The 63,630-nt window shown below is 36.4% G+C and overlaps 2 protein-coding genes, 2 long non-coding RNA genes and 2 pseudogenes across 8 annotated transcripts; 1 reads left to right on the plus strand and 5 right to left on the minus strand.

Moving 5' to 3' along the window:
• Window positions 1-12,419: 12,419 nt before the first annotated feature.
• On the minus strand, window positions 12,420-21,065 carry LOC122134080 (annotated as a pseudogene).
• Window positions 21,066-22,302: 1,237 nt separating this feature from the next.
• Window positions 22,303-26,326, plus strand: LOC109066216 (annotated as a pseudogene).
• Window positions 26,327-27,024: 698 nt separating this feature from the next.
• Window positions 27,025-42,724, minus strand: LOC109066272 (TNFAIP3-interacting protein 1-like). 5 transcript variants are annotated; one of them, XM_042769997.1, is made up of 18 exons: window positions 42,591-42,724; window positions 38,313-38,495; window positions 37,751-37,900; window positions 37,560-37,648; window positions 36,944-37,006; window positions 36,169-36,363; window positions 35,961-36,055; window positions 35,578-35,689; window positions 34,499-34,591; window positions 34,327-34,392; window positions 33,244-33,378; window positions 31,725-31,853; window positions 31,204-31,329; window positions 30,562-30,687; window positions 30,348-30,428; window positions 30,022-30,207; window positions 29,229-29,313; window positions 27,025-28,133 (listed from the first exon to the last, which is right to left on the minus strand). In XM_042769997.1, the coding sequence occupies exons 2-18, from the start codon at window positions 38,455-38,457 to the stop codon at window positions 28,072-28,074; spliced, it is 1,938 nt and encodes a 645-aa protein (XP_042625931.1). In that variant the 5' UTR covers window positions 38,458-38,495; window positions 42,591-42,724; the 3' UTR covers window positions 27,025-28,071. The 5 variants fall into 5 exon arrangements, with proteins under 5 accessions (XP_042625931.1, XP_042625928.1, XP_042625929.1 ...); XM_042769994.1 differs by having other exon boundaries at window positions 30,022-30,210; window positions 42,591-42,723; XM_042769995.1 differs by lacking the exon at window positions 42,591-42,724 and adding an exon at window positions 39,478-39,607 and having other exon boundaries at window positions 30,022-30,210.
• Window positions 42,725-45,384: 2,660 nt separating this feature from the next.
• Window positions 45,385-46,652, minus strand: LOC122134257. Its single transcript, XR_006161620.1, has 3 exons — window positions 46,489-46,652; window positions 46,202-46,252; window positions 45,385-45,666 (listed from the first exon to the last, which is right to left on the minus strand). It is a non-coding gene; the product is annotated as an uncharacterized LOC122134257 (long non-coding RNA).
• Window positions 46,653-48,756: 2,104 nt separating this feature from the next.
• Window positions 48,757-54,560, minus strand: LOC109066275 (annexin A6-like). The gene is made up of 16 exons (XM_042769999.1): window positions 54,521-54,560; window positions 54,190-54,246; window positions 53,697-53,787; window positions 52,990-53,085; window positions 52,847-52,905; window positions 52,641-52,763; window positions 52,300-52,358; window positions 51,038-51,116; window positions 50,627-50,708; window positions 50,436-50,530; window positions 50,207-50,320; window positions 49,561-49,651; window positions 49,297-49,377; window positions 49,144-49,198; window positions 48,941-49,034; window positions 48,757-48,852 (listed from the first exon to the last, which is right to left on the minus strand). Exons 1-14 carry the CDS (start codon window positions 54,539-54,541, stop codon window positions 49,188-49,190), a joined length of 1,059 nt encoding a protein of 352 aa, XP_042625933.1. The 5' UTR covers window positions 54,542-54,560; the 3' UTR covers window positions 48,757-48,852; window positions 48,941-49,034; window positions 49,144-49,187.
• A 2-nt stretch (window positions 54,561-54,562) lies between these two features.
• On the minus strand, window positions 54,563-55,820 carry LOC122147431. Its single transcript, XR_006161619.1, has 4 exons — window positions 55,770-55,820; window positions 55,352-55,357; window positions 54,691-54,781; window positions 54,563-54,601 (listed from the first exon to the last, which is right to left on the minus strand). It is a non-coding gene; the product is annotated as an uncharacterized LOC122147431 (long non-coding RNA).
• Window positions 55,821-63,630: the final 7,810 nt, after the last annotated feature.

Genomic DNA, 63,630 nt, shown 5'->3' on the forward strand with positions numbered 1-63,630 from the left:
TCCATATCATAATGGTCAAGACTGAAACTAGCCAAAATCAACATTAAAAGAGGGGGAATAAGATTAACATAATAGTTTTCCATAAAAATAAACATGGAATTTGTCTCACCAAAACTTACATTAGTACTAACAGTACATAAAAATTGATTTATTACAAATATTCAGCGGATATATTTCCATTATTTTAGTAGTCTTTTCCTTTCCTAGTTTCTTTCTTTCTCTTTCTTTCCCTTAATTGTTTTTTTTTTTTTTTTGCAACCTTGGGAAACTCTAAGAGCAGAACATAGGGTTTCACGCTGTGGATTTCACCCTTGGCTGTAAGCAGACAACAGGTATTGAGTGGAGCTCCACAATCTTGTTGGATGGCATTATCCATTGCTCCTAGTCTCCTGATGGGCCAGTGGAGCTTTCTGGATTCGGTTTTCCTCGCTGACAGCGGTTAATTCACTTTGGCTGGTGTTGGCAGCACCAGGACAGGGCTCCACAATGCCTCGCTCTGTTCCCCATCACATGTCCTGTGGAGAGCTGCAGATGCGCCCACGGGGAGGGACTGCTATGGACGACTTACTAGACGTTGTTTAATCTTCCCTTTCTGCATCTTCATCAGCTCTGCAACCCCTCTGAGATCTGCCTCTCTGACACATCAGTCCCTCAGCTTCTGTAAGAACAGCTGCCAGCGGCTCACAAGTTTAACCCATGGGTCGTTAAGGACATTAGCACAGATTAAGGAATTAAACTGTGACTCTGATTAGGAACAGATATCACCACAGAGATGTCTGATGTCTGTTAGCAGTTTTTATCACCTTTAATGTGCTCTCTAGTTGTTTTGTTTTATTTGATTTTATATGCCCCCTTAAAACCAAAGGTCTTAAAACAACAAACTCTGAGCTATTCCAGTAGATCACGTTCCAGAGATTCCAAATTCTTGTTTCTCTTTAGCATTCCAAAAGCTTGTGATTTGAGACAAACTACTTAATATCATAATCTTCAATGAAGCCACAGGAAAATAAATCAGATTCATGTAGATGAACTTTGAGATTTGCTAAATGCATGGCACCCCTTTGAGAGAAATGAACTGTGAGGCTTCAAAGAGCACAGATAACGTTTACTTTGATGCAAAACTGCACTGCAGTGTATGTCACACAGCCATAATGTCAGCAGATGTCAGCACATTAGGTTACCATGGGAATTTGTGTTTGTTTTTTCTGAAAACAGGTGACAATCACATCCTAGCCCTATTTTTTTTAAACCTTATTTATTTACTTTACTGATGTAAGTAAAGATGTGAAAAAATGAGTTTGTTTGTATTTTAATCTAAAATAAAATAAGAAAAAATATTGTGAATTATTATTTTTTTGTACATTCATTTAAAAAATGTAATAATTAATTAAAACATTTTGAATTATGTTTTTGTGAATTATTATTTGAGCAAAAATGTAATTAAAACAAATTAAAACAGAAACTTAAATCTGATAATTATATGATAATAAATGTACGTTAACGTTAACAAAATACAAAAAATACTGTCACTGATTAATTTATGCACATAAATTTAAAATTAAATAATTTAATTTAATATTGTGCAAACACGCTGACCACATGAATCCAATATTAAAAAATATTATGCAAATTATTTGTGCTAAATCTAAAATTATTATGAACAATTTTTTTTTTGCTTTGTTTATCTAAAATTTAATAATTGCAATAAATAAAATACTGTGAATAATTAATCTGTGCAAATTAATTTAGAAATAAATAACTTTAAATAAAAAAAAAAACTTTAATTAAATACATTAACAACTAAAAAAATAAAACACTTTTTCTGAGAGCCCACTTTTCACAATCTATGGGTATGTGTCACACACAGTTGCAGAGAGCACACGATGAAGATGAAGATCAGGTTTAAAAGTCTTTGATAATCCATACAAAGGTTAATCCAAAAAAGGCCCGCAAACTAAATACAGCCGTAACCTAGACATATGCAGAAGTCTACATGACATGAACAGACAAATGAGAAGTGAAAACACAGCAACTTATATACAAAAGCAAACAAGGGTAATTAATGACACTCAGTTGGACAGAATAACGAAAATCAAATGAGTGACTGGTGACAAATGACTAACTCAGGCAGGCAGGACTACAACAAAGACAGGAAAACAAACTCAAAACCAAACATAACTGACACAAAGTGTTGTTGAGTATCCTCGGAAATACAGCACATTTACAGAAAGTAAACACAACCATATTCACTTTCTTTCTACAGCTGTGCTTAATTTCATAATTTACATAAAATATATGTCTCTTACTCAGGTTTTCTAAGAGCTAAAGCCATGTGCTGTGCAAGGAAGAGCACTTTTCTCTCTCAGTATTCTGAACTCAGGCATGTTGTTGCAATAGGTCTGAAAGCCTCAGTAAGCGAAAGGAAATCCCCCCTCAGTCAATCAGAGTTGCCAGTGTGTGTGTGTGTGTGTGTGTGTGTGTGTGTGTGTGTGTGTGTGTGTGTGTGTGTGTGTGTGTCCAGGCCTCATTTCACCAGAACACTGACCTTTTAAACACACTCATAGACACATATACATGAAGTAACAAAAGTTCCCAAAAATAAATAGCCTTACTTGTTCTTTATGGATTGAAGCACAGTGTTTATGGTTAGACAGCAAAGACTGTATAAACAGTGTCAAAAAAGCCACTGAAATATCCATATTTAGTGACAGGACATCACATATGCGAAGTGAATTTGAGTGCCATTCATCAACTTCTATAGAAAATATTTTAAAAATTATGTTTATATAGTCAAATACTTCTAAGGAAAGACTCTTGATGTGAGTTTCCAAAGAACACGTTCAAATAATTCAAGTCTTTTCTTCCTCCTCAGTCATGTTAATAGTTGAGTTGTTTTGCAGTCTTGCTTCTGTGGCATTGTGATTGGCAGCTCTACCTTAAAACCATCGATGTTCCAGATACCAGACACGCAGCCAATCAAGTGTAAGAAGCAGGCAACAAATATCCAATGGAAGAAAACAATGTCATTGTTTTTGAAAATCAAAGTGCTGGACAGTGATATTCTGTGTAGAGCAAAAACTTCAAGCCTCTCTCTGCTTTGCTAAAGTTTTTGCCAGAGTTTCTAACCATAGTAAAGCCTAATTAGAAGCTACACAGATGTTAAATACCAGTTTTGGTTATGAGAAAGTTTCTTCTAGAAGGTATGATCTCAGAAGAGCCATACTCAAAAAGAAGAGAGAGAGAGAGAGAGAGAGAGAGAGAGAGAGAGAATGAAAACAAAATCAAAGAAAAAAAGCGTGACTAATTAAGATCAGATTTCTTATTTCTCTTTGGCAGTGTGACTGATTATAATGAGAAGGAATTTACCAAACTATTCCAAACTGAATTACTTATGCTTGCTCATTCTTAAGAATTTGAATGAACTCATAACCCTAAGTATCACTGACATGTACTAATGGCCGTATTAACTGTATACAGAATTCACACCAACTCTGTATAATGTGAAATATTATTAAATTTAAAAAAGAAAAAAAGTAATTTCAAAGAATGAGCAGGCTAACAGCAGTTTCCATTCAGTAAACTTGACTAAATCAAGACGATTCAACCAGTTTATAGCTACATTTTGTGACCTTTTCAAACAGCCAATTCATAATTAATAGTCATTATTAATTGAAATATTCAAAGTAGTAATCATCACTCATTTCATCAGAATTATTGCACTTTCACATAAGAACAAATCAAGAGAACAACAACTTGTGGTTTATTACAATTATCATTTACATTAACACAATCTTTACAATATGAAAACTGTAACAAGCCAATATTAACACCAACAATTCCAAATTATGTTAATGTTTCTCTATAAAAACAACAACAGCAAAAAATAGGTCACAGAAGTTGTGTGCATTTATCCAGCAAACACAATTGCTAGATATATATCAGAATTCATGTTTGAGTTTATTACACTTTAGTCACAGCAAACAGTGTGAACAGTCGACCACGTGAAAGAAAACAGACTAAACACTTTCATTCCAGCAGAATATCGCCATGGAGATCACTAAACTCATACATGTTTTCCGTGTTTTCAGATCATCAGTGGTTTTGTTAAAATCAGCAAAGTAAAGCAACTCTTGACATCTGGCAACCCCAAACATGAACGCTTATGGAGGCTTAATGCAAATGTCAAATGAAAATGAAATATTTTTAGTATAAATGACCAGCAGGCAAATATTGCAGATAACTATGCCTAATTAATCATGAGAAGCAGAAATCGTGATCACAAGTACAATCTGATTCATCATGCAGCCCTACTCAAAAATCTCCAAACAGATTTGTGGTTGCATAACCAGATCCTAAAGATCCCGAGCAAACTTATTTTGAACAATGTTTGTAAACATATGAAGAGAATGAATCAGCATGATAGAGCATTTGCAGCACAGAGTGAGGATATCTCTCTGGACAGGCAGAAATAAACAGCGCAATGGCTGCCAGGTGTCATCGGGATCGTCTCATTAAACCACAGTAACAGCAACCCTGCAGTCATATGTGCCTCTCACATTGCATTACTGATTCAAGTTCCAGAGACTTGTTTCTGTCCCTGAACTCTTGTATGAGCACCGCTACATCTAAAAACACCTTTCTAGCCTTAGGTGACAGCTTGTAATACTTTCAGTGAAAACAGCTTGTGGTTGGAGATGGCTGAGCTAAACCTGAGTGTTGATTTAAGCTGTCAGAATGGCATATGGTCACTGGCTCTCCCCAGAGGGATGTTATTCACAGGTGGACAGAGGAATGAATGCCCCAGGTTTCAGTTTTCTGACCCATATACGAATGCGTGCTGACAAACACACTATATGGGACTTGTCTGGAAGCAAACCAAGCTTGTTAAGAGTATGCAGAAGTCATGAGCTTAGCAACTTCAGTTGTATTTTTAACTCTCTTTAATTAGGGGGTGGAAAGAAAAAGGGCAATGGAAGGAAACAGAAATAGAAGAGTGAGTAAAGTGAACAAGAGAAAGGAAGTCAAGATGTACATTCATTCAAGACTCTTATGCTCAACCAGGCTGCATTTATGTGATGAAAAATACAGCAAAACCAGTGAAATATTATTACAATTTTTTTTTTAAATGTTTGATTATTATATTAAAAAAAATACATTTTTCCTGCATCTGTAGCAAGCATTTAATCAAATTTTAAAGCAGAATTTGCCTTGCAGATGAAGTGAGAGAAATGTAAAAAAAAAAAAAAATACAATTACAAACATACTATTTTCCCAAAAATATGTGCACGCTATTTATGTATTGTATATTTGCACAGACTGTGCATTAGCATTATTTAGAGCATCTCTCATGCGTTTCTTGTGCCGAAAACTATTTGTAGTAACTGCCTATGTAGAATGTTCACTTTTGAGGGTCCATTCCATTTAGGAGACTACCTTAGAAGGCAACTGCCTATGTAGGCCGTAGACAGCTCACTATGTTTCGGAACAGAGCCTTATTCTGAGTGCATAAGGAGAAGGAATGCTTTGTTTTACTACTTCAAAAGGTCATGTTATGATAACCCTCTGCATGAAAATATTTATGCACTCAGTGGACCATGGAAGAGGAAAAAAACCCTTTAATAAAGGATCACAGCCGTCATTCGCTGATATGTGTTCCTATTAACATTACCGTGCATGCTCTGCTGAACATTAAGACACGTAGGATTTTACAAGAGTGAGCCCATCTCAAAATGACCGGAGAGGCAAGTTGTCTGGGATGGAATGGAGCAGATAACGTTTCACCAGCTACAGGAAATCAAATCTGTGAACCACTTTAACAGGAAATGAAACAGAACAACATGGTTTAAGACAAAAGCCCAACCAAGCACAGAGGGATTCCTCAATGCCAGACCCAAATGATCTGAAACTCAATAGGACGTACATGCAATCACTCTCAAACACTCTCCAGGGCCCTACCTCATCTGGAGATGAACGTCAAGATCAACTCCCATTCACTAAAATATCTGGAGCTTAAAGATCATGTGCTTGGAGAAACGTGCAGCATTACCATCCATATCCGTCTCTGGTGATATCTTCCTCCCTCCTAAAATATTGCTTTAATAATCTCACAATAGGCCAGACCAACATACTGAAACCATGAAGCACACACTCGATCCGTATTTCATCCAGATGTCTCATTCTATTAGTGAAAGGGTTATCAAATCAAGCCAGGACGCGTGGTTCTGTGCTCCAACCTGTCATTTCCAGTGCTATTAATACAGTTGCTGAAGAAAAGAAAACCACATCTGGATCATCTCACAACTGGCCTCTGCTCGTGAGAGGCGTCTCCTTTGGCTAACCTCAATCGAAAATCCAGATAAAACACAAAATGAAACTTCAAGACTGTATGGCAAATGCATCAGACCCAGTGTACTAACCATACCAACCACATATTGATGTCATTATGGCGATCAACGACTTTTTACAAATCACATGCCTTGATATATGAACATCATCTAATATTTTAACCCTTTTATGTCTGATATATTAGTGTGTGTGTGTGTGTGTGTGTGTGTGTGTGTGTGTGTGTGTGTGTGTGTGTGTGTGTGTGTGTGTGTGTGTTTTGTTGAATATCATATTTGATACATCAGGCTTTGATGGCTCATATAGTATGATATAGTGAGGTGGAGCTCATAAACAAGGAGGATAAAAACATCTGAATTTTATTAAGAGGAACAATTGAGCAAAAATTAGCAATTTGGTGCAGTTGTTATTTTTGTGGCCATAAAGAGGATTAATAAAATGCAAATAATTTCAGATGTTGCTCTAAATCTTCCAATAATATGTATTGTAAGATGACATTTAAATTATTAGTTTATGATAAAAGCTCTGTTGTTTTTAATGTAGGTGCCAAAACTCAATGCAACGCAAGACAATGATTGAGATCGTCATATTTGATACTCACACTTCTACATGATTTTTTTAAATTATGTATGGTAGTTAACCTAAATTTCTTCAGTCCAGCAAGTGTTCATCTTAAAATATCAATAACAATATAAAAGTTATTCTTACTTTAGAAAAAAATAAGTAAAGCTTTCACAGCAAAAAGAAGTGCACCATGACCTGAAGGGGATGTTTTTAGAATTTTTACTTACAAAAGAATAAACTATTAATTACATCACAGAAGACGTTGTATATTCTGAACAACATTCTTTTTCTGCTAAGTTTTGATCATGTTTCTAACTATAGAAGGTTTTGCATATCTAATATGATAGAGTAGGCTATACACAGTTAAGTCTCAAACTTGGCAGTCTGATGGATGCAGTTGTTGGTTTCATTATGCCCTTTATGCTCTTCAGTCCATTAGCGCTCAAAAGGCAGGTCCAACCTTGTTCCAGTTCTATGTTACAATATGTCCTTCCTTCATCCACCCTCTTGTCTAACAACCCAAAATAAACCTCAGTCCTCATCAACAGTAATAGAGGGATGTGGTGTGGTTTTGGCACTACCCAGCCTGTAGGGAGCAATGGAGGATGTGTATCTCTGCAGCATCCCTCCACACCCTCTGGCTCCTTTCAACACCCAATCAGCCACAGCAACAAAGAAACATGAACCTACAGCACCCGGCCAGCATACAAATTCTACACCTCAAAGGTGCTTTTTATAAGGAGGACTGTGTGCAAATTTACAAATAAAACCTTAAATTCCCTTCAGACTCACCACAGGAAAAACCCACAACCAAGGTTGGAAAACTTGTGGACTTTACATTATGTTCTTAGGGGATTCCTGTAGGTTTGTGTAGGATAGTTTTGCTTTCGCCGCCCGTGCACATCTCATACACACACTAAAAGACAAATGATAAAAGAAAACAGTGAGTTTTGGGTGACAGGCTGCATGTATGTCAGTTTCAGGCAGAGCGGAGCAGGACTGCTTTCTCAAGAGTGTTACTTTTCACCAAAGCCTCCAAAATCAACATTCCACCACAAGCTAAAAGAAAGAAAGAAAGAGAAAGAGCTGTTGGAACTTTGTGCAAGCACAGATTTCACAGACCTGGCCTCGTCTCAAGGTTAGAAGACTGAAGCCATTTGTCTATGTAGACATGGTCTGCTACCTGTAATCTGTCAGATGTTGGTCCGGTGAATAAAGGTGAAAAACAGTGATTGATTGGGTCTTTCCAACATCCAGCTTAGGCACAAACAGAGTTTACAGCCAAAAACTGTCATAGCTGTAATTTAGAAGTTAGCACACATGCTTTGATATTCATGTGGGTGATGCAAGTTTGAATTATGCTTGCGATATTTCCTGATACTGTTCACTGCTATTGACTCTTTTTCTTGTCTTATATTTCACTGTCCCTATTAATGAAGTATAAATATATTATATTATGAAGCATAAAATAAAGAAAATATTGATAGAAATTAACATTCAGCCAGATTTTTAATGTTTTTAAAGACATTTCATTATGTTTTAATTTATAAAAATACAGGAAAACAGTAATATTGTGAAATATTATAACACTTTAAAACTAGAAAACTTACTATTTTAAACATAATTTATTTCTGTGTTTGATTGGTTAGTTTTTTTTTAGATAGTTTGTATAGTGTGTCGTGTTTCTTAACAGAAATCATTTCAATGTGCTTATTTGGTGTTCAAAAATTTATTATTATCATTATTATCAATGTTGAAAACAGTGATGCTGAATACTATTTTTGTGGTAACCATGACAGAATTTTTTCTGGATTATTTTATGAATAAAAGTTCAAAAGAATAGGATTTATTAGAAAGAGTACAACAATTTAGTATGCAGGTCTTGCTAAAATACCCTATACTTTAGCACTAAAAAAAAAAACAGTGAAATATTATCCAGGCAGCAATAAAATAAAGTAAAAATGCTCAATGCATCTGCTTTTAATGATTCTCAGGAGTGAAGTACTATCAGCGTCTGGGCATCTCAAAACTCTCAGTTTCTTATATATGTTAAAGTGGGGTGTTCGTGGACCCCTGCTCTCTCTCAGCTGACTTCTGAGCTGTATTGCCATGAAGTGAGTTCAGAATTTCAGACTGCTTTTGTAGGTGATGTCATGGTGGAAATGTCCAGACATCTGTCAGCCTCACAATTTAATGTGGAATCTTTCTGTGCTGGCGCTAAAGATAAAACAACACAAGGACATCACAGATTTGGAAAAACTACAAGACGGGAACCCCTCATTATTTTCCATTAGAAAATACATAAGGTACAAGACGTTTAAATGCGGGGAAAATTGTACATCTTTATGTAATCTTCCCATTACTTGAGGAAATTGCTCAAGCGTCAGAGCATTAAGCTGGAATCCTAATTCTGGCCATGACTTCAAAGTGTTTTCATATACTGCATGTCTCTCGAAAGGTCTCCAGGTGAAGATTATCAAATAATTTCAAGCTTCATTTCTTCTGTGTGGAAAATAGAAAGCGAAAGAATTCTGTTTTGCCTAAAATGTGCACTTGAAATCACCCAAAGCAGTGTCACAGGTCAGCGCTGAAGGACACCAGTGAAAAGATGCTGCCGGAACCAAGTCTTTGCACAAATATGTGTCAGTTTCATTAGAAGAGGACTTCCAACAGCCCATAATAGCAGCAAGGGATCCCAACCAACAAGAGATATATGTTTAACGGTAAAGAGAATTCCCTAAATGGGAAACAACCGGAGGTGGCTAATCCTACACAGAGGAACCTTTAGTGAACTACACCAGGATCTTTCCTATCATAATGGAGCAGTCTGGAATATATACATTCTTCAGGTTATCCTTTACGTGGCAACAGACACACAGAGCAGGAGAGGATCTCTGATGCATCGTTTATCAAAGCTCTCTATGAAGTGTTTAATTACAAATGAATCCAGTGAACAGTAAACAGCCAGGCTTTTGGTGTCTGAAGTCTAAAGTCTCTCCTGTTATGGGGAGTTTTTACTGTGGCACTTTTCACTTCTACTCTGGACTTTTATAACTTGTGAGATTTGGCTGCACTTTAGATCAGCAGCGCTGAACACTTTCATGCACATAATTAGTCTGTATCACATTTGCAGAAAGAGGCAACACAAGGTGTTTTCAGACTCTAACAGCTCTAAACAGGCTTTCATGAAGATCAAATGAAGGTTACAAATCATCAGGCTTTAAAATCATGATCTGTGCTGCACCTTTGTATAGTTATTACAGATGTGCCACTTCCTTGTGAATAAACTTATGACCATGAGTTGACAGGTCATTTTGTTCTGTTTACTCATAACAAATACATGGGCAGCTGACTTGAAAATACTTTTGGGATACTGATGTGTAATTTTATTCTTTTATTATATTTATTTTTATTATTATTATACCACTTTTATGGTCTCATGAGAATTGAGAAACTAATTTTTTAATTAATTAATTAATTAATTAATTGTCACACCACAGGACCAGATGAAATAAATAATTGAATGAATGTTAAAATGAACGCAAAAAAACTACTGAAAAAAAAATCTAAAAAAGGATCAGATTAAGAAATAAAAAACAATAACAAATTCATACCATGCTGATAGACATTTTTTTTAATCAAATGGTGATCAGGCACCAATAAGTAAATAAATAAAGTTGATTTAAACAAAAACTCACAGAACTTATGTTACACTGTTACTTACAGAGTCAAAGGCTTGGAAAAACAGTAATCGAATAGTGTATCTTGCCCGTTGCCCAGCATTTATTTTGCCGTATTCTGAATGTATATAAATGTGAATTCAAATCAGTTCCAAACTGTTTTCTTTCCTCCAACTTGTTTTGAAAGGTCAGAAGATACTTTTAATCTATCTTCCTCTAAAGATCGTGAAAAATCAGCACATAAAGTGTTTTGGCCTTGCTGGCATAGGCAGACATGCCTATTATGAAGAAAAATGAATGCGTCATACATGGAAGCTACGGTTTCCTTTTCTTAATAGATGCATAGTTTAAGATAATTATCTGCGAAGCAAGGAGACAAAACACATCTGATCACTTTTCCAAAAAATAAACACAAACACACACACACACACACAAACCGATTTCCACATCCACATCATTTACTGTGTACCACAGCCATGCCAATGTCAACAGTGCAGAGAAACACAGAGGTCTGCCAATAACTGTTAAAGCTCACTTTATTTTTTAATACCCAGACTCCCCAGCACAACTGCTATAGACTGTTAGACGCATTACACTAAGACCGCACTTTGTCACCTTTGTAAAATATAATAATCAGGTGTGCTGTAATGTGTACCTGCGTGCACTGCAGCACAGGAAGTGCTGTTCAGTTTAGTTAGGACACAAGAACTGTGACATCATGCTAAAACACACTGTGGGACACTGTGTTATTTGTAAAATACAGGGCAGTTAATGTTTTACCAGACAGTACAGACTCAGTTTTGAATCGTACCACTGACTAAGTCAATTTACCTGTCTTCTTTAGGTTAAGGGCACATCAAGGCCTGCAGGAAAGTAGATTCTTCTTAGCACGGCTCTCTAAACACTGTACATAAGGCCATTTTAAAGCCTCTAGCTTACATTCATGCATTCAGCGGAGATTAAAATAAAAATTTAAAAATTTTCTTAAAACCCAACAGCTTTTAATTTGATTAATAATATTAACGACTCATAACAAGCTGCTGTCAAGTAAGACATATGAATCATATACCTGAAAGGCCGGTCTGTTGACTGCACAATGTCAAATATTAAGACCATGATACATTTTATACATGATAGACTGCCATCTAGTGGACAGTATCTAACATTGAATGAATATTACAGGAAAAAGTTTACCCCAAAATTAAAACGCTTTAATTACTCGCCTTCTTGTCGTTCCAGTTCTGTTGACATCAATTGCGTTTAGCGAGCTGTAGTGCAACTACTTTTATGATTGTTTTAATGGTTTTTAATGGTTAATAATTTAAACCAGTCACTGTTCACTTTTATTATAATAAAATTAGTGTCCAAAAAGAAGAAAGCCATACAGATAAATTATTTATTTTTGATAAAATTAAAATGAGGAAAGAAAGAATCCTGTAAATAAAGTTTAAAAAGGCTTGCTCCTTTATTCTAAGCAAATATGTTAAATGTTCTTTTCAGTATATGAAGTAAAAATCAACAGGGCTACTATACACAGTATGTTGAAGCATTAATAATAATAATAATATTAACACACCCAGATCCATCACTTTTCTCATATTTTATTGAATAGACTGCTCAACCACATTTTAAGGCGGTCATATTAGAAACTAAATCAGGACTTCCAGCTACTAGCATGGGACGGATAAATAAAGCTGAATGCACTGGTGTTAATACAGATGACGGGATAACGGAGCTGATTGTGAAACAATGACTTTGTCTCAGTTACTAATTAGTGCACATTTTGCTTGTTTTACAGCAAATACAAAATATTAAATTAACATAAAACCTAGCTGAAGCATCAATCTAAATGTCTTTATTAACACTGAGAAGAACTGGAGTTGGAACCGTGAAATATAACAGTAGGTGATGTCACTGTACTCACATGCAGATAAACACGTCAGCAGGGGGCACTAGAAACAGAGAGTGAGAAAGATCACTGCGCAAAGCATCTGGCATAAGTGTAGGCTTACTGTGTGTACTGTCAAGTAACTGCATTCCTGCAAGTGATGTATGTGTGCCTGATAATATTTACACTCACTTTGTCAAGATAATTAATGTTTTTTTGAGCAAAAGAGTTTGTGAGTTTAGTGCCATGTTGTTTACATTGTCCCTTTATGCGTCAGAGTGTGTTTATGTTTGCGTGTGTAGCTCATGTGTGTTCTGTTCTCAAGTTGCCAGGGGGCCCAAGCTAAGCTCCACATGGTGTGTGAGCCAGATGGCCTCACTGGTGGCTTCCCCCTCCTCAGTGGGTCTGATCGGAGCAGCAAGGTTCCGGAAGTCATGTCGGAGTTTGAAAGCGACAGTGACATCACCCTCCTCCCTCTGCGGAACCACTTTAATGAAGAAGCCGATCTTGTTTGACTTTCTAAAGGCCACCACACTGAAGATACAAAAGAGTACAGACTGTTATGAATGAACGGCAGAAACAGGAAACTATGCTATCATGTTTAGAAGCAGATGCCCCAAGAGTATTGACTAAACTTAAATGTTCATCTATAATACAAGTTCTGCTCTATCAACAGCATTTGTGGCATAATAGTGATTATCAGAGAAAATATAATTTTGCATTCAGCTCAAAAATAAACCTTCTATATGCTGTGTATACATTTTTTACCTTGAAATGTCAGTTTATGAGAGATTATGTTGGTACACTGACTTCTAATAAAGCGAATGGCTTCGGTTTCTTCCCCACGCTTCCCCTCTAACATCTGTTCTGGGAGTATGTAAGTTTGTCCACAAAAGCATGTGCTCATGTACATCTACCTACTGTAATTACGACAGTGATATACTTAGAACAGTGAATTATATTTAACCGTAGGGAGCTCGAGTCACCTTAATATACACAAAACTACAAACAGCTGCTTTTAATATACAGACCCCATGCACATGATTTTAATTCTGTAATGCATAAAAATAAGTTAATCTATAAAAGTATTCCCACTTCAAAAAGAACGGTTAAGAACTTAATTCCTATACAGCTCATATTTGTCAAACCTCTTACATTTAAGCTTTTAATTCCATGAGAATACGGACCCAGTTTACTTTTCACTGTAAACACCTGCAATTTTTAGATTTTTAACAACAACCAGGGTCAACTATTTTTGTGGTAATCAGCATTATGCTGCATACACTGTTAACAATGCTTTAATAATATATATTTTTCTCTATAATCTATAAAATATTAATTTCGTTTGGAAATTTGTGACATTTTCTACACTGATTGTGGAAGGAAATTGCAGTATTACAGAGAATGGATTTAAATACAGCTAAATGTGCTGAAGGAATAGTTCACCCAAAAACTCAACTCACTCAAACCTGTGTACATCTTTCTTCTGCTGAACACACGAGAAGATATTTTGAACAATGTTCATAACCAAAACAGTTGCTGGTTGCCAACTGGAAGTCAACTGGGACCAGCAACAGTTTGGTCACCAACATTCTTTAAAATATCTTCTTCTCAGAAGAAAGAAAATCATATGGTACCTGAAAGAATCATGAAAATAGCCAAAGATGTTTTCAGGAATAGAGAGTGTGATAAACTTAGTGAACAACTGATGTTTAAATTCAAAGCGAGCTCCATGCAGCCCTACTTAGTAATAAATAAATAACCTATTCAAAGTCTATGCCCCAGACTCTGTATTACTGCTTGGTAATTTATGAGCTAAATTGATTGATCTGCTCTCAATATCCATCAGCAGAGGTGGTTCTTACTCTGGGTCATCCTGAAAACCCTGAGGTTCAGCCAGTTCATCATACTCAGCGGCAGCGTCTTTCCCTGACAGGACCAGTTCCTTTGAGGGCACCAGCACCTATTAAACAATAATTTTTCATAATAAACCCATGAGGGCACAACACAAGGCAAGGACACACTGCAGCACAGTAATAGTGAGCCTGTAATGACTATCATGTCCCCTGCAGTGGCCCACTCAAGGTAAACAATGTCTGTCTGGGGAATGAATGAGTGGTTGCTTTTGGAGCAGTGTTAATATAGACACCAAATTTTGATTTAGTCTTAGTCACAGTCTTTTGACTAAAATGCCATTTAGTCATCTGAATTGTTTTAGTTTTAGTTGACTAAATCTATAGTACATCTAATGGGTTTAGTTAGTGTGATGCATTTATTACACATTTCTCTAAGATTTCCAAACTCATTATATAGGTTTGTACAGACACAGATTTAGATGCTGTGACGCACAATAGGCCTTTATATCAACATTAAATAAAACCAGAACATAGTCCTGCTTTTAATGAAGTACCAATGGTTATATAATATTCATTCTTTATAACAACTTACCACATTCTTCATTCTTTCAAGCAGACATAAATAAATTTAGATTAATCCTTATTAGGGTTACTAAAGTCTTTCAGTCAAGAGCAGTAAATGATTTCTCGCTCTTTTTGTTGCTTGATTAACATAAATGACACATTCGACAGCAGCTAAATTAGGCCGCTGTCCCTTTAAAATGGAATGCAAGGGTGTATTATACTGATACACATCCGATATTCTCCAAACTGTTCACGCTCACTAAAGACGTAACCGAGTGTGTTTACGTGAATACTCATCAAAACGGACAATTCGACATCATTTTGTGTGTATTTGAGTGCATTTCTCTGTGCAAAAATGAAAGAGAACTGAATTCAGTACTCGTGCACTGTGTGAGAACCGCTTTCTCCCTGTGTGCATGCTTTGGATGTGGCGCTCAGAAAAACCTGACCAAACTGAGTTCTTTTTGATCGTTGCTTTTCAAATTTCTCCATGTCCTGCTCTTCTCTTACTCGCATAATTGACATTTTTTTAATGTTTTATCTGCAGCAATTTATGTCCAAACAGATAGATCAATAGGCATCACCTTTAAAATGTAAGCATAACCTCGCAGGAGATTAGTTCTGACTGAATCTCTCTCTTCCCAAATCGTCCCTCCCTAACATTTTTGCCTCATTTTTATATTGAAGAAAATGTCAATAGATTTTCGTCATAGTTTTTGTCATTCAAAACACATTTTTATTTCATTATCGTCTCGCTTTCGACAGTGAAAAATTGTTGACAAAAATTACTCATCAACGAAATGAACACTGTTTTGGAGAGTCATGCTTCTGTTTCAGCTCAAGCCACATAAGTACAATTGTCCAAATCACAAACCAACCATAAGCCATCATTATAGGACACACAGTATACACTGCTTATAATTCATTTAAATCACTATAATTCATATGTACTGGTAGTTATATAGGCTCAGCTGTGGTGTTTTACCTTAGCAGTGCTGTTAATGTCATCTGGGTCTTCCTCTTCACAGGTGTACAGAGACACATGAGTGATGTTCTCCACTGGGTTGGTCAGGGTCAGCAGAACCTGACCTCTCCTGTATTACAACAAAACACTACAATTACTTACAAATTGTTAAAAGTTATATAACTCAAAAACGTCAAAGATGTGTAACCAGACTAAGCCTCAAAAGTTCAAATAGTCTTTATTTATTAATTTATTAAAAACAATAAATAAACGGCATAAATTTAAGTGTCCCAGTATTAATCAAAGCTTGCCTTCATGTGACGCAGGTTTGGAATGGACATGATTCTCACTTCAGGAATGTAGCTACTGTAAAGAAGAACACAAATCATTGGTTGATTGTTTTCATTCACACTCAAAGAACAGCAAATACAAGAATTTATGGCACAGACACATGACTTACACTGCCACAAGCTGGATTTTTTGAACTTTATTGAGGTTTGGATTAAACTCTGGTTTGCTCAGATTGTGCTCACATTTCTGAAATGAATGGATGAGGAACAGTAATTAACAGCACTTTAAAGTATTATTTAACAGATTTGCAGATTAATTTAATTCAAATATGAAACCAAATGAGCTTTTCAGATATAAACTACCATTCAAAGGTTTGTGGTCAGTAAGTCTTTTTTGTTTTTGAAAGAAATTAATGCTTTTATTTAGCAAGGATGAAACGTGACAGTAATGTTACAGAAAAATAAATTTCAAGTTCTTGTGAACCTTCTATTTATCAAAGAATCCTGAAAAAAAAAAATAGAAAGTGATAATAATAAGAGCACTAAATTAGCATTAAAGTTACATTTTTAAAATATATACTTTTTTATTTATTGTAATAATATTTTGACATTATTATTATTATTATTATTAATTTATTTTTTGCTCAACTAAATACAGCATTGGTGAGTATAAGAGAAAATAAAAACTTATACACTAAAAACCATAGACTTTTGAATGGTAGTGTATATAAAAGAAAAACAAGCTGAATGATTTTAGCTCAGTAATTCAATGACAGCGGTTTGAATGGCTTTCTCTGGAGTGAAAGAGAAGCTGTGGATGTATTTACATACCCTGCAACGCAGAGAGCGTTTCATTAGCAGGTGCTTGTGTCTGGGGTGCAGCTGTGAAGCTCCTGCAGGCTGAAAATCAGGCTGAAGCAGCCTCTGGCGAAGAGTCGTTACTGCATCAAAACACAAGCAATGTTTAAAATATGCATCATATAACCATGTCAATAAAGAACAAATTCACTGCCTTAAAATAGAAAATTTGGTTCAGTTATATCAATTCCAATTCTTACATGAACATGCAACTTCAAAAATCACCCATTGACACCTGTAAGTCTGGATCTATATGGCTGTGCCTGTGATTAATGCACTAAAATGGTATTAAATTAAAACGATAATTAGTAGTATTATTGGGTGAAGCAGGGATGAGTCCAACCTTCAGGGAAGGTTGACAGGGCGAGTGTAATAGTCTTCAGGCAGGGGTTCCACTTCATCCAAAGCCTGTGCTGGCTCTATAGTGATCTCCTTCTGGTCTTCTCCTTCTTTTAATCTGAGAACAATACAGCATCATATAGACAAAGTCCACAATAATTTAAAATGTGATGCATCAATTATATTGGTACTCAACATAATAATAACTGCCTTAAACACCACTAAGCAATGGGATGCACCATCACATTTTTCTGAAAGGCAATACTTACGAAAGGCCATACAGGGCACTGATTGGGGCTCCAGATCTCTGTCTCTGTAGTCTGGTTCCCAGACCATACTTCTCCTTTCAGAAATAAATACAGACCACTTAAGTCTATGATAATAAAGAGTTATTCTAGGTTTAAGGTATAGCTCATTATTGTTAGATGAATGCTAGTGTCAGACTGTTTGCTGAAAGGGTGCATTTAGTAATCGTTAACCATAGTTTAAGCACAAATGATGTCTAAAAACTTGCTTTCCAAGAAACCAACTGATTGATTCAGAGCGAAATCTTGTTCTAAATCTATATAATACAAATAGGTCTGCAACTAAACTTCAAGCATCATTAATAAACTCCAAACATAAATACCAGCTAACCGGGACTGCGCCATTAAAGACATTGCCTCTCAAATACAAAGATTCATTTGTGCAGAGAATTCCAAGTAGCAATAGTGAATCTCATGTGATTAATAAAGTCATTTAGTAACAGATTAGACATGCTAAACTGATGGAAGGATTAAAGGGAAAGAAAGACCTTCTTAGTGTTTCTGTAAGAATTGTGGGGGGAAAAAAATACCACTCACCACCACGTGAATTGTTGTTGTGCTGGAGAGGGGTATAAAACCAAAAATATCAGCGTGCACAAGCAAAGAAAAGGAGAGAGACAGAATCAAGTGATACAAATGCATTCCAAACAAAGATTAAAGTGGCAGTCTGAAGCACAAGGAAACAAGGATTGCATTGGTAAATAAGACATGCAGCTCAAAGTGCTGTCAGTATCCAGTCATGTATTACAGGGTTAGAAATTAAGCATCTGAAGCCCTCAATTCTCCACAATACACTACTGTCGAAATGTTTGGGGTTAGTAAGATTTTTTAACTTTTTATGCTTATCAAGGCTGCATTTAATTGATCACAAATACAGTACAAACAGCAATATTGTGAAACAATTTTACAATCGAAAATAAGTCATTTCTATTTTAGTATGTTTTAAAATGCAAGTTATTTCTGTGATGGAAAAACTAACATTTTCAGCATCATTACTCCAGTCTTCAAAGTCACATGATCCTTCAGAAATTATTCTAATATGCTGACTTGATGAACCTTTTAGGCTGCTTAATATTTTTGTGGAAACCATTTCTTCTCAGGATTCTTTGATGAATAGAACAATAGAATTATTTTTTTTTTTAAATAGAAATCATTTGTAGCATAATGTCTTTTACGGTCACTTTTGATCATTTTTAACGCATCCTTGCTAAAAAAAAAATTAAAAAAATCTTAATAACCCCCAACTTTTAAACTGTTATGTACTGTATATGTATGCCAAACAATTGAAAAAAACATGTTTATGTAGTCACATTTCAGATCCTGGTAGGTTTAGTCAATTTAGCCAGCTTGTGGTGTGCAAAAAGTTGATTTAATTTATCACACATTTTAACACAAAATAGCAGTACTTCAGTGTAACAAAAATTTTTAGACAAGACTCTGCCCAAGTTTAGACTCTAGACAAGACAAACCACAGCCATATAATGCTTACTAAATGGAAAGTTAATGTAAGGTTAGAAGGGTGTTTCTAGACATGGTGGTGTGAGTGTCTACCGAGAATGCCTGAGGCATGAAGGGGCGTCTTCGTGCCAGCTTCTTCCTGTCTCTCTCCAGCTTCTCTCTCTGGGCCAGCTGCTGGTAATACTCAATCAGCTTGTTGATCTATTTAGAGATAATAAGTGATCTGTCAACTACCTGAGACAGTTCGATGGAAAATGTAATATTAATTGAATAAGAGGAGATCTTGTTTTAGACATACCCTCTGAGTATGAGGGTTTTCAGGCTCCTGCCATCCTCCACTGGCTAATATACAAAATGAACAATGTTTTACTACAATGTCCATACAGATTAAAATGTTCTAACCAGGCTCAAAGCGACAAGCAAAATGTACTTATGTCAATTTCAACATTTAATGGTCACTTGATTCTATTTTTCTGTCATGTTCCAGCTCAGAGTGAAATAGAATTGGCCCAAAAAATCCTTTCACAGTGTTACAGTAAGCAAATACATCACTTCTGATCAGAACATTACAAGATTTTGATATATATTATTTATAGTATGAGAAAAACTAACCTACAAAAACACAACATAATAATCATTATAAACCATTAAAATTAAACCAAAATAACCATCATGGATTAAATAGGACAGATTGTAGTTAAGATCAGTCGGGTTTACTGATGAACCAATACAGACACTGGAACATATGTCCACATCAGGAAGTGCCAGAACTCACCCCACAGATTTGTCAGCCATGCCTACATCTCTTGAGGTCCAGCGATAAAATCCACAGGCCAGGTAGTAGGCCTTCTTCATTGTGGTTTTGGTTGGGTCATCAGGCAGTGGTGCTGGGATGTTGGTGGCCCGTGTGGAGAGGGGGTGTGCATACAGCATGGACAGTCAAAGCAATTGGCACACCTGAAACCGGTGGATCACAAAGCATTCTACATCATTACGAGAAAACACAATCTATCTGACCTGATAAAATACTCTCACAGTCTGTTTTCGGTTATTCATTCACAGGCCTGTCAGATATTTAGCACAGATGTAGTTTACCTATTCTTCTTGAGCTTGGCCTCAGCTGATGGCATGTTCTCCAGACAGCTGGGACAGAAATGGGAATCGACCTATATAACAAGCATAACAACAAAACAATGCTTTTAGACAAGCAGATGTGTTTTGCTCAAAGTAAATGTATTGGAAAAGTAGAGAAAGGCCTAATGGAACTTAATCATTGTGCCAGAGGTAAAATTCACACATTGCTTTAGTTAAAATAAATAAAATAGACAATAATAAAAATAGCCCAAGCTGTCTGTATAGGGTGTGGTAGAGTTAATGCCCTTAATATAACACGAAATGGCTGCTGCAAGCATTAACACATTGATTTTAGAACCTCATTCGTCTTTTAATCTACATAACGGAAATAGCAGATTTTTCATTTCGTTCAGAATTCTTCTATTAGCTTTTAGGTTGTCAAATTTCCTTAAAAAAATAAAATAAATAAAAGTGGGTGGTGCAGAAGTTAACTTACTGGTGTCACAGCCAATTGGATTGCGCTATTGCCGCATAATTTATGACGGAAGGATAAACTAGCCAATCATAGAACCAGAATTCCTTCCACTTAAACCGACCAGGGCGGGTACAATACTGTCATCAATAGACTGTTAGCTCGCTCTTAGCATGGCTAACATCTATTGTGTCAACTAAATGTCACACACCGCGTTACTTACTTCATGTGACACGCATTCCAAAGATCGCAGCTCACTGCAATATCTGCAAAAATACAGCTGAGAGAGCGGAACGCGAATCTTTTTCTCGCCTCGGACGAGATAAAGCACTTTCTCTGGCTGCAGCAACGTCGCCATTTCTGACTGAGTTCCTTCTGCCTACGTAACGATCACACGTCATCGTACGTGATCGCCTTCTTTTCCGCTTTTTGTGTCAATATAGCGCCCCTGTTGTTCATACACGAACATCTGTGGATTGCCTTTCTTCTGTCCTCCTCATCATTATTCTTACACAAACCAAGAAAAGTTTGTATGTACAATTGCTTGCATTTTTTCTCCATTGCCTCTCAGTCAAGCTGTCATGATGTGTTTTATTAGGATGCCTGTTTGAGCTGTGTGTTTATGCATTTACCCTTTTCTTTACCCCCTTCCACAAGAATCAACATCTTATAAGAAACAGCTACTGCATACTAGTCCATTTCAAGCCTGTGTTGTGCAAAATATCCACCAACCAATCAACCAAGTGAGTGAGTCATTTGTTTCTGCAAAACACTATAATAGTCTAATCAAAACAGAGGCAAAACACCTGTTTCTGTTGACATAGCAACTGCACTGCAACCTCTTGGATTATTCATGTTTAATATCTAGTTTTTCAAAATTATTTATTCTACACATATTGTGCTTGATTTTCAGCCCTTATATTCATTTGCACTATTGTTTCTATTATATCTTAGTAAAAATAACAATAAAATTATATATATATGGATATAAAATGGATACAAAAAGTTTAAAATAAAAGCACTGGTGGTTTTGCTACTCTGACAGCTTTCATAATTTAGACACCATAATAGCTGAAACCTGCCACTCCACTATACATAAGCTTAACCTTTGATACTTTCAGAAGCTTAACATTAGATGATCTGAAGCCATCCGCTGCTGCATAGAATATAAAGCAACCAGTGCAGGTGCATACCATCCAAAATAATTATTTAATTTAATGAATTATTATGAAAAACAAAGGAAGCCAAAGTAAAATACAAAACTGGGATTCATTGCTTTTGTTGGAGGTCTTTATATAAATTAAAAAATGATGTATCTGTGAAGAGGGACCTCTTGAGATGTTACTCAAATTGTTTACATGCATGTAACAGGACTTTTTTTGTGATATCAGTGTTGCAGACGAGCTGTTGAAGACTGGTGACAAAAATAACTGTCAAGTGCTTCACCACTATCAAGCAAATAACAGATTAGTGGGGGTTTTTAAGCCTCATTACAATAGTTATTTTAATCAAAATGACAAATACATAATTTCAAACTAGATTACAACATAATCTTAGGTTAGAACTGAAAAAAAAAAAAAAACAGGATGTATTCACTATGTCAAAATGTGGGATGAGGCTGAATATTATTGGCTTGTCTGTGTCACTCTCCTGCAGTGTTTTTCATCTCCAGCTCAGCCAGGCTGCACACAGACACCCTGCAGGGGCCACACGTCACCCTCATGGGGAACCAGAAGAATCCCTGGATCTCTGTTCTGGTCTTGGTGGGTCTTCTACACAAAGTTGGTGGACTATCCAATACCCAGGTAAGATGTTAAGACATATACTTATTATGCAGTTTTTAGTTTTTAAAATATGCTATTTTGGTAACACTGGATTGCTCATTGGATAAAACTTAAACCAGCAAAAGAGAACATGAGAGTAAGGTACACATGCACATTTTTATTGAATTAAAGTAAAGGCATTGCTTTTTATTAAACAACATCCAAGTATTTGCATGTTACATTGAAGCTTACAGTAAATATAGGAACAAATTGGTATGAAACATTAAAAGATCTTGTATAATCTCTGTATTGAAGCATGTTTTTAACACAGTGCTGTAAGGACGTTTAGGTTATAGCTCATAAATCAGTGTGGTTTGATTGTGCGCACTGTTTTCACCAAGCAGAAGCAGGTGCAGTGGTTTGCCACAGTAACTGAGACTGGAAATAATGAAATAAACAGGGTTAAAAAAATACAAGAATTGTGTTCAGTTCTTATGTCCAGGGATATATATAGCAAAATAGCAGACTGTTTTGTAACTGCTTGTTTTTTTGTTTTTGTTTGTTTGTTTGTTTTTTTAAGCACTTCAAATACCAAACAGCAAAAGTCAAGTAAAGGTAAATGATTTACTTTGCCTGGTCAGGGTATTGTAAATCCACTACTACAGCTTCAAAGTGATACAACCCTTAAACATTTCTATTCTGAGAAATAGAACTATTATATGATATTACAGCTTTATTTGTTTTTTTTTACTCCTATATTAGTCACATCCCATTTTCTTGAAAATTACTTTGCTCAATGACAAAGGGTGTGCCTGGGATTTTCACAATTTTGAGTGAGAATATAAAGGTCACTGCAATGTTTAAATAATAATTTTATTTCAAAAGTTTGAGGTTGGTAGATTATTTTTATTTTATTTTTTTTTTAATGTTTTTGAAAGAACCCAAGGTTGCATTTTTTTAATGCAAAAATAATTGCAATATCCTAAAATTATTGCAATTTAAAATAACATTTTTCTGTTTTAATGTTTTATATTTAATTATTTGTGTGACACCAAAGCTGAATTTTCAGCAACCATTACTCCAGTCTTCAATGTTACATGATTAGAAATCATTTCTAATATGCTGATTTTTTTGTTCAAGAAACATTTCTTATAATTATCAATGTTGAAAACAGTTGTACTCCTTATATTTTTGTGTGACAAACCATGATAGATTCTTTCAGGATTCTTTGAGGAATAGAAAGGTCAAAAGAACAGGATTAATTTGAAATAAAAGTATTTTGTAACATTATAAATGTCTTTCGGTTTCAATTCAGTGCGCCCTTACTGAATAAGAGTACGATTTATTTTTTTAGTATCTTACCGACCCAGATTTTTTTTGACCCTGCATGGTGTATATTTCATGTTCATGTTTCTCTACTTTGTAAATGTGGTACAGCATTATTTTACATTTGTCTGTCTCAGGTCTGTAACCCAGGTGTAGGTGACACTATACACAACTATTGTGCGAAAACCATAAATGGGACCCAGTACATCCCATTCTCCTATTTTGCTGGGAAGCATGTCCTCATTGTCAATGTGGCCACCTTCTGAGGACTCACCTTCCAGTATGTGGGTAAGTATACAAATTATTTCACATACATATAACACATCTATAAAAATACAAATATATATTATATAAATATAAAAATATTAGTATTTACAAACATTACTTATGTTTGCAAATTACGGTAATATGTGCAAATAAGATAAATAAAGATTCAACAGCAAATATGAAACCTGTTCATGATAATTGTATTGACTGAGTGATTTATATGCTATTTAGAATTGAATGCACTACAAGAGGAGTTCCGAGATGTTGGATTCACTATTCTTGGGTTTCCATGTAGTTTGGGATGCAAGAGCCTGGAAAAAATAATGAAATTCTTCCTGCATTAAAGCGAGTTCATGTTTAATCAGAAGACACAGTCTTTTAAGGTTTCTCAAGAGCATTTTAACCTTGAGGTTACTGGCCATCACTCATGAGCCACAACTACCTGAGCATCAGATAGTGTGCAATTAGCTTGTCTTTCTCATCCATCATCCCCTTTAAATTACTGCACGTATCATATATCTTGAACCTAAAGGCTCTTTTCTGGAGTTATACCTGAAGCCACATATCTGGCCATGACCCTCTAAAGTCTCTATTTGTTTTCCTTATAGACAAACCCTTAATGAAACAAATTTCTCTTTGTCTTCACAGGTATGTCCGTCCAGGCAATGGATTTGTTCCAAATTTCCAGTTATTTGAGAAGGTGGATGTGAATGGAGTCAATGAACACGCCCTTTTTACAATTTTAAAGGTTGGTCATTGCTTAAAATCTGAAATTGCTTTCAACACCTTATGCAAGAAAACCATTTTAGGACCAAACTTTCTAGAAACAATTTGTTAGTTAACATGAAATTGTTGAAATTTAAAACTATTTACCCATTTCGGAATATATAGAGACCCAAAAAGCATTAGAACACTTTAATGACACTTCTTAAATGAGATATCTGCATGTCATTCCATTTGAACAAACTGATATCTTTGAAATCAATCAATACAACAGAAAATATAAAATGATATCAAACCAAGTGTCATCTACGAACATGAAAAAACAGTATATTGTTTTATCTACAATTTACATTTAACAAGAAAATGTTATTTCAGTCTTTCTACTTCAATTTCATGTTTCTTTGTAATAATTTGTGAAATGTACTAGCAATTTCTGTGTTTTTTGCTGTGTTTCTTTCAAATAAATGCCTCTTATTTTAATATTTTGCAATAAAACTCCAAATACTTTTGGGGACTACTTTTCTCTATCTGAGATCTAAAAATAAAGGCTCTTTCTCTTTCAGAATGCTTGCCCACCTGTGGGAGACCACACCAAAAGATTGTTTTGGGAACCTCTCAGAGTCAACGAGATCAAGTGGAACTTTGAGAAGTTTCTAGTGGGTCCAGACGGCAGACCTGTAATGAGGTGGTTTCCCAGAGTGAGCGTATCTGAAGTTAGGGCAGACATCTTGAAATACTTCCGTCAGCTTGTTCAAAAGGCTGATTAACTTTGAAATAGTGGATTTAATTGTACATTCATCTCTCACTCCATCAGAAACTGTGTTAGTTAACACAGGGTTTCTGCAGGTCTTATGATGCAAAATTTAAGTCTTATTAAGACCATTTTAAAAACAGTTCTAGAAAATGTAAGGACATTATGTCAATGTTCTCGAACTCTTAATGTCTAGGGAGCCTCATTATTTCTTGTTTTACAGTGCATAAGTCTAAAGGTTCTTAAATCAGGATGTATAGAAAAGCAAGTGGACATAAGAAGCTTTGTTTTTGATCATAATTAATTTATGATTTAAATGAACAAATATCTGCCAATGGGCTCAGAAAAAAATTCAGAGGGAAAACAATTTTTATACTCATTTGCATGCAACATTTAATCCCATTACATTACGAATTTAAGACTTTCTAGTGTTATTTAAGACTTTTCAAGGCTTTGATTTGTGGAAGGGGTGAAGTAAGACTTTTTCAGACTCGCAGAAACCATGTAACAGCAAAATAAAATGGCAAAGTTACAAAAATGCAAACCTTTGTGAATTGGATTATTGTTACAAGAAATTGAACAGTATGAAATTGAAGTAAAATGATTCTCAGACTGCTCCTTCAGGACGCTGTCAAGGGGTCAGTTTGGAGACTGGCATGTTGATGACGGGAAGGCTTGAAAACAGACACTCTGTGGTGCCTGACCTGAGGCAGAGGGACAGCGGCAGCTCTTTAGTGCATTCAGGCTGCTTCGCTGTTCCTTTTTCGATCATGTCTCATCTCCTTAACAACCCTTTGAAGTTACTGCAAGCTCTTTGGATGTTCAGTAAATAAAGACTGAAATGGAAGAAAAAAAAAAAAAAGCTTTCTTCTGGTTATTGCGTTCCACAATCACATGTCAGGGAATGTCAGATATGGTGATGCAACTTGCAGTTTAACTCTCACACAATAACATTTGGAGGTTTAGATAGTTAGAATATATTTATTATACTAATCAGTTACAAAAGTTTCACATGAGGTCTGCTTTCACCAACTGGAGAAAAAGAGTCATTCCAAAAACACAAAACTGCCAACCAGTAAATGATGGAAACGGGTAAATAAAGCACACATCTCAGAGTGCAGTCCAGCTCAAAAACATTTCAACTTGAAAACACTAATCTTAACTCGTTCTGTTGGTTAAATTCAACCAAATATTCATAAAATAAATGTCTGCCTTTTTCTCTTTTTTTACATTTACATCACATGTATCACACCATCTGAAAGTTGCTCGCCTTTGGGAATATTTTGTGAGCATACAAACCTTTTTGCGTTTGGTTCAAAGCATTGCTCAGTAAGGCTGGAGACATTGCACATATGCGGAAAACAGCCTTCATGATGGCGGATGACTGTAAAAGCAGAAAGGATATGATTTTTACCCTGTTCCAAACATATTACAATGTTTTCAAGTGCAACATTGGACCCATTGTAATCAGACATTTGGTGATTTGCTCATGTTCAGCCCAAATCAAAAATGAGACCAATAAAAGTGGGCTGCACTAATGTGATGCATTAACTTATTTATTCTGGCCCACTTCTTCTGATTATGCATATGCACAAACACACAAACTCACATCCTACAGTCTTCCAGTAGCTACAATATGTAAAGGGAGACACAAAACAATACACTAAAGACAACATCACTTAAGACAAGAAACCACACTCAGCTGTCAAAACAATAGATATAAATAACTTATCACTTCCATTTGCACATCGGGAATAATGTTTTTAAACACTGAATCTTAAAATATATTAAGCAAAACTACCATGATATTTCTTTCGTCCAGATGAAAGCCCTCCATGATCGATTATCACTTCAATTACAATCATATATCTGAAAGATCAACAAGCCATGTGAAGCGCTTATTAAAGTGTTCCCAGAACATAATCTATTAGATGAAAAGGTTAACAGGTGTTGTATATGGCTTCAATAAACAGTGGGGCAGATGACCAGTCAAAGAGTAACGCCAGCCTGTGGTGACACTCGCGGACGTTTAACAGTTTGTGACTCAATCTCAATCAGTCAGTGAAGGAATCATGAATCAGTTCAGTCACATTCAACTGTTAGTTATTTTCAAGACAATTCACCTATAGAGTTACAATTCTCAGTCAGTCTCAGTCAATACCAACACATGTCAGGGAATCACTAAATATGATGTTTTCAGGTGGCTATTATTCAATGAAGTGGTGGAGATCTAACTCTACAGGTAGATTGTTTCAAGAATAACATTCAATCATATTATTATCCATTAAATAACTGACTTCAATTCCTGCATAGAATTATATAAAGCAGATAATTTAAACTTCAACAATAATAAAAAGGTAAAATAATAAATGGATATATTCTTAATTTGCAGTGAACAGTGTTTTACAAACAGGATTATAAAACGTAAGTATATAAACAACATTTTCATCAGTGGTAGATATTTATATATATATATATACACAGTAGGAAAAGAAAAAAACAAAAACAATAGTTCACACCATGCCAACTGAAAATAAACTGCATCATGCTACTAGCTGGGAGCCATTCCAGGAGAGAGAATATGTGGTTAGTGCTTTCCGGGGTCTATGTTCTGACGCTCCCTTTTCCCATATCCAGTTGCTCCCATTTCTGTCAAAAAAAAAAAAAACAAGTTAAGAATCCTCATTTATAATACATTATTTACATTTTTAGTAAATAGTTAAAATACTGTTCTGAACAGTGTCAGAAATGTTAATACATATATTAACATTTATATATACATATATATTTATTTTTTTTAGATGTATGTTTTTCAGTTTTTTTGCCTTTATTAGATGGCATAGTGAATTTAACAGTTTTATTCAACAAGGTTGCATTAAATTGATCAAAGTTTAAAATAAAGACGTTTCCACTGTCACAAATAATTTTTCAAATGAGTACCAAAACAGCATATGAAAATGATTTCTGTAGGATCATGTGACACTGAAGACTGGAGTAATGATGCTGAAAAATCTTTGCCATCACAGGAATAAATTACATTTGAAAATGTATAGTGTACAGAAAGTTAAATATTTCACTGCAATAAATGAACATTTAATATTACTGAATTATTAATGATCTGACACCAAAACACCACCAAATTCAATTTTGATCTTAGTCATGATATGTGTTAAAAGACAACATCAAATGGATCGCATTGCTGAGCAAACAAAGGATATTCAGTAGGAAATAATGTAGGTCTTGATTTGAGTTTATGCATCTGGATTTGACAAAAGTGTAAAAGTTGAGTTATGATTACACTACAAAATATTGGTAGTGCGTATATATAAAAACACTATGGAAAGTAGTGATCACTTCAGCAGAGATGTTTCATAGGTGGAAACTGACATTATGCTTTGATCAAGTTTTCATTTTTAGAATAATTTACATTCATAAATTCTACACAATGGAAAACAATTGCGTCAATTGTTATGCCGGTAGATGATACAGATAATCGGACAGACCCAAACTGAAACTAAACTTCATAGGACTCGTACAATCATTGTGAAATTTATAACTATTGCCATTTCATGTTTCTTCTGTCATGGTTCTCATTGTCGTCATCATTTGAACTTCCTCCAGTGGAAGCTGACTGATTCAGACAGAATGCTTGAAATATCACTGGGTCAGAATGACATTACGTGGCAAAAACAAAATGAATCCTGGTGACGCAGAAAGGACACGCAGGATGAATCTATTAAATACCTGCAGTTTCTGGAGGGGGTCTCGCTGTGTCTGCTTGTCCTCTGGAACCACGTGGTTGTGGGAAGGATGACTGCCAGGGAAAACCCTGAACACACACACACAAACACCCGCGAAAAAAAGAAATCATTATCATTAGAAATTTATGTAGAGAACAATGGTTTCGATCTCTGTCCACTTCTGAACACTGTACCTCTTCCAAAAGCCTGTTTGAACAAATCATAATAGCCACACATGTCTTTTTCATACCACATGTGGTTAACCACCTGAAAAATGCTGGAATGACACGGATGTAAAAGAAGCAAAAATCACCAAAAAAACAGGAATTTTTCTCAGTCAAAACGAACCTCCTCTGAAATAAAACTTAAAAAAAAAAAAAAAAAAAAAACCAACAACTGTGTTACAGTAAGTGTATTACTAGATGTGAGGCGAACCCGTTACTTCAGTGTCAAGTGGATTTAAACAAATACCAAAGTGAACTTCTAGGGCAAAAAAAATAAAATAAATAAATAATAATTAATCTTAATTAAAAATTAATTTAATTAACTGTGCCGTGTAAGTACAACCTAATAGAATTGACTAATGTTAATTTATTAACAAAAGCTCAATCATTTATTTGTTCTTTAGTACTGAGTGTTTACTTGAATAATTGAAAAACTTAAAGCAATGCTTATTTGAGAAACACTTCAACCCTGTTTTAATTTGTTAGAATTTTATATTAATATTTAAATTAGGGTGCTTTTGTTGTGGTTTCAAAAACCCTGAAATTTTACTTCTGTTGCTATCGCATACTTACAGGGTTGACAGGCTGGAAATCCCTGCCAGGTGCTGTACTGATATTAGGCATCCTGGGTGGGAAGTGTATGGGCCACCCCTCTAGACCCTGATGGCCCACCTGTACGAATGGGCCACAGTATGGAGGGCTCATCGGGCCATTGGCCGAGCCAGAAGTGGGATCGGACGTCCTCCTTTCCTGTTGCCCCTCCAAAACATTGAAAAACGAAATCTAAATAAGCTTGTTGTCTTCCGTTTAGGAATTCTACCACATTTGTAGACTGTGATCTGTATTTATAACAGTATTAGAGCTTCTACCACAAGGTGGTGCCAATGTGGCACTTTTACCTGCTTATGTTGCATCTGAAGTCTCTCTAGTTTACACCTCTCTGCACGCTCTCTCTGACACTCATTCTGTGCTTGATGAAGCTGAGAAACAGAGATACTGAATTCAGAACTCACATAAGATTCTTTCATGTCTCATTATTAACAAACTGGGCATTTCTCTGGAGTCATTTCATTGGTTAGAGCTGACAGTCTAAGGGTCCGTGTAGTTACTGACCTGATTTGTCAGATTGGTCAATTGACCCTGCAGCCTTTCCACCTGCCGCCTCAGGTCTTCTTTCTCTTCGTTCATCCTCTCTCTGTCGCTCCTCTCCTTCCGGAAATCCTCTTCAAAGATCTTCACCTGAAATAAATTGCATGTGATGAGGACGCATATCTACAAGATCTCTGCAGCCATTGGTGCATTTCAGCAGACTGTAAGGATGAAGGAAGCTATCAAACCTCAAGCAAACTGTATGACTCACTGTGGAACCTTGACACAATCATTTCTTACAAAGCATTTGATAAATGAGGTAAAATGTCTGCAGAATCAATTCATTTAGAGTTTCAATGAGTGAAACCTCAACTCCTAGAGAACCTCTGAAAAAAGTTGGCGCAATGAGAAAACTCAAGCGTCCCGAGGAGCTCATTCACTGTTTGAGCTCATCTGACCACAGCAGGGCACTGTGCAATGTTAGTGTATACGGTGACCCCACAATATTTGCATACTTAAGACACACAAATGTATAAATTTTACTGTAGTCAATAATAAATTATAACATTTAGTGTGCTCCCCACTTGTTCCACTAACATTTGACAAGAAGAATGTTGTTTTTAACATTTGACAACAAGATGCATCAGAGTCTTCAAGTGTTTGTACCTGCTCCTTCAATACAGCTATCTGTGTGTGCAGCTCCTGCTGTCTCAGGTTGGCCACACCTTCTCCCAGGTTCATGCCTGGCTGGGTGGAAGAGGGAGAGTGGAGGTTCAAAGCTTCCTCTAATGCCTGTAAAAGAGACAACACAGTCAGAACTGATATTTGAATTTAAAACAATATTAAGCAAAAAATACGTGCTTTAATTAATTTTTAAATGACTTAAAGTATAATAATAATAATAATAATAATAATATAATAATATTATTATTATTATTATATAATATATATATATATATATATATATAGATATATATATATATATATATATATATATATATATATATATATAAAATCAGCACAACATTAATAAGAAATGTTTATCATTAATCTTATTGACCCCAAACAATTGAAAGGCAATGCACTAAATACATAACAAAATGCATTTCTTTTACAAATGCCATAGGGCTTTGGATTAGTGCCTGCCTAACTAAATGACAGTGGAAAGCTGTGTGAGCTTTACTGACCCTATTAAGCCGCTGGATCTCTTTCTCCTGGTATTCTCTTTGTTTAGTAAGTGGCAGCAACTGGTCCTGCAGGTAACGCACCTTTTGTTTCAACTCACATGTTTCTGAGGTGAGGCACTCCTTCTCGCCCTAAGACAGCATATAGAAATACACTGGTTAGCCACGAGAGCAAAACACAGTCACTTGGTCATATATCTAGACTTTATACAGTCAAAGATATTGTTAGGGTGATTTATTGTCTGACACTAGTAAAGTGAGAGACTGTCTTTAAAAGCATCTTACTATATATGTCACATTTCCAGTAGGGCTGCAACCAGTAATTAATTGGATACCTTTATCAAATTATGTTTTTGATAAAAGTGCAAGTTGATTTCCTGTATTGCAAGTCTACCAACACACTCTTAAGGTAAAATTACTGCACTACATTTGGGCACTCATGGATGTCTTTGAGGTTTACCTGCAACTCGCTTTCTGTAAGGATGTTTTGCAAAATGGAAATTATCACATGACTTTGAATACATAATGTCTTCAAATAAGAATATGCATTGTTTGTGCTGGGGAAAAAACTTCTAATCACAAGCAAGCATTTGTCAAAGCACCTGACACATGCCAGTCTGCCCACATGAAACTCTTTTGACCTTTAAAGCAGGTAACATAAAAACCTGTGGTCAACATAATTTTTTTTTCAATTTCGATATCATAAAAAAATGCATTTTTAATGACTACAAGTATGTATGACATACTAGCATCGGACACAAAATTTTGGTGTGCCTCTCCTATGGAACTGTGTGATCTGCTGTGGGGGCGAGTCATGCTGACAAAACCTTTGTAATGCTGTCCATAACTCATAAATAAACTAAAAACCATGAGAGCATTGAGATGTAAAGATAAGTAGGCAGTAGATGTGAAAATGAAACCAGTAGTCACATGACACAGTTTATGACACTTAATAAATCTCTTTACGACTGAACACCATATCAACAGCAATGGCTTTATTCATGGCAAAATCAACAGTATTAAAATTACAATATCTGACACTCATTAAAACTATAAGGCAGTTTATCTGTGCCATGCTTGACTGTCCCCTCCGGGACTGAAAGGAAACCATTGCTATATACTAAGAATGTCATATGGTCAACTAATGGGAATGACTGGTGCTTCCCAAGAGAAAACTGAAAGCACTGAATGACTATTTAAAGCCTTCATCGAGCTCCACAGGGTGCAAATACAGTAAAATGTTCCACAAAGAGTAAGAAAATTACAATTCTTAAACAAAAACAAAATAAAGAAGGGCTTATTAATGGACTTTTTTAAGAAAAAAAAAAACTTACACAGAAAGAGACTGTCTGACAAATATATATATATATATATATATATATATATATATATTCAAATTAGCCAGAAAACAATGGATGAATAGAACGAGTGAATTTTTTAAATCAGAATTTCTCTCCACCTAAAAGTAAGTAAGTACAGACTGACTATGGATGTGTCGTCTGCGGCTGAGACTAGGGTGTACCTGCACATTGTCGATCTTAGACTTTGCGAGGAGGAGTTTTTTTTTGTCATAATCTCTCTGTCTCTGTTCACGTTCTGCTTCGAGCTCAAGCACAGCCTTTTGAGAGTCAGCAAGCCGCTGCCGTAGGTCTGTGATCTATAAAGGAGAGAAAAGTCATAAATTGATGAAGGCTCATATGACAGTTTGTTTTTGTAAACTGGTTTCAGATACATCTGTTAACAACAGGCCATTCTAACACAACATAAAGGACCATTAGTTACAGAGCTGCCCTGAACTGGGCAAAAATGTTGTATATTACAATTTGCATTAATCTGCATGCCAGAGTGTGCCTTTATCAGAAGTTTTATAAGGGGTTGTAATCTATTTTATAGTATACTGATGAATTTTATGGTAGAAAGATTGATTAAAAAATAGTAAACCGCAAAAATTGAAAACAAAGCAATATGAATAACAAAAAATTGAGTTGTTTTTGTTCCATTGCTCTGAGTTTTAACACAATCCCCCCATGACGACAGAGGATGCGTGTAAAAAAAACAGCCCCAGTATGCTTTTTATTTCTATTTTTTCTCTCTCCTCTATCAGACCGAGCAGATGCAGAGATGCAACAGGCATCACTATCTCTGGGACGTGAGATCACGCGGCTTTGCAACCTTGGCCAGCCCCTACGGCGAGCCACAACAGGAAGACAGTGGGTATGGGGCGAGGTGAGGGAAATTCTGCCAGAGGTGTGACAGGAGGTGCCTGTGGTCTGGTGTGCAACACTGTGACACACACACAGAATTGCTTTCCATTCCTTTGCCCCAAAAACATTTCCACCACCACCCAAATGCAGTAACAGGATCTGTCAACACCCTTCTCGTTATACAGGAATTTCATGTGATGATTCATACGCTTCGATCTCCCACCATTCACACAGCGGCTAGTTGGACTCATCAAGCAGTTGTTGTTACTTAGTAGAGTGATTCATGTTTCTTTATGCATTGCTTTTTTTTTTTTTTTACTATCAATAAGGTGAGCCACAAAGGTAACAAGGCCAGTTGGAACATATTTATAGAGAATTTCTAGGTATATGTTGTTATGTACCTTCTGCTCAAACTGTGTCTTCATTGAATTCCACTGAATGTCCCACTGTTTGTTCACCTCCAGTACCTGAGAAAGGTCAAATGCAAGAGTTTACACGTCAGAGTCAAACAGGAAACTATGACAGCAGTAAAGCAAGCATAAAGAAAGCAGGGGACCTCCAGAAAGTTCTTACATCTTTCCTCTGTTTCTCCAGAAGCTTGATCTTTTTCTCATACACCTCCGGATCGCAAGTCTTAGATGGTGTTTTTTCTAAAGCTTTACCAGACTGTAAATGTAAAAAAAAATAATAATAAAAAAAAAAAAAAAAAAAAAAATTATGCATTTGCAGCCAAATACCAGGACTTCAGTACCAAGTCAACTCTAATAGGTTAGCATTTTTAAACAATAATAAACAAAGATTTAAGCTAACAAAAACTCAGAAAAAAAATTAGCTTGTTTTTTAAATTATTACTGGTAAAACTTGAAGATTAAATATTTGCCATTGTTCTAAATTGTTAATGTGTTAAGATTTATTTAAATATTTAATGAAGTGGAATTTGTTTGCAAAACTTTTTTTAAAAAATTAAGCCAAGAGAAAATAAAGTATAATCCCTTGCTCTGTCAAATAAAAAATGATCAATAAATAATGACCAAATCTGTATCCATCCTGTATCTTTTCAGCAGAACTGAAACTCAGTATGAATTATCTTCCAATTTAAATGTCATTAAATATCCCTGCTAGACTTTAAACTGAAAACTGATAACATAAGGTAATCAAATCACAGCAATTAGTTGATGACCGACCAAAGAACACCAGAATTTTCCCATTATACTACAGTACAGCAGTTTTTAGGTTGAGTCAGAATGTAACACAATGACCATGTGTATTGTTCTTCAATATTTAGTCATACCACGAAAAAAAGCCCACAAACGAGGAACTTAAACAGAAAGACCATTGAGGAAGAGCAGTATTCAGAGCCAAGGTGGTATTCCCAAAACTAATCTAAGTGGCAAAAGTGACTCAATAAGGACGCCTCTCAATTTAGAAACTGGAGCGCAATTTGCACATTGGTTTCTTTTTTTTTCTAAGAACTCCCACTGAAAACAAAACAGAAAAGCAACAAGACCGCAACATCACTGGTCTGAAAGGGAAATTAAAGACCAAAAAAAAAAAAAAACCCCACAACAAATTTAGAATTGCACCAGGAATTCTATGGTGATGTCACCTGAGATAAAAAGATTCATGGAAAAAAGTGTCAAGGTCATTTCCACCTTAGTTTTTGTTGTCTCTTCTTTCACTGGCTCCGCCTTTGGGCTCGGATGCTCAATAGGTACTGCTTGGGCTCCTCCGCTGACCTGCTCCTTCAGTTTCAAGTTCTCCTGCCTGTGCAGAATACACAGAACCAAAATTAAATGAAGAAAAGAATTGCAAGATTCTCTATCTGACATAGTCAGAGAACAAGCATCAGATGGAAAGACCCCTCAGTTCCAGCACAGCAGGAAATACTGTGGCCCCTTATTATATTTTCACAGTTTACTCACACTGATTCTTCTCACAGATTTGCAATGGGCAATGCAATTTTTGCTTTTAGTTGTTCCAATGAGCAAATTAAAATATGAGTTTATGATAATGAATTTAATGTGAATTGAATTACCTCAGCTGTTCCAAATCACGGTTCCGGTACTGGAGGTCATCCTCCATTTTTTTCCTAAGCTCACTATTTTCTTGTCTCAGCTGTTCGCAGAGTGTCTAGACATAAGAGCGAATTAAATTCTCAGTTAATCAAACCTTGATTAATTAACATAACACCAATAATAGCCAATATAGAGGCTTAAAAGGTGTCACAAGTGCAGCCATCTCACCTGTAGGAAAGATGTTCTCTGTTCGTTCTTCTGGACCTTGGATGATAAGTGGTGGAACTCCACAGCCATGCGGCCCAGGTGAGCCAGCAGCTGGTTGGGATTGGACTCTTCAGTAAATACACTAAAAGAACTCTCCAGTCGCCGGAGTTGACTTGCCAGCTCCATATTCTCCTGCGGCAGGTGAATCACTCCAGCCTGCATTATAAACCAGAGTTTACCTAAATATTCTTCCCAAAAACACCCCAACGCATAATACCAATCACTAGGGATCAAGTGACACTTTTACTGTCAATATCTAGACTCCATCGTCCCCGATACATAGGAAGAGCACTGCGAAACCATAAACTGAAAGTGAAAAAACCCTTAACTACCTCTATATAAACATTTCCAGTTTTTGCAAATTTGTGAACAGAGTTTTTTGTAAACCTAACCATAGAGGTATTCCATAAACTGATACACACGCATGAGTTTTTCAGTCTATCTGCATACTAATCCTGGAGTTTCCCTCTGAGTCATCCGAGGAACAGCCTCATACAGATAGATAGATTGATTCATTATGATGAACAAATCCCTGATAAGGAGCGGCAGCAAAAAAACAGCTGAGCAACTACAGTGACTGGAATGGGGCACACATGACTTACATGCATGGCACAGAATGACAGAATACGGAATGTTCGAAACGGAGCAACAATCCAGCAAAATACACACAAAGTTCACACACGTGCAGTTAAGTGACTGAAGCTGCCAAGGATTTCCTAACATCCCTGAAACTCACCGTCTGGGTTTCCGAGGCTGTCTTCTCTTCCATATTCACCACCTCAAACTCAGATGAACTTTCCTGTAAACACAAGAATTCACAGCGTTGCAACACTTGTTCTGACCATCACACAGAATACCAACTCATAAAGATAATTTTACGATTCACAAATGAGGAAAATGATAACTTTAAAGTTAAATTTGAATTAGATTTATACAGCATGTTGCAAAACAATATGTTTAGCACAGCTTTGAAGGGAATATATTATAAACACGTGCATTATGATAATTGCATATAATATGAAGTCATAAAGGATATTTCACTGTTCACGTCAAACCAAAATAGCCTGCAACTCAAAAAATTGGACATTATATTCCCAGTGTGGGATTTTCACAACATGTGAATACCGTACTATATATGCTATAATGGCAATTCAACAAGTTATAACATGTTATGATGAACTCATAAAGAATATTTTACTATTTTTCCTTCTCATGGGAATCAAATAGACACGCAATTCTCAAAACTGAAAGTTAGATTACTATGTTACATAACATCATTGACTCGTGACCTTAAAGTCATAATGGTATCATTCTGATAGCATGTTTCCAAAGGTTTCAGTAGAAGTGCTTACAGTTGTCTCTGGTTGTAAATGATTTCCAGTTAAACAATCCCGAGATTCTTGTCTTTCTGTTGTAGGATAAGCGTGATGTTTTCCATGACCTAAAGGAAGCCACAATCACAAGAGATCTGGTTAAAAACAGGCCTCTCCGGTGTCAAACCCTTCACCAACCTCACTCCATCAGAATATTGATATAACTCTACCTTGTGTGTCTGTCTGAACAGGAGTGCCCATGCACAGACTGGAGGCAAAGCTGGTCGTGGACGACTTCAGCGCTTCGTTATCCCTCACCAGCTCCTCCACCTTCTTCCGAAGCTTGGCTGCCTCTGTCTGAGACTCCTCTAACAGGTTTCCTAGCAGTCACGAGAAAACAATGGGTTACAAGACATAAGCACACACAGCTGCCCTGACACGACTGCATGTCAAATGGTGGAGTTACTGCAACACTGTGTCAGCTGCTAAAAGCTGAAAATCCAGAATCGCTTCATTTCTGATCCAGCAATAGGCTTTGAAGTCCAAATTAGCAACACAAGATACCAGTGAACTAATACAGGGGTTGGTGACTCAGATGCCCACAATGAGCAACATGTCAGGCATTTAACTATATGTAACCTCAACTTAATCACTGACAGATGTTGAAATTGAACATATTAAGGTGATTTTTAGAAAATCTTCCCAGGTGGAGTATATTAACTAATTCAGCCGGATCAATTCTTGATTCTCAAAGGCATTAAAAATAGGTGGCAGTTTATTATAATACCTCACCTAAACTCTTCAGACCTTTCATTCTGTCCCTCAAAACGGCGTTTTCCTCTAGCAGCTTTCTGTAGCTGAGGCTGCTGGCCTCGTCTTTCACCTGGCAATCGCTCCCACCGGGGTCATAGATGCGATATGGGCCTTTTCCCTCCATCTGTCACCCCCGTCACTTACCAAACATGTTTCCCTGTACTAAAAACAAAGAAATCAGGAGGTCATTCATTTGTGTGCACTGTACAGACAGGTTAAACAAAACTCTAAGATTAGCACTGACGGCATGGAAGTGCATTAAAAATGTTGATTTGCAATTCAAAGAGAGGCATTTGAATAATGGCATCTTGGGGATTTCTCTTTGGCTATTTCAAGACATAATGATTTGAATGCACATCTTTGATATCATACTCATAACTAAATGTGTCATAGCAGTCATTAAGATTTTCTAAAACAGTTTATGACTTTCCCATCAGCTTTAATAGGTCAAACAACCAAGACCAGCATAAATCCTCACTTCCATATAACCATGACAAATGACATTTCTGCTAAGTGACCGATAAAAACCAGCAGCCAAACAAAGGAATAATCATGTGCCACCAGACAATATCTCATATCCTAGTAAGACATTTTCTCAAAAACAAGCTCTTGAACACCAAAAACACAGCCTCCTACCTTCACAGCAACTGTAAACCCAAGTGAATCTAAAGCTAAACCCTTTCACTTTCCTTTCCATGACAAGATCTGTTTAAACAGCTCTAGTAGTGTCAACATCACGCTGTTAGGTGACCTTAGACCAGAGGAAACCTTATCTAGAGGATCATGTTTATTTCTAATCCCCTCCAAGCTCTTAATCAGCAGCTCTCAAATGACTTCACTTAACAATACGACCTCAAACAGACTCGGTATGGAAACCTTTTATTAAGAATGAGCCGAAAGCCCCTACCCACACAAGGTCAAAGCCAACGTATTTTGTGTTCTAAATAAATGACTCAGTTTCAAAACAAATAAGTGATGATATTAGCTTAGCATCCAGCTAACAGCAGGTGATGTGTTTATCATGCTAGCAGACAAAAGCTTTCACGCTAGCTCTGCCTAAATCCACAAACAGCACCTAAATACGCACGATAATGTCTTAAAAGAGGATCAAACATAGCGGTCGCACGATAACGGTTATACATACCTGTATTTTACCGCTAGGTTTTTGTTTTTAATGAAAATAGGGGCTCTTTCTGTACCCTGACGGAGACGCGTCTTTCATCGGCCAGAGGTTTGCGGAAGTGGTTCGCGGCGCGAGCTGGGAAATTCCGCAGAGATGTAAACAGAGCCGCGTTCACTCTAGTGATGGGAAGTCCGACTCATTTCCGCGAATCGGTTCATTCAAACGGTTCGTTTCGATTATTTCACGTCAGAACGTAATTACGCCATCAAGTGGTCCCTTGTAACGCTCTGAAACGTTTGGCATGTATCACAATAACGTTTTTCTAGTTTTAATAATAATAAGGGTGTTTATTGTATTTCGTTGTTCCAGTTCAGTGTGCTGCATCCAGCGTTTACTTGTAAAAAATATCCTGTAATTTAAAACATAAATATAATTGCTTTTACAATACTTAAAACCAAAGGTTTTGTATGCTTTAATAAAATGCTAAATTTTTAAGATAATTTCATAAGATCCGTCAGGCCGTCAGTAATCAGGCCACAGACATATTTGTCCGGACACTCCCCGCTTAGTGGATCATTACGAATCGATTCTTATTACGAACGGATCGGATCGATTCAGTACAATTCGTGAAAGAATTGTTCTGAACCATTACTGTGAACCGGTTCAACCGATTCGTGATAAAGATCCGACTCAAAGGAACAATTCGTTCAAGAATCATGCATCGTTCGTTCGCTCGCACACGTTCGCAAATTAGTTAATGTATTGGCTTAGTGGCTGTACTATTTCAGTGACTGATCTCATATAGGCTATTGTAGAAAAAAAAAATTACGCATCTTCTCTTTTATTATGATTGATCGTCGTGTTTTGATACAACATTAACTTTAATGATTCGTTTATGGAGCGCCTGCTGTTCATTTGACGTTACTGTTTCACTTCACTAGTTCTGCTGTCCAATGTCTAGTGTATCTGAAACGTTTGTGGTATTAAAAGCCTACCAAAAATTGTAGAATATAAATACATATGTGACTGTAGTTTACATGTGTGGGTAGAAAATACATCATTAATCAATATTAGATAGCCTAACATGTTTCAGATTTATATTTAATAATAAAGAAATAAAAAAGTTGCAAGGCGTCCTTTACTCTTTATTTACAGTAGGCCCACTAATTTCCCTTATAATATACCTGGAGCCAATTAAAGTTAGACACACACAATGGCACAGACACACATAAAATGCGCTTTATCATTAAATTTATTTTCAATGACAAAACAGGTAGTTTTATAAAGAATATGCATCCCATTTTGTCTCTGTTGCATTATTTTTGAACCATATATGCAATATACAGGGTTTAAATAGCTATGCATTCAATTATACAGCCCTAATAGTGATTCAGAGCTCTGTCATACTTATTCAAACTGGGGGGTATCTTGAAAACTTTAATCAGTACTGCAGGAAATTAAATTGGCTGTCTCAGCTGTTCTAAACTCCATTAGTTAATCTGAAAATAAATAACAAAAATTTTAATAAAAATTTCAACTCATTCTATAATATTTCTTGAATCTGAGCTGTGCTAATTTTACTAGTACACGAAGAAAGGAAAAAATTCCCAAGGGAAACAGAAAATGAGATGTTGTATTGGGTAACAGAAGAGTTGTCATTATTGGAGAATTCTGGAAGTTCATAAGCAAATTGCTGAAATGTTTATACAATGTCAATATTTTCAGCATTCTTAACACAATCAATACCTAAGGTGGATATGTCTGTGTTTATACTGCAGTATGATGTACAGTACGTTTTTTAAATAAGCATTAGAAAATGCTTTTAAAATACAGTCATGGTGAGGGGTGCAATTTGAAACATGCTTGGCATATTAGGAATTTTATTGTCAAAATATTCCACAGTTTACACAATAGCCTACTGACAGTAACAAAGCAGTCAGAAGTTTTGACTTTATGATAATTTTTCTTCATTATCAAGAGAGGGTTGTCTAATTAATTCAAAGAACTCTTGGGGTTTGTAATTTTCAGCATGTTTCCAATGATACCATTATGAAAACAGAAACTGAAGCTCGTTATGAAAGTAAACAGATGGACAGATGAATGGATGGATGTATTTTATGACCCTCGAGGTTAACTTCAGGAAAATTAATTAATCACAAGAATTCTAACAATAGTCTGTGTAAAGTTACTGGGTAATTTGAAACAATTGTTCATTATTACTTCCATTTATTCATTTGACCATATCCGACTCATTTTACATTGAAGTTCATTACATTTGTTTACAATCAAACCATAAAAAAAAAAAAAAAAAAAACATTGCACATGCAAAGCACAGATACTTTCAGAACAAAGGATCACCTAGCCAGATATACGCTTTTAGTTCTGTAATCCAAGTATGAGTTCAGTTTCCATCACTACAACAATAATGTTCTTACAGGAAATTTAATGCAACTTTATGATACAGCTTTTTAAGTATCATAGATAAGGCAGCTATCATCAAATCAAAATGATAACCCTAATATCCTCTTTGTAAAATTTACCTTGCATTGAAAATTAATGGTGACATCTTATTGAAATTTACCATTGTGGTATGAAGGATTAACATCACAAACGTACTAGATTCTGTTTTTAAAAAGTGGTTTACCTATCAAAATAAATAATACAAAAAATATAACACTTGTAACATGATTTATTTTAAATACCGGAGGTCAACAACCAAGCAACTTTAAGACTTGTAAAGCTGCATGTACAGTAAGAATGTCCAAATGAGGGTCCAATTGAAATATATGCATTTTTAATGAAAATTAAATGCACTCAAAGATAGTGTTTACAAAAAAGGAATCAATTAAAAAAAGCAAAATACTGTTTAGAACATTAGATTAGTCCAGTTTTGAATGGACAACCACACCTTTTAGTAAACAATACATAAATAAGTGACTTTTAATAAAATTTTCCTTTGACATTAATACTACAATCAACATCATCATCAAAAAGAAATTCCCTTTCGTCACAGCTTTTATGGAAATCCAAATTAACTGATATAATTCCAATTTTTATCCAAGCTTTTAAAAAAGATACATCAATTTTCTTTCTATTAATAATAATAAGGAAAAAAACATGGTACAATTACTCACCTACACATTATACTTGTGTCCGAGAGGCATTTTTAAGGAAACTGGTGGCAATGGGGGAAGCGTTTGCTGTGTTTTTTAGCAGAAGGGGAAATTCCCACATAGTGAAAGGCCCTGATATTTTTTTAGCTCAAAAGTGGGACCTGGTATGCGTCCAGGAACTTGAGATGCTTAGCTAAGTGTTACCAGACAACAGATATATTTAATAGTAACATAGCAAATTTTGACTGTTTACAATGGCATAGTATGTTGTTGACAGGAGTGAAGGATATATTACATCAAATTATTTAAACTAACTACATAAATCAGCAGTTTAATGCCTGACATTAAGTTAGTGGATTATAATACACCATAAATCTACATGTATTTTTCTTGAAATGGTCCTATACATAAAGCACAACATAGGATAAAGGTCATAAAACCAAGTATAATTGCATTTTTGTTGTCTTTCAAATGTTTTTAAACCACAAAAAAGTAATCACAATTACAGGCACAACGGAAAGTGCACTGACAAATAACCTTATATTCTTAAATGCAAAACTGCATGCAGCTTTTGTAAAAATCAGCAGACAGTACACTTAGAAATGCACAATGTTATGCTGTTTAAGTGTTGTCTGCATAGTAACCTTTTGTTACCTCTGACATTAAGCATCTCGTAACACCCTGGATTGTTCAGTTTTGTCTTTACTTTAGCATGTGCAAAACTGTTCACAGTAACGGTCGAAAATGTCATTATGATGATAATGTATTTGATGTTTTGTTCTGAATTTAACAATGTTATTGCTATTGCAGACATCATCGATGGTGACTAGGATGTTGGTCTACTTGCAGGGGATTTCCTAGCCCCACAAGCTTTTTTCTTCTTTCCTCTTTTAACTAAAGATGGCCTGACAACAGCTGCACTCACACAATGGCATGTCTGCACACACACACACATGAACACAAGCGTGCACGCACATATACACATAGATGCAGACAAGAGTATAATGAATTGATGGTTTGAAGGCTCATTTTTGACATAGGAAGGCCGTTGTACGGAAGAAGACCCATCAATGCCTCTACTCACACCCTGAAATCAGCAGATGACAATACTGTTGCTGTCTGCTAAATGGGAAACCTCTCTTGAAACTGGTGCGAAGCCCAAGAGAACAGAAAATGCATTGAAGTTCAATTTTCAAAAAAATTAAAAAATAAAATAAATCTCTCGAAAATGGAACATGATATGTAATTAAGGTGTGATGTGCATCGATAAATCCAATAAATGCAATGTATTTAGGGCAGACACTAAGGTTCAGCAAGTAGCATGTATCAAGCCCTATGTTTTTTCTCTTCATTTTTAGAACATCATTTTGCTTTTTAGATCAACATCATAATGCATGATTTATCTTTTGAAAAGTATATGAAATCTACCGAACATCAAATATCACATTTACCATCTGCAGTTTATTACCATATATTTCCTATTCAGAACAGAGTTACATAGATTACAACAGGAGGGAAATTCCTTATGTGCGTCTGTAATGTAAATAAAGTTAATGACTGATCTGGGCCAATCAAATTCAGACCACTAATGAAAATAAGGATGTGAAAACCTTCCTCTGTTGAAAGAAATACTTGATGTTTTAGGTCAGTGGTTTTCGATTTTTTTTTTACTGAAAATTGGATCAAAGGGTCACAAACATCAGTAGAAAATGCAAAAAATTAAATGCAACTACTTATATAATCAAGCACAGGGAGAAGATCAAAACTGCCTAATTTTTAAAAAGTAGAAAAAGTTTTTCCTATATCTTCTGTTGTCAATGGAAAATTCATTTGTCACATGCACTAACTACACAGAATAAAAGAATATATGACCCATTCTACATAAAAACAAGATTTTTCCTTAAGTGAGCATAAACTTGATCTGAGCTTTGATCTTTTTGGGGGGGGGGAAATATTGACTGCTACATCATTAAATGCCTGTTCACACCAAGAACGATAACTGTAACATTAACTAAATTAGGCGTCCACAATGTTCTGTTGCATTAAATGCTGGAGAAAGCAGGATAGATTCTGACTGGCTGTCAAAGTTTTTAGTGTTCATCAGCTGGGAAGAAAAATCATTCTGAAAGTGACTCCAACAATTTCTTTCCTCTGTGTCGTTATCATTATAGTTGTGGTGTGGACTCAACTTTATTCTTTTAAAATTCAGAATAGTTTTTTAAAAAACTACATCTTTATTGTTACAGTTATCATCCATGGAGTGAATGGGCCTTAAAAAACTAAATTGTCAGTTTTCCTATTCAGCCTAGATTATATCATAATAATAATTGTGCAAATCGATGAGCCTATGCAATTCATGCAAATACTAAAGGTGTGGTCCATTGTCTATTGTGAACAGTGTAAGCTAAGTTGTGACCAACTTAAACCTGTTGCAAAAACTACGTGTGGGAATATTTTGCCCTGAACCGAAATTCCTAATCATGTGGAAATGACTGGATTTCACCTATGAAAACTCGCTGAGCAACATACATTGTGACCGAACCTATAGTAATTAATTTTATTTGTTGACTTTTGTATGATAAATAATTTTGCTACTGTGTTTAGAGGCATATCACCACATTTTGTACTTGATTTAAAGCAACTTTTTGGTATTAAAAAAACAACAACATTGGTGACCATTTAACAACACAAACTGAAACACCATCACGTCTTTTATTTCTGGGGTGATCAATTTAAACAGGATTTTGGGTAACAAATAATGCACTAGTAGCACGGTAACACAATAAAAAACTGTATGCCATATATATATAAAAAAAAAAAAAAAAACGTGTTTAGTGCACGACTTCAAAAGTAGGACAAGGTGTGGCTTCTGCATAGGTCATTACACATTAGCTTTGGCATAGGCATGGCAGCAGCAGCAGCAGAGGGCACAAAGACTGTATGTTGACTAGCATCTCACAAACAACAAATGGGTACACAGTGCACTAGTTACTAGACATGAAGATCATGTAACAGATCCAGGACAATGGACAGTGTTCTAATCCTCACCTCCACAGATAATCAAAAGGGTTTTACGATAGTCTCCTGATGTGTCACCCTGAAAAAAATAATAGGATTTGGTGAGACCAAACATTTTGGAATAAAAACATAACCAGTAACTTGGGAACGTACATCGTAATCATATCAGTGGAAGTTTTTGTGTTGCATAATGATATTAAGCCATTATGAAATTCACTGCATTATGTAATTACAGAGCATTTTGTATAAACTTTCATAATAACTGTATGAGCAGCGAGATCAACAGATCCCTTTCCTTCCTTTATAGTGACGTGACATACAGCAGTGAACACACACACACCATGAACACAGTGGGGCAGCGGGCAGCCATTTATGCTGCGGCGCGGGGGGGGTGCCGTTGGGGATTCGGCTTGCTCAAGGGCACCTCAGTCGTGGTATTGCCGGCCCGAGACTCGAACCCACAACCCTAGGGTTAGGAGTCAAACTCTCTAACCACTAGGCCACGACTTCCCCATGACTTAAGTGCATTTCCATGGAAATAATGTTTGAAAATGTGAATGAAAATGCTACGAAACCATGCAATTCTACAAAACAATAAATCTTTTGACACACACCTTAAAAACACACACACAGACTTGTTCTCAGCATGCTTTATCTGCAAGCACCTAAAAATAAATCATGCTGTTATTTTTTATTTTTATATATATACAGTATATGTATATACGTATATACTGTATATATATATGATTTGAATTTAAATGATGCATTAGCTTGTTTTGCGGTTGGTTTATTTGCCTACTGGCCCAACTAATAGCAAAATAAGCCCAAAAAAGGCATAATGTATAATTTATTGTTGTTATTGATCTCTAAAGGGAGTTTTGACTACAGAGCCAGTATAGACCTGTTATTGAACACTTCCTGTCTCCTTTCTCTCCACCAATCAGAATCAGCACACTGAGAGGAAGTCAAGCATGCAGGGGAAATTCCTAAACAGCTGAGTCGAGCGAGTACACCGCAGGAACCTGTCAAACACTCTGTTCCCCTCCACTTAACCAAAAGAGAGATGTGCAAACGCCTACAGTAAGACAAAACACAATATCTACACAACTCTCTTTTCGTCTGATCGCACCAGAGTAACACATGCACAAATGCATGCAGTATGTATTAGAAGGAACACACAACTTACAACAAGCATTTCTACCTGGATGAATTCATGCAAAGAGGCTTCATGGGTTTCTTTGAACTCTTTGCGGATGTTGAAGAGGTCAATCTCAGAGCGGGACACCATGATACGGATCAGAGCCCTGTCGTCTGTTCCCAGGGCCCTGCAGGGAAAGTCACAGCACTTAGGAAACTCTGGCCTGACCGCTGATCTGTGCGATGCTTATGAAGCAAAGCATCAGCAATAGTGCAGATGCTCATCACTGGGCCTGTGACTCATAATCAAGCCTGAGAACCATTGCTGGCACAGATACGCCGTCATCAGATGAGCTCTACATGACTGTTGCTTTACATAAGTGTGTTTAGCCCTCAAAAACTAAGAGCATAAAACAAGTTTCAGTTCATAGTGAGCGACTTGCTCAGTAAAGCATGATTTTAATCAGTGTCTGTAATTCATCACACAGAGTAAAGATTTTGCTCAGAGATCAGCCCAGGAGACTTATTTGAGTCCTCAGTTATGTTTTATTTCAGTGTCAACTCAGATTTTTTTTCTAATGAGACAGTAAGAGTCAGAGTAGTAAGAGCTATAAAATGAATGTGGATAGTATAGGTCAGATCATTGAGCTTTGGATGAAAAATCATGAGAAATGTCTTTTGCTTGTAGCATATCAAATCTGACCAGAGTTTGAGACATTATTGAAATGTCTGTGCGATTTCTGGCGAGCCTTAAACAAAAATCTCCATTTGCTCTCACTTTTATATCAATGCTGTCTAAGAGAAAAAAAATAAGATATTAAAGAAACCTGAGTTGTGATTTTGACTTTGACTTTGAGTTGACTGATGTCATGTTCTCGGCCTAAATCAGCTGTTTGAGATTGTTCCTCCTGTTTCGAGACAGATGTTGAGGGAAGTGTATTTCATAACAATGCACTTTTACCTTCATGGCTTTGTACAATCGGTCAGCAAAGTAGGATGGCTGATTCTTCACACTCCGCACTGGAAAATATAAAAATGTATGATCTTTTTGTATGTAAAACGTGATCATAAATGTCACTGCTTGCTAATGTAATTGTTAAAGGAGTCATATTATACCCTCATAACATTGGTCAAGATGTTGTGTTAGAAAAATAGAGGCATCATTTAATTATTTTTAAGACTTTAAGATGACCTCTTCGCATATAAAACGAGTAGCAGTTTTTACTGCATGTATACAATGTCTGCAGCTTTGTTATAATCCTTAATCAGGTTAGAAACAATATTGAATTTAATGCGGAGGAAAAAAAACAAGGCTTTGAAGGATAGACTTACAGTCTTTACAGTGGGACACTGTGTATAAAGGTCCTAGATCATGTAATTTTCACAACTTTCAAAACTGTTTTATGGTGTTTTTGTCTACTGAAAGTTTTTTTTTTCCAAAAAGATGTTTCTTTAGCTGAACAATGTTGTTAAACAACAGTACAGTCCGTTGAATGCACTGTACTTTTATCACTCACAGCCTTAAATTAAATGTGGCATTACCCTGACCAAGTGTTGTTATTGTTAACTAAATATAAATATACTTTAAAAAACTTAAAAAAAAATTGTTTTGTTAATTGAAATAAAGCTAAAATAAATTAAAATAATACATTTTAATATCAGATGAAAAACTTCAGAAATGTTGTCTTGGCAACTAACTGAAATAAGTTTTAATTTAAAATGCAATGAAGTATAAAAACTACTAAAACTAAAACTGAAATAAAAACAAATTAAAGCTAATGGAACTATTAAAAATATATAAAAAAATTATAAAGCACATAACAAAATTGACTAAAACTTCAAAAATATACAAAGAAAAGCTAATTTAAAATATGAATAAATGCTAAAAGTGTATAAATAGTTTAATTTAATAATATAATTTAATATTAAATTTAATGACTGCCTCGTCATTCAATCACAACTAATTTTGATAGTATGCTGAACTTTGGTTCAATGCTTCAATGCTTGGTCATTGTCATGACAAAGTTCTTACCAATAGCAAACATGGCATTTTTAAAGTCTCCTGACATCTCCTTCTTTATGATCTGTTCGATATCTTTGTTGCTGCACCTCACAAATTCCTGGAACACTGGAGGGGATATAGTGAATGTTGGCTGGAGCGTTCATGAAAACATGTATTAGCATGTGTACCAGTAGCAAACACGTGTTTGCATTACCTCTCCTCAGGTGAGGAAAACTCCTTGTGCACAGAATACTCATGAACTTGTCCTCCATGTCATCGGACTCTGAATTGCATGCATCTGCCAACTCCTTAAATTAAACAGAAAAACAAAATCTTATGATAATACTCTGGCATTACCTTTATATTTGGTAAACGAAAGACAGGTGACATAGTGTTTTATAAGTATTTCACACTTACTTGGGCATCTTCCAAGGCCCTGGCCATGTCCCGCTGGGCCCTCCTCACGGGCTCCCTGACAAACACCATCAGATTACAGCAAAATATGAGTTTATAAAACATAAAGTATGAACTGTGAGCCAGTGTTTGGATGCAAGAACTGTGTAGATGTACCTGTGCCAAAGATATCAGGATCCGTTTGAATTTCCCAGACGTTTCTGATGCGATGGCATCCTCCAAACTTTTTTTTATAGGCTATGCAAAGGAAAATTAATGTATATGGTTAGACATACAGTGATACAGAGATCTGTAAATAAACGATTCTTCAAACTGTAGTAAATGCCTCATTACACAGAGCTTTATCTATGTTTAGCCTAGATAAATGGCGCCACCTGCTGGACAATGCATTATTAACTATACAGCAAGGTTTTTATTCACCATTCTTATAGGCGGCACACATCTCCTGAATCTCCTGGTTGCTCCTAGTGACCAGGATCTCAATCAATGAATGTTCATCAGTCCCTGCGCCCTATTAAAAAAAAAAATACATACACTCTCAGAAAAAAGGGTACAAAGAGCTGTACCTCTTTGGTACTATGTTCTCCTTAGGTACTAATATGTACCTTTAAGGTACCAATATGGACTCTTTAGGTACAAAGGTGTGACTTTTGAAAAGGTACCGTCCCAGTGACAACTTTTGTACCTTTATTTCTAAGAGTGTACAAAAAAGTACAATACATCTATTTAAGCATTAACAAGCATCTATTTAAGCATGAACATGGTATTTCATACCAAACTGCTTTAGATTATTATATGTAAACTCATATGCATATTACTAAATCACTGCATTTAACTTCATTTCTTTACTAACCCAGTAAAACTCAACATGAAAGCAACATTGGCAAACAAACAGTCCATGTAAAAACAGACTATTGTCTCTGCTCTAGTTTGGACAGGTCACTGACCCCCACTGAACAAACGAACACCAGGGTTAATGGCAAAGCAGGTCGATCTCCTTAAATGATGAGACAGCCTTTTCTATGTTTGGTTCCATTGTGCAATTTTACAATTTTATTCTCTGTACCTCCATGGCTTTCTTCATCATCTTAGCGTCAAACTCTGCTGGAGTCATCATGAGACCCAGGATGAGTCTTTCGAGGTTTTTGGACAGTTCTGATTTTAGGTCAGCCATGAGATCCTGATGGAAAACAACTTTATAAATCAGCAAAATACCAAATGCATACACATTTACAGTAACCACAGTAATGCACTCTGCTCAACTGCTAACAAAACTAGGCAGGACAGTGTCGTACCCGTCCCAAAAGAGATTTAAAGATCCGTCTGATCTCCTGTCTCTGTGCATTGCTCCTTTGCGTCACAATGTCAATAATTGTATCTTCATCAGTTCCTGAAAAATAACAGGAAATCATATATTATATTTGCAATTCTTAGTATCTTTGGCTAATGCATTCTATTAACCATAACATACTGTGTTTTTACGCACCAAATCCCTTCATTGCTTTTCTCAGAGCTTTAGCATCACTTGCAGGGTCAAAATTTTGATATGGTCGCACAGTTCCTCGTAACTAGTGATGGATAGGAAAGATGAAATGACTTCGTGCACTCTTTAACATTGATCTATCAGTGCATATTTGTAAAACTGATTAACACAGCAGCATCACATCAGGAGCACAAGCACACATACAGACACACTGAGATATGTGGGATGGAGTGACTGGAAAAGTGTCACAGCAACTGGCAGCAAATCAAAACTCTGATTAGCAAACCGAGTGGCATTCAGATGCTATCTGTGCACAGACAAAAGCTCTGCTGTATGTTTAGGGTGCATGACACAGTTATCAACTCTTGCTTGGCCGGAGCAGAGAGTAATATGATGCACGTGGGGGTCTCCAACCTGGACTTTGGTCATGCTGCTGGTTTCCCACATCTTGTAGGCTATCTGAGCAGCCTCTGGGAAGAACTCCCCTGCAATGCTGAGAAACAAACAGCTCTTTAGCCTTTTGTGCTGACAAAATAACAATGTGTGGGTTGAGGGCTTGACAAAAACAAAATAGTTTCAATTCTTGATCTCTGGCCCTGGTTTACTGAAATCTGCAAGAACATCTAAATGATATAATAAAGTATGTTATGGAGGTAGAGTATATAAATACACCACTGTTTGAAAGTTTGGGGTCAGCAAGGATGCATTAAATTGATCAAAATATACATTTATAATGTTACAAAAGATTTCTATTTCAAATTATTGTAAATATTTTGAGCTTTCTATTCATCAAAGAATCCTAAAAAAAAAAAAAAAGTATCAAAGCTTCCACACAAAATATTAAGCAGCACAACTATTTTCAACATTGATAATAATAAGAAATGTTTCTTGAGCACTAAATCAGCAGATTAGAATGATGTCATGTGACACTGAAGATTGGAGTAATGGATGCTAAAAATTTAGCTGTGCCAGGAATAAATTAAATTTTTTATTCAAATAGAAAATCAAACTGTGATAATATTTCACAGTATTAATGTTTTACTGTATGTTTCATAAAATAAATGTAGCCTTGTTGAGCATAAAAGACTAACATAAGAAAAACATAAAAAAAATTTGACCTCACACCTTTGAACAGTAGCATGCATTAAAAGAACATTTAAAGAAAGTATAGATAGAAACTTATGTCATGTTTCTAAATATACAAAACGGTGGATACTATATGTTGTTCATATACTGGACCAATGGCTCTCTCTACTGAATGTTCATAGTTACTGCAAAACTGATTTAAAGACTCTTTAAGCCAAGACTCAAAGTTAAAAGATTCTGATTCCTGCACCACTAGAATCATTAAATACAATTTTAGAAAATAATTACTTAATGGGATAGTTCAACCAAAAATGAAAATTCTGTCATTAATTACTCACATGTTGTTACAACCCGTAAGACCTTCATTTATCTTCAGAACACAAATTAAGATATTTTTGATGAAATCCAAGAGCTCGCCATGAGGGTATGTAATTAATAACAGAATGTAAATTTTTTGGTGAACTATCCCTTTAAGTTTTTGAGAGGAATCGGCGTTTGAATGGCTCACTTATAGTTATCTCTGCATATAAAGGTAGGATTTTTTTAAATGCAATAAAATGACACACTTTAAGACCCTTATAAATGCTTACTCATCATCTCCTCCACACAGTTTCAGCAGGGTGCGCTTGTACTCCCCAGATGTATCATCCTGTTGGGTTAACACATGGTAGAATATTGTTTACTATTTTATTTACAAACACACACAATGTGTACACTTTTGGTTACATTTAAAATATGAGCCATCAATGTAAGAATGCACCGACCACATGAATAAACCATACTGTATTTCCTATGTAACTACATGACAAATGCATTTATAAGGTCAAGGAGAAAAGCTTTACTATTGGAAATGATTTCAAATAATGATAAATATAATGCACATAATGGGCTGAGAGAATGAAGAAAACTCCGGATTCTGATGTGTTCGCACCTGAATCATATTGTACAGAGATTTCTCATAGCGCAATCTGAAGCACTCTCTGATGTCCAGCATGTCAGTTTCAGAGCGGGAGACCATAATGCGGATCAGAGTGTTATCAGCTGTGCCCAGGCCCTGCAAACAGATGGGAAAAAATGACAATGCGTTGATAAAAGCAATTTTACTCCATTACGATTCATAATAACATGTAACACTACCTTCATGGATTTGTAAAGGCATTTGGCGAAGAACATGGGCTTACTTCTGATGCACTGAACTATGGGAGATAAAGAAAAAGCAGATCTTAGAGAAAATGCAGCAGTGAGTTTTCAGGTATTGATTGCATGGTGCCAAAGCTTACCAACAGCCAACATCAGTCTTTCAAAGTCTCCGGAGAGCTCACTCTTAATACTGTCCTCAATGGACTTCTCAGCAATTTTCTCGTATTCATCAAATACTGAAAAACACAGTTATACATTTGCTGTTACGTCACACAGAATTTATACATATTACATCAGGTGATCCGAATATTGCAATGAATTTTAACCGTTAATAATCTAAATTCATTAATTATTATTTAGGGGAAGTCGTGGCCTAGTGGTTGGAGAGTTTGACTTCTAATCTTAAGATTGTGGGTTCGAGTCTCGGGCCGGCAATACCATGACTGAGGTGCCCTTGAGCAAGGGCACTTAACCCCCAACTGCTCCCCGGGCACCACAGCATTAATGGCTGCCCACTGCTCTGGGTGTGTGTTCACGGTGTGTGTGTGTTTTCACTGCTGTGTGTGTGCACTTTGGATGGGTTAAAAGCAGAGCACAAATTCTGAGTATGGGTCACCATACTTGGCTGAATGTCACAACACTTTTTTTTTCACATTTTAGGTCATTGTACAGTTGTTTTGCTTGTTTGCATTACGCTTTTGGATTTTAAAAGCAGCAACCTGATGGTTAAATCTAATCGGCGATGCACTGAGGAGTGCTAAAGACACAGAAGAGAGATTGTGTAGTGGAGGAGGGGTGTTAGTCAGCAGAAATCTCTGCGTCCAGTGTGTGGCTGCAGTTCTCATACCCAACTGCAAATGGGTCACACTTCGGTTTCCCAGCAGCATTGATTTGGCCTCGTCTGTGCCCCACTGTGCCTCTCCTGCGTCATACAGGTCCTACAGTGAGATTACAAACACAATCATTCTCTCAAGATGCAAGTCAGGAGGTCAAAAACACACTAGCTATGTTGCATGGTAGGGCATGTTATTATACTGCATAGTTTTCCTGTTGCCTTTATGCACTAAAGAGTCAAATAAATATGTAAATACGCATAGAATATTCAGATAAGTTTTATTTTCTTTATGTGAGAAGAAAGAGACTGTAGAGTTAGACACTCATTGTAAAAAACATTTGACCACTGAACAGTCACAACAGACCAATCAGAATCAACATAATATATTTGTATATAAATACTATACTAATACCATACTATAGTATAATTTATCCAGTGATGTGTTTGAAACAGATTGTATTTTATAGCTAGTTTCTAAGTCTAATATTTTAATATTCACACTCACTTGAGCATCTTGCTCCACGAGGTCTTCACTAACAACATCATCTTCCTCTCTGGTCCCCTAAGAAATGAGACAATCACCATTATTAAACACAAAAAATGGAGACCATAATAAAAAACGCATTACATTTGTCACTAAACCATATTAAAATAAAGCAGAATCAGGAAAAAAAAAATAAAAAATGTAAAATGTGAATGATCTACAATTTAATTTAAAAGTCTTCTGGGGTTTCCAAAAATCAACAATATGAAGGTTTTAAAACTGTAAATATCTAAACCTTTAGCTATAGATTTGATATATGTGCATAGATCAACATATACAATATTTGACTCACCTGAAGCAAAACAATCAGCATCTTTCTAAAATGTCAGATGGTGGTCCCCTATAACATCCTCTTCAAGGTCTCTTCCATATGCTGTGAACACAATCACAGAGCCAGGCTTTGCCTCAGTTTCAAAAGAATCTTTAATTTCTTGTTTAACTTGTGTAAAAAAAAAAACTCACCATCTTTGTATGCTGCCACCAGATTATGAATCTGCTCATTGGTTCTTGAAGCGAGAATTTCAATCAAACATTTCTCATCTGTTCCTGCTCCCTTTAAAGCACAGCAAGAAGGCCAAATACTGAGCACAAATCACATATTCTGTCTCTTTATTTTGAAAATCTATTTGTAGAGGATAATGTACAGTCAGCTTGTATAATTGTTCAGATGGATATGAGTGCAGTTACTGAAATGGCATAGAGAAATTACAGTACAACACTGAATATGTGTTCAAATGAGAGAAGATTATTTTGTCATATAGGACAGTGTTAGTTAACATTTTTTCAAACCCTGCAGTCTCTTATCTAACAAGGCATTTGCAGGAAGCAGTTTAAATCAGCAAGCAAAAACAGCAAATTTTAGTGTAAACTCACCATTAAGAATTGAAAATAAAGCAGTTTCTACATTTGTGATTAATAAATGTTAAATATATCGTGAAAATCTATTTCTTTTCCAAAGGGACTGTCAGAATTTTTTTTTTTTCCATGTTTTCTATGTACTGACGTCCTGCAATTGGCTGAATCCTTTTTAATTTTCACAGCCATACGGATCATGAAATGGTTAACAGTCCCTTAAGAACTGGCCTAACTATCACCACTTTAATTAAATAAGAAAATCACTTACCGTATCCTAATGAACAGCAACAGTAAAAACAGATTGTTCACAGGACAAACAATGCAGTAAATAACAGAGATATAGCCCCGATTATTGTAATTGGTCCTTTTAATGAATGATGCTTAGAGATGAGGTTGTTAGTCACTATTCTGTTCCGTTTAGCTGATTGACAGATAAATATTGTATGTACCACAAATCCTGTACCCATTTTGTTATTAGATTGAAAAAATATATATATTAATATTAATTCAAAATATTTTCAGAAAATATTAAAGACAGAATGAAATACTACAGCATTACACATCTATCTGAATACAATTATCTGTGCAGGCCATGCATTTGAATACATTTCAGTGCAATCAGACAAGCAATTGCACATTTTAAACTGAAAGTCTCAAATTCTCAAAGCATCTAGATTCTTGCATACCTTAATGGCATCCTTGATTTCTTTGGCATCATGATAGGCTGGAGTTCTCATCAACCCAACAATCAGACGTTCAAACTTCCCTGTCAGCTCGTATTTCAGATCATCAATTAAATCCTGTAAAATCTGTATTTTTGATAAAGCACATTTTGTTCTATAAGCCTTTATATCCATTTATTGAATGTTTGCTGGGAGATTTTCCAGTACCTTCCCATATTTGATTTTGTAGGCAGCAGCACGGATCTTCTGCCTCTGAGCATTGCTTCGTGAGGTAATCAGGTCTAAGATGGCTTTCCTTGTCACTTCCCTGTGACACAACATGGGGAATACTTTTTAAGTGATTATATGGACAGTAGTCATAGCAGCCACTGGCTTTATATTAATATCTAGTTGAGGAGTCCTGTCACTCACCAAAAAAGCCTTTCATGGCATTATAGAGGGCCTCTCTGCATCACTGCCCCGCCATCAAAGTCAGGTTGATCTGCAATTGTACCTCTAAATCCCCTACAGCAAAATTATAGATGTTTAGTGTGTGTGATTTTTACTGACTGGTGCAACAAGGACGTCCGCACAGATGAAATCTCAAACCCAAGTATAATAAACATTCAAAAGGTTTCTTTTGTTGTATAAGAAGAAAGCCAAAAACAATTTACAATAAATATTGAAACATCCATCCTTCAAGACACTTTCCAAATATAAATATATATAGTATATATTAATATTTATATATGATTTATATTATACATAAGTATAGATATGTATACAAATGTCTTAATTATACACATATATACACACATATATTATGTAAATATCATGAATGGCATTTTAAAAGCCCTCTGCACCACTGTCTCCCTAATTTTTCCCCATTATACGGTCTTTGGGGTCTTTTGGGGGCACAGAGCCGAGTCCTCGCCCTGTTCGGGACAGCTAAAGGTGTCCAGCAGCTATCACTCAAAAGCGGCTGTAGGTTTCAAGTTACAGCAACCCCCCCAAAAACCTATCTCAGCAAAAAAACATGGGCCCCTTTTCCAGTATAAAAATGCTTTGATGTATTATCGGGGGCATAGCACAAACGGGTTTTAATATTGGGGCTAGAGGTTTTTTAATTACCCAAAAAAAAAGGTTACTTTTATCCTTTTTTTAAATATATTATTGTTTGAAAAATTTGTGTGCTTAATTGTTTTGCTTTATTTTTCCCCTTTTCCCCAGGGGGTTGTGGGGGAATTTTTTTTAAACAAGTTAAAAAATGAAACACCCCAAAAATAAACCATTGAGCCCCCACAGGTCTACATGCAGCATTGTGGGGTTCTCAACAGATCAAATTTTTTAATGAGCAATTCATTGACCTTGAGATTCCATAAAGAAAACGTGTTTATACTCCCTGAAACTACAATAGATGGAAATTAGATTTTTTTCCCCAAAGAAAGAAGGCAAAGGTCTGTTTTTGTGGTTTTTTCAATTTAAATGACAAATTGAAAAACGTTACATCAAATAAAGCAATGGATGAAAAAACGTTTTGGCTATTTCCTTTTTTTGACGGGTTACGGTTTGCAGGGGAAATGTAGTCTTAAACCCTGGAGAGAAAATTAAAGAAGAAACAAATTATTTTACCCTTTCTTACTTGTTATGTTTTTTTAAATCCAAAGTAAGGGCTTTTTAAAATGGCAGTTCATTTCTTTAAAAAACTGAGTTCGAGTTATGCCCGCTATAAGTGATAAAACCATGTTGATATATTATCCAGAAACCTCTTTTTCGAGTGTAGTTAAAAAAACACATTGCTTCTGAAACAAATTGTTTTGGAATGTTTCCATAAGTTCATTTCTATAAACCCAAAACTGTTCATATGCTCTAAAATTTTTTCCCCCAAATTTCCCAAACCATTGCTACTCCCCTTATGGGTTTTTAAAATTACTAAAGGGCAAAGCCACATTTTCCACGGGAATCCCTTTTGGGGTCCCCCCGGTGAACTTAAACTATGCCTCTTTCACTACATTATAATCAGGCAAAAAAATTTAAAAAGGGGGCTCTGGTGATGGAAGAACGCCCAGTTTGCAGTGCACCAATGGAAATGTTTATTTTTGTTATAAAAACTTTTTGGCAAAAAACTTGGGAAGATGCAGCAGCAAGCTGCCTGTAAATTTCCCTTTAAAATTTTCCCTCACTTCTTTTTTTGTAGGGGAAACATTAGCCTATTATTTTGCACTCTGACGCTGCAGACTTTTGTTAAACAAAAGAAAAAAAAAAAAGGGCATTTTTGGTATTTTTTAAAAATTGGGGTCAGTAGCCCAAAAAAATAGACACCTCTGGCCTGAGTCAGGAATACACCCAAGGTCTGAGAAAGAAAATTCCAACTCCCCCCAAAGAAAAACCAAAAAATTATAATGAAAATTAATAAAAAATGAATAAAAAAACTATTCTCAGCTGAGCGATATGACAAAAAAAAGACCTTTATTGAATAATAATCAAAACCCTTTTTGGGGTTTAAATTAATTTTTACTTTTTTCAATCATCATAAAAGTGTTTAATCTATAGAATTTATGGTAAAAAGGGAAAGAATGTGAACACATCTGTGAACGCTAAAAATTATTTAAAAGGGGAAATTTTGCCCATGAAACCCCATTTATATGCTACGGGATGTATTCTTAAAAAGCCCACTTTTCCCCCAATCCTTTTTTAAAAATAGCTACAAATAATAATAACAACCAAAAAACGGGTTTTCCTTTTAAACACAGGGGGTCTCGATCCTGCTGACCCGGGGGTCTTTTGTTCTTTTCTGGCCCCCAGTGCCCTCAGTTGTCCTTTCCCCCTGACGCAAAGAATGGGCGCGAACTGCTCGCGCAGTATTTAACCGGGATAACCAGCTTTTTGTCCCCCTGGATTTTCCAGTTCTCACAAATGACGTGGGGGGCATGGGTTTATGACGTGAGTCGTTGGTTTTTCAGACAGTGTTTTCCGGGGCACCTCCTGATCTGGGAAAATGCAGCACATTTGGGATTCCGTAAAATCTGGGGTCAAGATTATTTGAGAAACAAATGCACGGGATTAGTGACATTAAAGATCTACCCAATTTAATAAATGTAAGAAATAAAAAAAATCCCAAAAAAATTTGACATTAAAAATTTTTTTAGAAATAGGGTTTTAACCCCGGGCCCTCCTTTTATTTGGCCCGTCGGGCACGGAAATGCCCCCCGGACCCTACCCCCCCCTTTTTGTTTGTATTTGGGGGGTTTTATGGTGGCCTACCTTTGAAATATGCAAAATTTTGAAAAAAATTCACATTGAAAATAGTAACAAAAAATAAAAATTATTTTCAAAACTTTTTTTTCGATTAATGCAGTTTTCAATTTTAAAATTTAAGCTAGCCCGGGCCTCAATTTCAAGGCACTATCCATCCAAATTTTTGGGAATTAAATAAGTTTTCCCCAAACCATGGTATGTTGAAAAGATTCCCAAAGTCCCCAATGACTACTATTTCACTCGATTTTTTAAGTACATTGCGCAAAGGGTTGGTCCAGAACTACAACATAATAAAACGCTTTTGAAAAACTACAAAAAGGGCGGATGCGCGCGACCTGTTAGGGAGAGCGGTTTACAAAGGGGTTTGAATTACTAATAATCAACATATACAATAATCAACAATAAAAAAAAATTTATTGTTATCCGGTTATATTTCATCTGCAACAGCAATGTGAACTTTTATAAACATCCATTTGGTCGTAAACTTTTAAATGCACAAAATAAGCAGAGTTCTCCGCATGAAAGGCCCGCGACTGACAGATCAACGAACTAGCCTTACGTTACTTATTTTCTCTAGTACGGTAAGTAGTTAAATTAAATTAAATGTTGAGGATGTTAACTGTGACAAGATATTGACAGGACAGTTTACAGAAGTGACGGGGGTGTGTAACAGGTGCGACAGAGCGGTCCTTTAAAGACGCAATTGTATGTCCCAAAGCTTAATTGCCTACTCTTCTACTGCACACTCATAAGTGTGTACTTTTTTCTTCACCAAAGAGTACATACTTTAAGAGCGTAGTATAAGTAGGCACACTGAGACGCAGGGTAGGCCTTTCAAATCCAGTTTTTGAATTCAGATTAGCGCCACCTGGTTTGAGAGCAAAGAAAGAAAAACATGTAATTTCATGGTGTAACCACTAAATGTCCATATAGCACTTGTGAATTCCCTGAGCGTTTTAGACTAATTGCGTACTTGCTTATATAAGTTGTGGCCTTTTTTTGTCAGTTTTATGATTTGTTTGTTTGAAATTTGATCTAAATGTGTGTTTGCATACTACGCTTTACGAGACAATCAAACCTGAACCCCACGCATATTTGTACACAAAAGGATTATATGTCTATAGAAATGCCGTACCAAAAACTGAACGGAATTGCTTTAGCAGATTTTAACGCTTCTCGGGTCTGCATCTCGATGTCAACCTCTTATCTTCAGAACCCCTTTTCTGACCCTCTCTTTGTTGATCCATATTGTTCAATACCAGTTAGTGTGTATAGATTGTGCATGTGTGATGTTGTGTGTCTGAGGAGTTGTGCGTGTGAGGGGGATGTTCTTTTTGCACTCTTATCGTTTTTAGAGTGTAACCCCCTCTCATTTGCGGTCCATCTTTGTTCTTAACTGCCTTGTGGGTGAATAGTGAGTGTATTGTATATCATTTTTGCTGGGTTACATGCCACGACAAATTGATAGTGATTTTTCGCGGTGTATAAGTGTGTGTGTGTGGTGGGTGTGAATGGTGTGTTCTAGAGTTCTCCTCACAAATTGGTTTTGTGTTGAGCCTATGTTATCACAGTTTTTGTGTTCTCTGTGTTGCACATTCTCCAAGCTGCGCAATAAAAGTCACCAAGGGTTCCGCTGGTACACTTCCTCGGATTCCGTATGGACCGTGATTCATCTTTGTAAAAATTCGAAAACGCGTAACTGTCTCCGGTCAGAAATGGATCCGATGGAGGACCGTTCAAGAAGGTGTTAAACACTTGTTATTCTACATGGGACGGGGTTTGATCCTCTAGCCATGGGCAGCCGGGCAATGGTTGACCGCCGTCATGCATGATCCTCTCTTGGTATGCTATTCACCATAGTGTATTTCATTATATATTCAATAATTATGTTAGCTTCTTTATAAAAACATAAACAGCAGAGGTACTTTGCTAGTGAGGACACTCCAAGAGTGTCGTGCACCTAGATTAAGTGTCGACCTCAGTACTTCCTGTAAACATCCCATTCCCGTTACTTGGGAACAAATAGTAGCCAGCTAAAAGGTCAACCAGATTTTTTTGTGCCGCGGATCTAGAAAGATCTTGTATTGTTGTATTTTTTAAAGAAGAATCCTTACTGCGCATCCCACGGCTGCATTTACTTGCTCAAAAATTATAGAAAACAAAACTGTAATAGGGTCAAACATGATGTACAATTTAAAATATAATGGTTTACGTTCAAAATATAATTTATATCCTGTGATGCAAAAGCTTGAATTTTCAGCTGCCATTACGACCTTACTCCAGTCTGTTAGTGTCCACAGTGATCTCTTTCGATTCTCTCCTCAGATCTATTTCATCCATGGCGATTTATTAGTCTAATGATGGAGGATACCAGTTTGCTGCTGCTTAATCTTTTTGGAACTTGTGATAATATTGTTATTTCACAGGATTTTGATCCCTTGATGCATAAAAGATACATTACCAAATGAACAAATACCCTTATTTAATTTAAAAAATTTAGATCCTTTTTGGTAACAATACTACCAGCTTACCCCATTTTCTTAACAAGCTCGCTGGGGTTCATTATCTATTTGACTTTATTTTATTTATGTAGTTATGTATTTCATGACTTTATGTTTATTTATGTAGGTTTCATCGTAAGTCAGTTACTGTTCGTCTAAATGCAGCCTGTCCCCATATGTTAGCCCCAAGACAGCATCTTTTTAAACTGTTTATCTAAGAACTGGTAAGGCACTTACTCCGATTGCCTGTCATGAACTTGCAGCCGAAATATGAAACCAGGTCGCAAACAAACGGTGTCTTATGAGTATAAACTTTAAGATTCAAGCACAAAGAGTATCGTTTCTTGCCGATCATGCTCTTAGTCGATCCACATGGCTGTATCATCTTCCTTGGCATTGAATACGCGACATTGTGACAGGGCTATTTCTGTCTGAGCCGTTCGTTTCATACTCCGTTAGTGAGGGTTGCGAGGAATCCCGACGTCAGAGGTAACAGCATTACGTAAGAGTCAGAATAGGAGGGAGATGGGGCAAGATCCACCACTATTCATATATATCCTATGTAGTAAAACACGCTTCTCCCTACAGTGATATCACGTGGTCATTGTTTGATGGTATTACTCAGTAGTGACAGTGATACGTATTATTTAGCTCTCTTCCCTGTCCAATACTACGTTCTAATAGAGCGACTTTTTTTCTTTAAAAACAGTTTAGTTGGGACAAGATGATGAGTTGTTTGTCTTCGACTCCTAATGATCTGTCTTCCAGTCTGTCATGCGCGGTGGTCAGACAAGAACAACAAAAAACTTGTCTCAGTGTATGGTTACACAGTGTCTGTTAACCATGCGTTCCTGCGCGAGGTTGCTATGCATCACGCGACAGGCGCGATCTCGTGAAGAGTCATTACACGTTTAGTGGTATAACGTACCCGACTGAGCCAGGTGAATTACTTAACTTACTCTGGAGATGCGCACGTCCTGGTTGTTAAAATAACATACATCCACTAGCCACTGTGCCATATGGATGGTGTGCCAAACGACGTCAATACGGACGTGTGCATTCTCTCGACAACACTCAGAGACCACGCACCCGCTTAAAAATAGTGTAATGGTGTGTACGAAGCCTGGCTTAGCGCTCATATGGACTGAAGGCAACGTGTGCTGCGCCAGAGCTGGCTGCGCTAGTGCGAGACAGTGTGTGTGTAATTGCTCCTTGGTTTCATTTAGCTATGAGTCTATACACGTAACGGCTATGAGTAGCTTTCGCTTCAGGAACTCGAGCGGCATCGAAACACTTGGGGGAACGAGAAGGCCCAGGGCCCGCCGACTTTTATCAAATCTCTGCCTAGTGTGGGGAGACTGCACAGCTATGTCGAGAGAGATCGACGAAGTCAGCCCTGCAGATGGCTCGCATATTCCATCCCGTAAAACCTCATAACAAAAGGTGTTACGGGGCATTGCACCAACCCTCATCATCGCAGCATGTCCTGCAGTAGATACCCTCTGACTAGGAATAGCCGTTAGGGAGCGCCCTGCCTACGCTCTAGTGTTGGTAGTGACGCTGTGTCCCCCAGGGAAATGGGGGTGCCTGAGCGACCTCATAAAGCGTAAGGCATGGCAATCTACTATCCACCGACGCCAGGGTCTGGTTCGGTAGCTGGAAGACCTCTCTTTAGGGACCATAGCAAACACCAAACTGGTCCGCCCGTCTCCACAGGCAGCCTCTGGAGTTAAAGCTTTCGCTGGTGCTGGCTCCCTTAAGGGAGGATTCTGACAGGCCTGGCGTTAACTCCGGCCGTGTTGTAGACAGGGAACCTTAGGGACATGACCCCACTATCGAGGGGAGAGAAAAGCTTGGGGGCCAGACGGGGCGTCAAAATCTAGTATGACCTGGGCCCTGAAAGTCGCCCTGTAGGTCCCCAACTGTCTTGAGAGAAGATAGCGGCAACATAAAACCAAGCTTTCAATATGGATGAAAGGCGATCCGAGATCTCCTCGCTATAGCTCAAAGGATCCCCTACGAAGACGCCTCTAACACCACCGCCAGGTACCCACGTGGGAACACGAGAGACTGACCGATGCCTCAGCCTCAGCGCACCGTGGCGGAAACATGTCACCGTTGCGCGA

The sequence above is a fragment of the Cyprinus carpio genome, chromosome A14 (assembly GCF_018340385.1).
Source record: "Cyprinus carpio isolate SPL01 chromosome A14, ASM1834038v1, whole genome shotgun sequence".
Lineage (NCBI taxonomy): Eukaryota > Metazoa > Chordata > Actinopteri > Cypriniformes > Cyprinidae > Cyprinus > Cyprinus carpio.

Excerpts from the sequence above, each read along its gene's own strand:
- LOC109066272 (XM_042769994.1), bottom strand. The coding sequence starts at position 38,457 with ATGGAGGGAAAAGGCCCATATCGCATCTATGACCCCGGTGGGAGCGAT. Across the intron at positions 30,429-30,561 it reads TGACCAATCTGACAAATCAG|CTTCATCAAGCACAGAATGA; the intron begins GTCAGTAACTAC and ends TCTGTTTCTCAG. Across the intron at positions 29,314-30,021 it reads ATTTCCAGCCTGTCAACCCT|GGTTTTCCCTGGCAGTCATC; the intron begins GTAAGTATGCGA and ends GTGTGTGTTCAG.
- LOC109066275 (XM_042769999.1), bottom strand. The coding sequence starts at position 54,541 with ATGCTGATTGTTTTGCTTCAG. Across the intron at positions 52,764-52,846 it reads GCCTTTACAAATCCATGAAG|GGCCTGGGCACAGCTGATAA; the intron begins GTAGTGTTACAT and ends ATCTGTTTGCAG. Across the intron at positions 50,321-50,435 it reads TTAAATCTCTTTTGGGACGG|GATCTCATGGCTGACCTAAA; the intron begins GTACGACACTGT and ends GTTTTCCATCAG.